Source organism: Nannobrachium achirus, assembly GCF_963921795.1.
Source record: "Nannobrachium achirus genome assembly, chromosome: 5".
Classification (NCBI taxonomy): Eukaryota; Metazoa; Chordata; class Actinopteri; order Myctophiformes; family Myctophidae; genus Nannobrachium; species Nannobrachium achirus.
Window position 1 is genome coordinate 29,266,424 of NC_137814.1, and position 72,089 is coordinate 29,338,512.

General features: G+C 41.0%; 2 protein-coding genes across 4 annotated transcripts in view; one reads left to right on the forward strand and one right to left on the reverse strand.

Moving 5' to 3' along the window:
* The first annotated feature begins 15,880 nt into the window (after positions 1 to 15,880).
* LOC308285621 (glycogen debranching enzyme-like) lies at positions 15,881 to 49,476 on the forward strand. Of its 3 annotated transcripts, none has more exons than XM_080726434.1 (35): positions 15,881 to 15,960; positions 17,624 to 17,760; positions 20,189 to 20,399; positions 21,154 to 21,323; positions 23,161 to 23,364; positions 25,780 to 25,961; positions 26,438 to 26,549; positions 26,801 to 26,927; positions 27,414 to 27,516; positions 28,087 to 28,184; positions 28,803 to 28,942; positions 29,302 to 29,489; positions 30,636 to 30,759; positions 31,893 to 32,056; positions 32,670 to 32,771; positions 33,015 to 33,170; positions 33,355 to 33,499; positions 34,298 to 34,422; positions 34,579 to 34,691; positions 35,498 to 35,632; positions 35,924 to 36,054; positions 36,907 to 37,043; positions 37,791 to 37,924; positions 39,108 to 39,283; positions 39,587 to 39,689; positions 39,872 to 39,995; positions 40,236 to 40,337; positions 41,280 to 41,391; positions 41,661 to 41,796; positions 43,021 to 43,133; positions 43,518 to 43,729; positions 44,158 to 44,255; positions 44,743 to 44,830; positions 46,382 to 46,515; positions 47,411 to 49,476. In XM_080726434.1, the coding sequence occupies exons 2-35, from the start codon at positions 17,673 to 17,675 to the stop codon at positions 47,526 to 47,528; spliced, it is 4,605 nt and encodes a 1,534-aa protein (XP_080582560.1). In that variant the 5' UTR covers positions 15,881 to 15,960; positions 17,624 to 17,672; the 3' UTR covers positions 47,529 to 49,476. The 3 variants fall into 3 exon arrangements, with proteins under 3 accessions (XP_080582560.1, XP_080582561.1, XP_080582562.1); XM_080726435.1 differs by lacking the exon at positions 30,636 to 30,759 and adding an exon at positions 31,142 to 31,265; XM_080726436.1 differs by having other exon boundaries at positions 15,887 to 15,960; positions 17,527 to 17,760.
* Positions 49,477 to 62,158: 12,682 nt separating this feature from the next.
* The window catches only part of LOC308284979 (ADAMTS-like protein 2), a gene marked incomplete at both ends in the record, with an annotated part of 23,057 nt that continues 13,126 nt past the window's right edge, over positions 62,159 to 72,089 (reverse strand). Inside the window, 12 exons of the mRNA XM_080725700.1 lie at positions 62,159 to 62,313; positions 63,573 to 63,726; positions 64,289 to 64,465; positions 65,206 to 65,376; positions 66,203 to 66,358; positions 66,489 to 66,702; positions 67,328 to 67,454; positions 68,842 to 68,942; positions 69,136 to 69,448; positions 70,183 to 70,326; positions 70,952 to 71,363; positions 72,029 to 72,089. The exon at positions 72,029 to 72,089 is cut by the window's right edge and continues 115 nt beyond it. Coding sequence (XP_080581826.1) covers positions 62,159 to 62,313; positions 63,573 to 63,726; positions 64,289 to 64,465; positions 65,206 to 65,376; positions 66,203 to 66,358; positions 66,489 to 66,702; positions 67,328 to 67,454; positions 68,842 to 68,942; positions 69,136 to 69,448; positions 70,183 to 70,326; positions 70,952 to 71,363; positions 72,029 to 72,089 — 2,185 coding nt within the window. The remainder of the gene's footprint in view (positions 62,314 to 63,572; positions 63,727 to 64,288; positions 64,466 to 65,205; positions 65,377 to 66,202; positions 66,359 to 66,488; positions 66,703 to 67,327; positions 67,455 to 68,841; positions 68,943 to 69,135; positions 69,449 to 70,182; positions 70,327 to 70,951; positions 71,364 to 72,028) is intronic.

Genomic DNA, 72,089 nt, shown 5'->3' on the forward strand with positions numbered 1-72,089 from the left:
GGCAAACCCCGATAAGGCAAACTGGGCAAATGTACTTCCCGGGTCTCCTACCGTACTGATAGGGCAACATGCAAATCTCCTTCTGCCGTCCCGTTAAGGCAAAATGCAACAGAGTAGCCTCCCTTTGTTATGGTGAAATGTGAATCGTCCAAACGTCACCCAAATCCGATTTATAGGCATATACCAGATGCTCTTAATCCAGAGTGATTTTCAATAAGCAAGGACAGCACATGGTAATACATCAAATGTATAGAAATAACTAAAACCGTATAGGTAAAGCAAGAACCCATTATCAGTCTAAAAATCCTGATTGGCTAAAATCTGCATCTTAAAGGGGTCCTGCCACGCCCCGAAATTATAATAGTATGATACCGTAGGATACAGTAGGTCACGTGGTCTTTTTTAAAACGGTCTGAAATCTCTGAATCAAATGATCCCATCCCCCGTAGCGCAGCCCCCTCCACTCGGAGGAGTAGAGAGACAGACAGGAGACAGCCTGGTCAGCAGATATGGGATTTATGGCTATTTGAAGTGAGCTGGATCTCTGAAATTGAGTACTTTTCCCACCACTGTTCATTAGAAAGGAACGGCTCCCTACTGTGAACCGAATCATATCGTTCATTTCAAAGAGCCGTTCAAAAGACTTGATTCGTTCGCGAACGTCACATCTAGCACGCAGTTCGAGGATGAGTTCGAGCGCAGCTGCCCAACTCAGTGAAAACATCGTGTTTTCCATTTCAATGAATAAACATAAACAAGCATATTCCCATGAACAATGGGGAAGTAACAACCAGTAACCACCGGAAATATAATTTTTATAGCCACAGATTTATATATAAATGTGTGTCTTTAGCTGGTTAGCTTTAGTGCTAGCCCAGCTAGCTAGCCCTGTGGGAGCAGAGAAGTTGTGAGGGCTGTGACTGTGAGAGCGAGCCTGCGGGCGATGGGAAGAAAATGTACATTGTGCAGACATACAGTAAGTAACAGTCAATTAATTAATTTGATTGGCTTATCGTGCATTCCCACAATGACATCAAACAAATATTAACTTGTTTTTAATATAATTTCTTAAGGTGACAGTAACCCTTAAGGTGGCATAACCCCTTTAAGTCTGCAGGAGTGCCTCGATTTGAACACAATGTCTCAAATCATGAACATGTCCTTTTTTTATTTGTCCTACACATTTTGTCCAAGCATCATGCAAATCGTTACATATTTAAATTAGGACTGTCAAAATTGGCCCAAAATATTTCCTTTAAAACCCCCCGGGGATTTGACGTAATCGAAGCATTCGGAGCATTCAAAGCATTCGGAGCATCGAATCCATTTAATTTAATTTGATATAAAATATTGTATGCAGTAAGTCAAACACAGAAGTCTAATTCTTTCTCTATAGCCTATATAGACCTACGCAGGTGCTGAGAAATGTAATCTCTTCCTAGATCAAATTAATGATTCATACTTGTTTTATTCTATAGCCTAATTTTAATTATGCTGTATGGTTTTGATTGATAAAAGTCCGGAACAGGGACACGTCGCACCAACAATGCGCTCATTATGCTGTGATGGAAGTTGGAACAACCACGACATGAAACAGGCAATTATAATCAAATCAGTGGATTATTTTTTGGTTTGAATCAAATTAAGGTAGTCTACAAGAGTAGTGTGACATGGAGGGAGTTTTACCGTGGCCGTGGGTGAGACCGTGAGACTCGTGAGACAAGAATCCATACTTTTTACATTGTCTCATTGTAAACAGTCTGCCTTCCCTTCACTACCAAATAAATCGGCCGTTTCAGCTTGACTTGTTATCATTAAAAATCAATTAAAGTTACATTGTGTGATTAAATGTGAGCAAGTCTAACGCCGAGGCAAAGCACTGTGTGTGCCGTCTGTCTGCGAGTCAGACTGTCAGAGTGAAGCGAAACAGCAGCTGGTTTATTCTTCACTGTATGACGATGTCGCTAAACCACCCTTAATCTACAAGCCCACAACGTATTGGTTCAGTGACGCATTGTGGACTTGTAGATCAGCTCACTTTTGCAGCGGCGAGTGGAGACTTCTGCCTCCCGAGACTAGCCACCTTTTAACTGCGGTGTGATGGTTTCTTCACCTTTTAACTGCGGTGTGATGGTTTCTTCTTTTGGTGCATTTACTGCCTGATAGACGGCTTCGTGACTTTTATGCCCATATATGGAGATACCTGATGTCATCAATAGTCACACTTGCAAATTTGTGTGATGTCAGTGTGATGTAAAATAGATGTGTGCCCATATATGGAGATCTCTGTATCTCTCAGTCCTTGTCCCCTTTTATGGACATTTTGGTTGGATTGGCGATTCTACTGAAAAAAATATTTTGTACAACTGTACATCATGCAAGTACAGTAACGACAGGAGAAATAACTAAGATCGTAGGCAAAGATCTGAGCTATCCGTATGCGAAAGTTGGAGTCTGTACTCTGTAGTACCAACCACATGCTGTGAGACCTCTTTCATGCAATTCGGGCTCAGCTTCAATTATAGTATGATGATGATAATGATTCCTTGACAGTCCTAATGTCTATAGTCATGTGATCAAGACGAACCTAAATAATTTAATCAACATTAATCCCTCACCTTCTAGATTCTACTCACCTCTATAATAAATGAATTCCAAACATTGCTGACCCACAATAACCTACCTGACCTGGCGGAGACCTCTGTGAAGTTGGCACCCCATATGTTGAAAACATAATAAAAATGGTGTCATTATTTTGTGCTGAATTGTGTCGTAAACTTTATAATTTGTGCTGGTATCATTTTTGAGATATTCTACATAACACCACTGTTCTGCTCCTATGTTCTACCATTAAGCACTGCTGCTCTCCATCGCCCTCTGCAGGCCACACCCTTGTAATGCTGATAAATCTGCTAATTCATGACCATATAAATATTTATATATATAAATATATATAAAAACACAATTGATGATTTCAACGGCACAAATTAGAGCACATCCAGCACTAAAGAATGAGACCCTTTTTCCCGATTTAGAGCCAAAAAATTGGGGGTGCAAGACTATAACTTGAAATATCTCAAAAATTATACCAGCACAAATTATAAAATTTACGGCACAATTCAGCACAAATTCAGCACTAAATAATGACACCATTTTTATATATGTTTTCAACTTATGGGGTGCCAACTTCACGGAGGTTAACATGACTCATCAAGACTCCCGACCATTAAATGTTATCTAAGGAATATCCTCCTGTCATGAAAGTCTCTGTGGCGCAATTGGTTAGCGCGTTCGGCTGTTAACCGAAAGGTTGGTGGTTCAAGCCCACCCAGGGACGTCACTTTTCACAACAAATATTTTAACAGTAGATTACCATCAGAATTATCAATAGGGAAGTTAAGCAGAAAGCTACCACAATAGCTGTACGTAACAAGACACCGAAATTAGCAGCTTTTAGCAAAGCAAACAGTGGAACAAACCCTGTGTGTTTGTTATTGAAAGAGACAGGCTGGCCTACATTCCTCAATCCCCAACCCATCCCCCCAAGCCCATGCCTGAACTTCACTTCATAACAGAACAATTCACAGAATGCACCCCTGGCCTTATTCAATTTACCAAGTACTCCTTGGAAAAATGTAAATGTAAGATAAAAAACACTGTTCCAAAGAAAAACTATTGTCATCATTATCAATTATTTACTCGTGTTAAGTGATAAAATGTATTCTCTGTTATTAATAGAGACAGGAGCCCTGTTACTGAACAATTTACAATTTTACAATTTAGGCATTTAGCAGACGCTATTAATCCAGAGCGATTTACAATAGCAAGATAATACATCAATACATGAAATGCATAGAAATAGTAATCTAAGAAATACGTAGAGGTAGGTAGGTAGGTAGCCAAAGCACCTATTCTGTAAAAACGTTATAAGAAATGCTATCAAAATCTAAATTAGGCTTACATGTATGGTCATTGAGGGTAAGCAAGTGCTACAGTGATTAACATAAGTATATAGAGCTTTAACTTCTAAACACATATATATCAAAAATGTCCTAAAGACAAGTTGCGTTGGCCGGGAATCGAACCCGGGTCAACTGCTTGGAAGGCAGCTATGCTCACCACTATACCACCAACGCTGTATGCAGGGGTTGTCCATAAAATTAGTTTAAGTATAGGCTTTTCACTCAAAAGACATTACACAATTTTTATTTCAATGAAATTATTACTCTACCCTAACCCTAACCCTAACCCAATTTACACATCACTGTATCAGTAAGTACTGCAATTCAAACTACTGGTATTTTGAGCTTGTGGAGATACAAAAGATCTGGTACATTGTGCCATCTTTATTGGTGTACATTTTTTAAACAAAGACAGAATCTAAAAAATAAAGCAAATAATAAATAAAATAAACTGTGGCCAATGTTGACAATAGACATTGACAGGCTGTAACACTGTAATGGTCTTTTAAAATCATGTTCTGCTATACAAGTAGTGCTTATTGTCCCACAAGCAGTACAACTCACAAAAGAAGCGCCCAACGTGGGGCTCGAACCCACGACCCTGAGATTAAGAGTCTCATGCTCTACCGACTGAGCTAGCCGGGCTACATAGCTTTTCAAGTTCCTGTTAATCTCTTAAAGATATTATCCACAATCTGCATGTCACATGCCCATAAATGGAGATACCCATGATGCTGATTGTGGAGAATTATGGTCAAAGTTCTTTATTATCTGACATCAAATGCTCATACATGGAGATCCGGACATCAGTGCAAATTGATTATCATTACCAATTTTAGAGAAAGAGAGAGACTAATGGAGATTCCCAAACAACTGATTGAGATCACAGATGAAAAAGGCCAATACAGTGTTTATTAATATTTCTTAATATTGTTTGTAAAAGCCACAGCACTGCTTTTCTTTGTTAGTTTATAGTTATTATTTGTATTATTATATTTGTGATTATTTGGTATTATTTGGCATGTTAGTCTATTAGTTTATGAGTTAATTGTTTATTGGATTATTGGTTTGGGCACCAGGGGCATGCCACTCCCAGGCCTGATTGATTGACAGGCTATATATAGGCCTGGGTGATTGGGGAAGGGCATGCACCTGGTGGACAAACGTTTTTTTACCAGTGCCAGAGCCACAGTGAAGAGCCTCAGAACTATGCCATGGAGAATGTTTGTATTACTTTATTGGGAGAATTAAACCTGCAACCAAAACATCAAGTCGCTTTGTGGACATTGTGTGCTTATGCCTGCGTACAGCCTAAATCTGGGTGCATCAGTGAGTTTGTCTAGGAGGTTTGTTTTGGAACCACAAGCTGCACTTTCAAAGTAAAAAACCCTGTCCTTTGAGAAGCTGCACAAGGAAAGAGCTTGAGAAGTGTTGGATTGATTTGGCATTGGAAAGCCACAACACTTAAAAGGGAGAAAACAAAAGGATATTGCGGTATGTAACTGAAACGGACACTGAAAAGCTGTACAGGAAAACGGCATAACTTTTGGAGTTATTCATTTTTGTGTTTGTCACTGCTAAAGCTCTTATTGGTGACCCGTTTGCTGCACTGCCGTCCGTTTTTATCCTTTTGTCACCGCTGGACTTTTATTGGTGATTTTTCTACAGTCCATTATTAGTATTTTTGTATGTCACTGTCGGACTTTTATCTGTGACATTATTGTTGTTTAGCCACTGCCACTGCCATTTTATTTTTGATACGTTTTTCTACTGGACCCTGTGAGCTCTGCACCGCACTTTAGGTGGGCAACATGTCAGACTGGTGGGGTTCTGATGAACCTCCTGAGCTCAGTCCAGAAGTTATTGACAAAATGTCAGACTGGTGGTATGCTGATGAACAGAGTCCAGAACCCGGTGACTGGTCGGATGATGACCCGCCTCCAGAACTAAGTCAGAAGGTCATTGACGAAATGGTGAAAAGATATGTTGCTAACATTCAGGAGGAGGACACGGTGAACACACCGCTTGCTTCCTTGTGTGAATGTGCAGCTCCAAGCCAGATGCAGGGTCTGGGGGAGCTCAGAGGGAGTTTTACCGCAAGTGTGGAGGGGAAGACACCTCCAGGAGAGGACAAAGAGACGTGGCAGGGAGAGGAGGCAAGTGTCTCACTCTCACAGTCCGGGCTGAAGGACCCACAGGCTCTGGAAAAGGTTCTGGAGCTGAAGGATATCCGGTGGGAACAGCCGACCAGCCCTGCTGAAGAGGACATGGACGATGGTGAAATGGCGGCGGAGACGGGCGGCTCCTCTGCTGTCGGCGGCGCCCCATCCGAAACTGAAGAGGAGGACATGGACAACGGTGAGATGGCCGTGGAGACGGGCAGCTCCTCTGCTGTCGGCGACGCCCCATCCGAAACTCAAGAGGACAGTGAGATGGCTGTGGAGACAGGCGGCTCCTCGGCTGTCAGTGATGTCACATCTGACGATGGACAGTGGTCCAAAAAGGATGAAGGCCGCAATCGGCTGAACCAAAAGAAAATGAACAAAAAGCAGCGTGCCCAGGAGAAGAGGAAGCAGACGGAGCAGAAGGAGAGTGGGAAGGGTGAGGAGAAAGATGTGCCAGAAGAAAGGGGCCTACACGTACCTTTCTTTCTGTGGTGGCTTGAGGGCTTCATGAAGCCTTTAGCTGTCTGCTGCAAGACCTGAGCCACCTGCATCGACTACAACAGAGCTTGACTTTTCTCTCCATCTTTCTCTTTCATTTCTTTCTTTTGCAGTGTCATCAAAGAAGAATCAGTCAAGACTAAATACAATACACATACCACATACCCTTGATTAATGATTCTAATGTTTATGGCTTCTTTAATGTTTTGTTTGTAATTGGTCATATAATTCCCAATTGGGGGGGAGTGTAAAAGCCACAGCACTGCTTTTCTTTGTTAGTTTATAGTTATTATTTGTATTATTATATTTGTGATTATTTGGTATTATTTGGCATGTTAGTCTATTAGTTTATGAGTTAATTGTTTATTGGATTATTGGTTTGGGCACCAGGGGCATGCCACTCCCAGGCCTGATTGATTGACAGGCTATATATAGGCCTGGGTGATTGGGGAAGGGCATGCACCTGGTGGACAAACGGTTTTTTACCAGTGCCAGAGCCACAGTGAAGAGCCTCAGAACTATGCCATGGAGAATGTTTGTATTACTTTATTGGGAGAATTAAACCTGCAACCAAAACATCAAGTCGCTTTGTGGACATTGTGTGCTTATGCCTGCGTACAGCCTAAATCTGGGTGCATCAGTGAGTTTGTCTAGGAGGTTTGTTTGGAACCACAAGCTGCACTTTCATTGTTACTATTCAGGTTACAAAATCCTAACTCTGTTACTTTTCTGGCAGGTGAGCAGCAGGAGAGAGTCAACTCCACAACCGCTCTGTATGGGATATCTGCACACTCGGATTGATATAATTTAAATTGGTAATTAATTTCATGCTTGATGTGATGAAGTAACTACCATGTTACAGCATTAACATTAACTACTATCCAATCTGGGAACACATAAATGAAAAATGTATGGTTTGTGTATGAGGCTCATATGACTATAAAGGTTAAATGCTGTGAACTACTGTCTGAACTTACAGTATACTGTAGGTCATTGTTACCCTGCTGTACTGTAAGTAACACACTACGTGTCTCTGTATTCTTGTAATGATAAGGGAACGTATCAATGAATTCCACGATCTAACTGTCATATGCTGTACTCTCTTATATACTGTATGTCAACCTCCATTTTAGGAAGCAAGAATTTAGCCAGCTGCCACTAGGATGGTATGCTCACTGTTTTTCTCTCCAAAATACAACAATTTAAGATATTGTCCTTTTATTTTCTTATTTTGGTTATGGATTTATCCATATCCATATTTATTGAAGTTATTATTTATTTAATCCAACAGAGATTAACTATGATTTTAGAGCATTAACTACCATGACACAGCATGTACCATCATTAACTACCATGCAACTACCATGTTAGATCTTTAACTGTCACAGCATGTACTATGTACCATTAGCCACCATGTTCATTAACTACCATCTAACAACCATATTGGAGCATTAACTACCATGTAACTACCATATCAGATCATTAACTACAATGTAACTACCATTTTAATGCATTAACTCAGGGGTCTTCAACGTTTTCAGGCCGGGGACCCCCAAACTGATGGGGAGATGGAGCAGGGACCCCCTACCACCTCGTAGGGTGGGGGGGTCGGGGCTACGACATATTATTTATTTTAAACATGTACAAGTTACAGCGAGCAGGGTGGGCCGTACCACTACCATTTCTAAACATACTACTTATTAACTGAGAACCAATGTCAATAATATCAACAATCTGTCAATTGCATAGTAATCATGTATTCAAGCTATTCAAAATGGATAGAATCATGATTTATTTTTTAAATAAATGTAAAAAAAATAAAAAATAAATAAATAAATTGAAATCTTTTTTTTTTTTTTTTTTTTTTATCAATAATTTCGCGGACCCCCTGCAGTACCTCCGCGGACCCCCTGGGGGTCGCGGACCCCCTGTTGAAGACCCCTGCATTAACTAGAATAGTGCGCTCCTCTGAGCGCAGGTCTCCACCAGGCAAAATATGTCACACACGTCAAGTTTGAAGTATTTTTTTTTTTTTTTTTTTGCAACCTCATTTTTCACCCAGTGCCAATTGTCCAACGTAATCCTGGGCGCTACACTGCCACTGGGGAGCAACGGCAGTATAGAGACCAGGATTACTGCATGTTTTTTGTGAGGGTACCTACCCTATGAGACATGGTGAGAACAAGCAAACTCCCCTTTGTATGGGTACTTAGGGGAATCGGACAGATTCATGTTGATCACATGACTGTAGAGCTACTGTCTACCGATTTGTGTGATTTTTATCCGTCCGGTGGACAGGGGGCAAAACATAGTCTCCCCATGCCTTCAGCCTGGTGGAGATGAAGATATTTCATTGACATTAAAGTAATGTAAATAATTGTTTGAGAAAATGATATAATATGGGCCTAATTATTTCTCTTCTGCTCTGTAATTGTATATTTATTTTTTACTTATTTTGTTTTATGCATCCTAATGTCATTTTATAATTGTTTTTCCTTTGATGTTTTGTAATATTACAGAAAAGAATTGTATTTTTTTTATTTGTGTTTTTACAATGATTTTGTTCATTTCAAATGCACTTTAGTCTGATTTTCATAGTTCATGGTTATCCTTTAAGATTTATACTTACCTTCATATTTACCTGTTCAGTTTAAAAATAAGTTTCAAAATAAGAAATGGGAATATACCTACCTGCATACTTACCTGATTGAATTTGAATGTAATGGGTAAGGGGAAACTTGAAATGTTATACTTACAGAGTACTTACCTGTGAAAAGTGTTAATTTGAAGTTAATTCAGAAAATGTATTTTCTTTTTATTAAAGAGCTGAAGAGACAGGTAGACCTCTGTTATTGAACAAACACTATATTAATGAATACTGTCAGAATATAATACCTTCTAACAAAATCCTTAAATGGGCAGTTCTGACTACTGTTGATGCTCAATGCTTGTTGCTTTATTCAAGGTGACCTTTCTCTTGGAAAAATGTGTTTGACTTCCTGCCTGTTTGTTTTTATTTCATTAGAAGTGTAATGCTGACATGTACCCACACTTATGGTCTTTATGAGAAGTTGTAGACTTACATTCACTTTGTATACAACAGCTAATTACGTGTTGTATGTTTGTGTTGGTGAAATGTTGTGTAGGCCTCATACTATTTTTGTCTATCTACTCCAGTGTTTCTCAAACTTGTACACTTAAAGTTTCCCCTTAACTCTGACAGCATACAAATGGACCCTAACGGGACCAACGGGTCCATTTGGTTCCATGTGTATGCTGTTAGAGTTTACAGACTTGTCAGGGTCAATTTAGACCCCCCTAAAGGAACCCACAAAGTCCCTGGAATCCACTTTCTTATTCTTATTCCTATTCCTGTTTCTGTCATTTTACAGTTTCACACTTTCCTGCTGTCTGAGAACCCATTGTGTCAAATAAACTTGACAAATGTATTTCGTCTTTTTTTTTCTTTCTTTCTTTTAAATGCATGCAAATGCATCACACTTTACTTAGTCCCGACAATGAAGCTTTATGATGAATTATGCATTATTATAGATGCATCCATATGATTGTCACTTTACTTAACACATACTGTACAATGATGACTCATGATACTTCATGGGCTATTAGTTGATTTGAGTTGTGTGTATAGGTGATCATAATGTATTACAAGCAGTCAGTCAAGAGTGCATTATAATGCACTATGAATGTCCTCATAATGCATTATAGATGTGGTCTTCATAAGTATTCAAGAGCATCCATAGAACACTTGGACTTAAGTAATTATAAGTGTCATTATGTTGTATGGCTGTTGATATAGTGCATCATAAAGCATTGTGTGTTTATGAGTGTAGTTATGAAGCATTATGAATGCATTATAATGCATTATGAATGCCCTCATAATGCATTATAAATGTGGGCTTCATAGAAAGTGTTACCCATTTGTATTCTTCTTCCTCCTCGTTGTATTGTTGTTTTTTAATATGTAAATAGGGCACTTTATTATGGGCAAAAAACCTGGTGTATTTTCCTTTTTTGGGGGGGTAAAATAGTGCATTTTTTTTTACATAATTATTTCCTTAACGGTTAACAGTTATGTAACCGACAGGGCTTAATGGTGACCAGTGAAGAACATTTCTCCATTTGGCTATCCCTACAACACACGCATCGCCGCTCGGCCGTGATCTGCATTGTATAATTAGATTTAACCACAGACAAATTTTGAAACTATTTTGTCCCACTGACTCCCATTAATAAGATTTGTGTACCAAATTCAAAACGTTTTTGAAAGTTGCAGATCTACAAGCTCACAACACATCACAATGCAACATGTTATGAGCTTGTAGATCAGCTGTGTACAAATAGCCAATCTATATAGGGTTAAAGTGGTTAAACAGATTTTATGTTAACGCATTTATTTTATTCATTGATCGATGCCCTGTTTTTATATCTATCAGTTTATCACATTTTTGAACATAGCATTTCTGTTCTACATTTCAACTGCCAAACTCAGTTCATAGTGTGCTGCTAAGCATTCTTACCTTCTTGTTCCAGTTCATGTTGAACCAAGTTTTCTTTTCAGCATGGAATATGGTAAATATCACCCTCTGGTGGCGAAACGATGCAACACAGATCGAGAGCTTCATTTGACACTTGTCTCCTTCATAAAGCAAGAAAAATATAGTAATTATGTGACAATTTGAGACCACATCACTTTTTTTTAACAATATATATTTGTTTTCACAAGATATTTCAACATATAACATTACATTACTTTTTTATACAAAAGTCAAAAAAAACTGTTCTACCATTAAATGTCCCTAGTTAGTTTTTAACATAATGTCCTTAAGAATATATTATGTGCTTTTCTGTTTAATTTATTTGTATTTTTTTTTTACTATATCTACTACATAGTACTGTGTTCTATCCGTCTGTCATTCAATGTTATATGAGATACTTCAATGGTTTCCGAAATAAGCTTAGTCTTTTCTAGGATCTCCTTTTAGTTGACCTTGTACCAGTGAACTGTACCGTCATGAAACTGTACCTTTTTCTATGCAAACTTCTAATAAAGTCTTCAATCAATCAATCAATGCGTAGAGATGCAACCCGTTTTCTTTCTTTTCAGAAAATTAATGAAGGAATCAAAGAAAAATCAAAGAAATTCCATAAATCAGAAAACAAATATTTAGTGAAAATAGCTGATCTACAAGCTCACAATGCGGCGCAAAGCAACACATTGTGAGCTTGTAGATCTGCTATTTTCACTAGTTTGACTTTGGGTCCAGGCCTGCGGGCAAACGTCTAATTTCTCTTTTGGGTCATGGGCTAAAAGAAAAGGTTTGGGAACCACTGGTCTACATGAATCACTGCATCGCCCAACTGAAGGCCTGGTGGTGACGAGGTTACCCCGCGCCCCGCAGGGATGGTATGGTAGGCCTACCCATTTATCCCATTCAGGTCTGGGTATTACTTTTACGTTTAACGTGTTAGCCGCTTAGCCCACATTGTTTTCAAGAACATCGAGACTAGTTCATCAAAATGCAACTTAATTAGCCCCGGTCAAATTAACCTAATAATGAAGGGGGTTGGTTGTATGCGTCCTATTGAAGAAGCTTACCTCGACTTCGTCCAAGTGGAAACGAACATTATTAGTCAGTCAGTGCTTCAGCCAGTACTAGCGCTTACACTTAATAGCACATCTACTTTCTTAATATCCTACTTTTATCTGTTGTTGTGAGTTGTTGCTTGCAGCTGATGAAAACTATTCTGTTCCAGGTGCAATCAATCGCCAATCACAAATCTAGAACCAAAAATACCTTTCAGAATAAAAGCATTTACATAAGCAAAGCAAACACAACAAAATAAAGGTTTATTACTCGAATTAAACATAAAATGTAGGCCACATTGTAAATTATGTGGTAGAACTCGCGAATTGACAACCAAAACCAATAAGTTACGTGTTATAATTATAACAAACAGAATCTATCTACTCTGGTAAGAAATTAATCTGAGGAAAATAAGGCCAAAATCGGTGTAATGTTTAGTGTCAAGTGTTTTCCCTTCCCAAAATATTATATAACTGTGTGTGTGGTTCTATGTTCCCCTCTCTATGTTCTATATATATAGGGTTTACAGTAGTAAGTGGATATGCTTTCCTTTACCTTAATATTCTGCATTAAGATGGTGACCAAGACAACTGAACTAGTTTCATACATGAGGTCAGTAGGGCAGACAAAATCACAAATTATATTGTCTATGAATTGGCTACTGTCAGAACAAAATAATGAAAATAATTTGCATACAAATAGGCCTATATATCTTTATAATTTGTCATAATTGTATACCCAGTGTTATGAATTATGACTGTATATCTGCTTGGCCCAGTACATACCTCATCTGCGTAAGCATAACTGATACTCTTGATATCATGACCATTAACTACATTATCACAACTGTGGTCAATGACACAAGATGCATGTTCTATTCCTATTCATTCTGTTCTTGACCTTGTCTCATCTTCTGGTCACGTCATGTGTCCAACACTCCAAAGGTGTAGACAGCAGACTTACAGAGAAAGGAATTCCAAGGCACTCCATCTTTGTGGAAGAAATATATAAAAAACAAAAGATATACTAATTCTGGCAACAAGTTGACCAACGCATTTTGACCTAGGGGGGAAATCTCGCTCTTTCGAATGACCGCCAGTTCGACAAAGGAGCGTCTGGAGGGTTAGCGACTCACCCACGGAGGTTAGGTTTAGGGTAAGGGTTAGAGTTGGGTGTCGAACAGATGACATGTAACAGCGAAGCGATCCCCTTCTAGGTCTTTGTTTGGGTCTCAAGTGCCTTGGTACTGCTAAACTCCTAAGGTGTAGACAGCAGACTTACAGAGAAAGGAATTCCAAGGCACTTGAGACCCTAACAAAGACCTAGAAGGTCGAAATGCGTTGGTCAACTTGTTGCCTTGCTCAGAATTTGTATATCTTTTGTTTTTTATCTTTTTTTTTCTTCACTAAAGATGGAGTGCCTTGGAATTCCTTTCTCTGTAAGTCTGCCGTCTACACCTTTGGAGTTTAGCAGTACTTCTTTGAAATATCTTTTGTTCATATCCCTACTTGTATAACCAAAGAGCACCTGTCTCTTAGAGCCAACTGATTCTTTTTTCTCTTACTATATATTCTCTATGTGTGTAATAAACTTCAGAACTTGCTGTGTGATACTGTCTGGTGTCATCTTGTTCAGCGTGCACGCAACTGAATTGAAACGATACTCACAGTTAGAGGGAGACTCTTTGGGGGACCACATGGTTGGTCAACCAAAATCACAATACCCAAGGGCCACTAACACCACTCTGATCCAAAAGTCTATCTGCTTTCATAATCATAGTTCCTCACTTGCAGTCTATGTAGCAGTAGCAGGTGTCAGGTGTCTTGGCTCAACCAAGGGAGGAGCAGTAATAAAAAGGAAATAGTTCAGAAGTTCCTCTTTGGCATTTCCTGATTGTACTCTTGTTAACACAGTGTTGTTTTGACATCATGCATGTATGGCCACTATTGATGATGATGATGATGATGATGATGATGATGATGATTTTAGTGGTCTTGAGGCGCATACGTATTTAAAATGTATCTTCTTAATCTAAGCAAGTAAGCAAACAATCCAAAAACAACAAACCAGAAGTTTATTCTTCAAACAATGTGTTTCACATATCAATTTCATATTGATCTCCATACTTGAATCTAGTGCATAAAGTTCAGTGCTTGGCCCTGTTCTTGGAAGGCAGCTGACATTCTGTCCTGCCATAACTCTCTGTATGTGTGGTGCGACATTTCTTCTCGGAAGGATTGTGTGATCTCTGGCTGTGTCCATTCAGTCATTCTGTATGGGGTATGTTAGGTAGACAGTGCATTACTTAGCTGCTACTTGATCCTTCTTTCTGCCCAGCACAAATAAAAGGTGAGGCAGCAGAAATTGAAGTATCTGGTCTTGGAGAGGAGGACAGTCTTCTATCTCTCCTCATCCTGATAGAGAGGAATGAACAGAAGGTTCAGATGGTTTCACAACTAACATTATTTGGAGTTTCAGGTGTTCATCCAATTTCAAAGCTCAGCTTGAACGCATACTGAATTTTGCTGTAGACCATTCTGGTTGAAATTTGATTTGTTTGTATTGATTCATATTATGATCTGAATGATAGTATTAATTTCACAAATTAACATAATAATACATCAAAATTGAATACAAAATACTCTGTATCAGCAGATAACTACTCGATATTAATCACTGAAACCCAGCATCGTAATAGGTTAACATTTGTAGAAAATAGCAAACATTGTGAAAATCTACACAACGCATTGAGAGCATGTAGATTCATTGGCTGTTTTCGGTGAAGATATTTGGTGACCCTTGGGGGGATCTCAACAAAGTAACTGGTTACATTTTGCAGATTTGGATGTAGACAATTACGTTCACTTGTGCTTTGGTTCACATTTTAAAATGTCTCTGCTTTACAGCAATACTATAATAGCTACAGTTCTACAGCTTATCTTGCCAATTTTTTACAAAGGCTGGTCATTTTGGCTTTCCATCAGCTGTCTGTCTGCCAACTGCACTGCAGTCCAAGGTTATGTAACTGTGTGTGTGTGTGTGTGTGTGTGTGTGTGTGTGAGTGAGTGTGTGCGCGCGCGCGTGCGTGCGTGCGTGTCTCTCTCTCTCTCTCTCTCTCTCTCTCTCTCTCTCTCTCTCTCTCTCTCTCACACACACACACACACACACTATTGTTTAATAATACTGCCACTCGATAGGTTACTCTTGGGACATATATTTTAACCTGGATATGATGTTGATGTTTGTTGATGATGATGATGAAAAAAATATTTGTTAAAATAAGAAATATAATCAATGTATAGCACACTGAATGTTACAAGACTATGTGTTTCCCTGCTGTTTTGGTAATTACGGTAGTCGCGATGACATATGGTATTTGTGCCTTTAAACTCCCTTTAAGGCATAAATAACGTCCATAAATAATTGTATCACACATTTTAACATGATTTTAAGTGTACGCTCATAGATGCTTAAAATAAGTACGTCGTAGATCTGACGTTAAAGTACATCAGCATCAATAAATAATGATAAATCGCGTAACAATTATTACATAATCCAAAAAGGGCAAAAAGTACCCTATACAAAGGTTGGGAGGTGAGCCCCGCCCACTCAGTCGCATCTAGCCATCCCTCCATCCAGGAAAAATAAAACAGACTTCAGCAGCAGAACTCTGCTCCTGTCGGGCTGTGTGTTTTGGTCGGTTGCAGACAGACACCTCTTTAATAACAGGTGACTACCTTTACATTATCATTGGCGCTATTAAGCTTCTACACATTCGTATAGTTAACGGAAGTATCGGGTGTGTGTGCGTGCGTGACATTAAATAGATATTCGTTGTTGTAGTACAGTAAGTAAAATGTGAAGTTACGTGCCTGCCAACATCACATTTCCAAACCTGGCTGCTGTTATTCAGTGCATCACTGTGGGGAATATGAATTATGATGATCAGCTGTCTCTGTCATCGTTCTGTCTGTCTGTCAGTCACTCTGTGTCTGTGACTCCAGTACAGTGACTGTTGTGTGTACCTAACGACAGACCAGTTACTTGCATGCTGCTGTCTGTGAGTTAGTAATATAAATAGATTGTTTGACATTAACACACTGGATTCCTGACCTTGTCTCATGAGTTATCATCAGACTTTATTCGCACTGCGCAAACTCGATGGGAGGGTCGGGTGTTGCACTGAAATTGGCGACCTATTGAATTCCGTGAGCCGCCATCAATTAGCATGGCATTCTATTAACATAGCTTAAATGCATCCCACTGAAGTAATCCATAAAACTCAATGTCCATTAAGTCTCAATGTTAAAAAAAAGTTAACTAAAAAGCCTTTCGTGATCTGCCAGGCCCAGGACCTTTTTACAAATGTTTTTTTTTCCTATTTTCTTTTTCAATGTATTTATAAAGCTGTTGATTACAATTTGTTTTGAGAGATTGCCACAAATGTGTGCGTGCCATGTCACTGATGTAATGAGCAGTCACATATGCTTGACTAAAATATTTAACAGTGATCTCTCGAATGACGGTCGGTATTCGATGGGTCACCAGTTATGATGTAACAGCTTTCTAGTTAGGTGGATGGATGCAGAGATCTGCCGAACCTGAACAGAATGTCTTGTCTGCTCTCTGCTGGCTGGCAAGTCATGACTGCTGTACTGTACTGTTGCTGACTCAGATAAATTAATAACGTGGTCTGGTTAGCAAAATAACCAGAAATGCACAGTTTTAGATTACTTTTAGCTTTATTGGCATTAGAAAACATACATTTACATTGCCAAAGGAAAGCAAGTGTCAAAACATAATAAAAACGTACAGTATTGTGTTAAACAGAGATATGTCATGATGTCACATTGCAACGTTATATACATGTTATATACAGGCTATAAAGTTTCTATTTTTAAAGACAAATTGCAGAAATCTGTTACAGTCACTTTGGGGGAAATCCCCCAAACTATTCCAATAGTATACAAAAAAGATTTAAACTGTGTTTAAAGGTAGCAGCTCTTTTTATGTGTTCAGTAGGTCACACAGCGGTCCATTCGGAACAGATATTGCAGGAAATACTTTTACATTGCACACATTTACACAATGTGTACATGATTTGTATATTACAGCTGGCAGTGGATGGCTCAAAAATGGGATTACATTATACGTTTTCTTTGTAGTTTTAAAACTTTAAATTGAAGACTGTGCAATTTAAGCTTTTAACATGTTTTTATTGTATTTTTGCTACAATGACCATGTTTGAAAAGTACCTCAATGGTCCAAAAACAGGATGTATTTTTGTGTGTTCAGCTTACCCAACGGGTCAACACATCTTCTGCAAAGTCTTGCAAAAGAATTATGTGGAGTAACCTCACTTCTGCTAATATCTCTCCCGCTCACTCTGCAGGAGGGACGGCGAGAGAGTGTGGGTGTGAGTATTGAAGTGACCAGTGAAGATGTTGCCCCAACACATGAAGCAGATCAGAGTCCTTCTACTAAAGGACAAGGAGAACCTGGATAGAACTCTATTCAGACTAGAGCAAGGTAACTGTATATGTTATATTACTGTCTATTAAAATATACATTTTGATAAAGGACATCTAAAATCAATCCTTCTTCAGACTCTGCTCACTCTAGAGACCAAAGTAATTACTTTTCAATATCCACGTGTCAGCTCTGAAGGATTTTGTTGTAATCTCCACGCATCATTAGATTCAGAAATATTTATTCATCTTATTTGATCATTGTATAATAATAGAGTATGAGGTCCATGCAAGTCATTTACTCTGGTATCTTCTACTGTAGCAAAACTCACAAGATAATATTAGCCTTTAATGAATGTAGATAACACAACAATAGATAGATAGATACCTTTATTATCCCAAGGGGGGAATTCAGTTGCCCAGAGGCGGCACAGCAGTTAAGAATACAAGTTACAGGGAAGCATGAAAAGAAAAAGGTACTGTTGTAAACAGTGAAACAACCGATAATATTAGCTTATAATGAATGTACATAACACAACAATAGATAGATAGATAGATAGATAGATAGATAGATAGATAGATAGATACCTTTATTATCCCAAGGGGGAAATTCAGTTGTCTAGAGTTGGCACAGCAGTTAAGAATACAAGTTACAGGGAAGTATGAAAAGAAAAAAAAGTTCTGTTGTGAACAGTGAAAAACAATTAATGAATGCTAGACTAGGTCATAGATACACTGGAATAACATTAGTGCAACCTCACAGTTTGTACATAGGCAACAGACAACGCCATCAAACATATAATTTTCCGAATGTCTGAGTGAGTGTCTGTCTGTCTGTCTGTCTGTCTGTCTGTCTGTCTGAAACAGCGTTTCTCATCAGTGGCTGGAGCAATTGATCTGAAATCGCATCACCATTAGCATATGAACACACCTGACATAACTGTGAAGCCCGTTTGTCACTTTCACAAATCATATGCTGTATATTAGCATTTTTATGGTGTATCTAGTATCTATTCTGCATCTAGCATGAGGCATATCTATTCTGCATCTAGCATGAGGCAACATGTTTAACCAGCTCTGTGTGTGTGTGTGTGTGTGTGTGTGTGTGTGTGTGTGTGTGTGTGTGTGTGTGTGTGTGTGTGTGTGTGTGTGTGTGTGTGTGTGTGTGTGGGCGGGCGGGCGGGCGGGCGGGCGGGCGGGGGGGGGGGGCACAGTATCTCTGTAGCCATTAAACGAAACAGGTATTTCTTACATTGATGCTCCTACATATTATCATGCAAGCAACAGTTAAAGTTACTTTCCATCCCTCATATACTGTGTGCACAGTGCACATCCCATAACCCACACACTGCACATCATTTCGGAGCTCATATCTTTGAACGGGTAAGGGCTAGTCTGTTTAATGCTGAGGAAGTATTGTATTACCAGTATGTTGAAGGCAATGTAGGTGAATAGTGGGTTCAAGGTAACAGAAGTAGTCACGAAAAGGGAACTATCATGAGCATACTAAGTGGGATGGTTTGCTCAGCACTTGACATGATTAAACATCAGTAAGTAATATCTAGTACATACATACAACACAAGCAGACAATTCCATACTTAGATGTACAGTCTTGTGCATTAGACTACCCTTGCACTTTGCTCAAAATGCCGGGACAGTCTTTATAAAAGTTCTGCAAAAAAAGAAAAGAAAAAACACTTTGAAACAACTTAAAAGATGCATCATATGTATGACCAATGTCTGTTGGTTTTACTTTTTCTGTGGATAGGAAGTAGCAGCATGTTTAAGGAGCAAGGAAGGTGTCTAGGAGAGGAGAAAAATAAGTAACATTTGACATTTCCTCTCTGAACCTGATAGGGATGTTACAGCAGGGCTCTTTAACTGTCCTATATATAGACCGAAGAGTTAGGGGCCAGATTCAGGATCAAGTGCAGTATTCTTCTGGTTGATTGGCAAGCTATTTCAATTGAATTTTGAATCTCTTTATGTTTACTTAGTTTGATGGGTTTGTCAGGATGTGTGCACCAGTATGAATGTAAATGTCTCTCTGTCTTTGTCTTTGTACATGTATCTTTGTGTGTGTGTGTGTGTGTGTGTGTGTGTGTGTGTGTGTGGGTGTGGGTGTGGGTGTGTGTGGGTGGGTGGGTGGGTGGTACGGACGGACTTGCAAATTCATACACATAATAAACCCTTAATTAAAGATTCAACTCAGAAATTAATTCATCATTAATTCACTAACTCATTGTTAATGTACTGCCTGGTCCTCACTATTATGACTTAGGACTTAACCATGTCTAATATATTATTAGTTAAGGGCGTAATTCCACAGTTCCACTTCAGTGCTCACTGCTTAGGATAAGTGCTCATAGGCAGGTAGGAGTAGTGAGCAGTGTAGGTCTCTGGTGGTCGTTCAGAGACCGACCCTCCTCGCTATTCCTACGCACCTAGTAATATGCTTGCATTTAAAAATGTGTCTATTAATCCACAGCTTTTGAGCTTCAGTTCCGCTTGGGTCCCAGTCTCCAAGGGAAGAAGGTTTTGGTGCACACCAACTATCCAGCCGATGGGGAGCAGTTTGAGCGTAACACCTTCCGCGTTCTGGAATGGAATAACCCCACAGGACGAGAGGATGATTCTGATAAGTTCTGCTTTCTGGACCTCAAGATAGCTGGGTCCTACCAGTACTACTTTGGATATGGGTAAGACTATTATGATCGTGTAATATACATGATACATGATAACGTACAAGTTTCTAAATTACCCATTTCAGGCATTTAACTAATGATGAACTTAAAACAAGTGAATACAAGTGACTTTTTTCATAATTGGACAGGACACTTGACCACTGTGGTCATAATACTTGTAACTCTCATCTTTAATCACTAAGGCATATTGCCCCACCATTCTAAGAATCTCAGCCGGATCCCTTTGCAGAGTTACTGGACGTTTGCATGCAATTGAGATCAAATTGATTAATAACAGATTACTGTTACTAACCTGATTATGAAGCACAAATTAGATGACATACAGCTCCTACTAATGATGGTTTGGACAGTAGAAAATAAAACACCTGACTACTATTAACAAACAGAACTACCGGTACATACTTGTAGCCAACACTAACTTCCTAGAAAGGCTAGTATTTTCACTCAAACAACACATCACATTGTGAGCTTGTAGATCAGCTATATTTGCCAATGTTTGCCCCCAGAATAGGGATGCTATGTTCATAACACTATTTGTCTGTATATGGCTGCTATGTTCTAACACTATTTGTCTGTATATGGCTGCCTTGAAAAAGGGCTATAAGAGAAATGTTATGCTTTTTGCATTGCTCTTTCATGTGTTTTGGTTTTGGTGTTAGAAATGAAGCTTAGCCCTAAACAAGGAAGGGGGATACAGTTAAACACAATAAAGGTAATGCATATGAATGATGGCATCTTTCCTCCACAGAGACACAAAGCGTTCAGGAGGTGGCTACATTGTAGTTGACCCTGTGCTGCGTGTTGGAGCAGAAGACCATGTCCTCCCCCTAGACTGTATCAGCATCCAGACGTACCTGTCCAAATGTCTAGGACAACTGGACGATTGGCCCGGCAGACTGAGAGTTACCAAGGAGTCAGGTAAGGTTGAGAAAGAAAGACAGACAGACAGACAGACAGACAGACAGACAGACAGACAGACAGACAGACAGACAGACAGACAGAGGGAGGCACATGCCTTTTCTACAGTAATGCATGTGGCCTTATTTTCTTAGACTCGTAAACCAGCCTCCTTCGGAAATCTACATTTGATTTGCTTCCTCCTAGAAAGCAAATCAAATGCAGATTTCCGGAGGAGGCTGATTTACAAGGCTATTATTTTCTTTGCTTCATGTTCAATGTGAAACGGTTTTGTTAACATCTGGGAAAATATGACTTTGTATGGGGCGCCAAGTGGGACATGATTATTTTTGTGCACAAGAAAATTATCCATGATCTGTAGAAACGGTTTTATATTTTTGACTAAAAAATATCCATTATCGTTACTGATAAATGTAACTTATAAAGGCTTGTCCTGTTTAGTTAAATGATGTGCACAAAACAAGCACTTTCCATGTAAAGAAAAAAAGAGATAGTTCACAGGCAGCACTTTTATACCATTCCATACCACATTATGGGTAAGGCTAAATAGCTAAGCACAGTGACTTAGAAAGTGTAGACAATGTTCCATTAATCATGACTTATAAGCGCTTGAGCGAACATCTCAAATGTGTAAAACTCACAGAAATGTGCTGCTTTTCAAACAGTCACTGACTGAACTATAATTTCTATGCTTGTTAGTGAGCGGATCAGCTGGCCAACTTTCTCAACAGCCTGTGTGAGCAGGAGAGAGAGAGAGACGAGATGAGCCAAAATCAATCTGAGTTTAGTGGATCAACATGGCAGCCAGCCGATGCTTACATTAAATGTTAGCACTCACTTTGCCCTCGAGTGGCAATCATCTGATTACTCATTACTTGGGTGTGTGTATGTTTTTATCCAATAAACCAGCTTTAAATATTGATTCAGTGAGTGTTTTCATTGGTCCACCAATACTATTCAAATAAAGGAGAGGGGGGCCTCTAAAAGGAGAGGAGATAAGTGAACTCTGCCTGGTTGACTTGGTTGGTTGCTACTTTACGATGCACATTCCCAAGGCACGACTGCTGCAAGGCTTTTGATAACATAATTTAATACAACAAATAAATACAACATTTCTATTGATAATGCAACCATTGTAATAAGGCAGAGCTGATCTAGCCTCGTAAACCAGTGTCCTCCGGAAATCTACTTTTAATTTGGAGGAGGCTGGTTTACGAAGCTAGAGCTAATCTGAGTTGAGTTCATGTTAATACCGCTTATGGAGTTTAAAATTAGGCAGTTTCCAGAAATTAATATATTTGGGGTTTGGATTTCTTTTCAAGGAGCTTACATGCGGTAAGCATTTCATTCAACACACATACTGTGCAGCTCAAATTCTTCCATGGTTATCCGAGCGTATCCAAAGCCACGTACTAGAGGGTCCAATGCAAAAGACAGTTGTAAAGAACTGCAGCGATTCCCCAAATCATATATAAAAAAACAACAGCACAAAGTCCCGGAAAAGACACGCTGTGATTGGCCAATAGTCACTTTGAGGCACTATGAGTGACATTTGGGGCAAATGCTCATCCTGGCCATGGTCCGGGGGGGGGGGGGGGACTGTCCCTTTTAAATCAGGCATTTTCTATCTTTTCCATGCCAAGGACCCGCAAATAACCCTAGCGGCCCCTATTATGAAATAGTGTAAAAACAAAGAAACAAAAGCAAGCAAACAATGTGTCATATCGCAACATGTTGTGAACTTGTACACAAGCCCCCACTTTGAAAACTGTTGTCTAAATGACAAGCAAGGTGTGTCCATCCGGTTGATGTCTCTCTTTCTCCATCTACTTTCCAGGTTACAACATGATTCATTTCACCCCCCTGCAGACCCTGGGAGAGTCCAGATCTTGCTACTCATTGGCTGACCAGCTGACATTTAACCCAGAGTTCAGCCCAGAGGGGAAGAGCTACAATTGGGCGGATGTTGGGGCACTGGTGGAAATGATGAAGAAAGAATGGAACGTATTGTCTATCACTGATGTGGTGTACAATCACACTGGTAAGTACCTTTTATGCATGTATTAGTTCTAATCCATTTAATCCAGTCGAATGCAACATTAGCTATTTACCGGTCCGTAACTGACCGGCATGGTGGATATTCTAAACATGAATCCACATAAACCCACATTTAACCCATTACACCTGAGGCCGATTCGAAAACACCTTCTAAATCCTGACCTAACATAGCAACAACTACCCCAAAAGGGGTTCCGGGATTGAAAGGTATAGTTACGTAAAGGGGATCCCTTCTAAATGGTTAAACCACAGAGAAATAAAGGAACTACAGTATGTCAATTTAGCCATGGATTTGAGGTACTTGGAAGAATTTTGATACTGAAGTTCCTTTTGACTAGTGCTTGATACAGAAGCAACAACAGGCCATATTTGGCGTGTTTCTGGCTACTGTCCTAGACATCATAGCGACTGCTATCCTCCAACTGCCAAGTGTTCAATTAGTTGTCTGAAGCAGTGTAAGGCTCTCAAGCACACACACACACAGACACACACACACACGGCGACCCACTGTTTGGAATATGTAATCCGTCACTTTGAATGAGAAAGCTTCTCGCACACATGCACACAGCCACACATGCACACGGCGCACAGGCGTGCGCACACATTCTGCATTCAAAGCAGGGAGAGACTCACACCATCCATGTATTCAGTGGTGGGCTGACTGAATTCCAGAGGTCAGTGTAGTGCCACTGCTCTGCTGAAAAAGGAGAAACGGAAGAGGACAGTTAATTCACATGGAGAGCAGCATACCGTTATGTTCAAGGTAACTTTTCAACACATTTTGCATCACAGGCATTGTGTCCTACACAGCCCTACCTCCCAGGATAATATACTAGAAACTATTACAAGGGGGTGCCCGCTGGCCTAGTGGTCCAGGCACATACCACATATTAGGCTATGATGCCTGCTGGCGTCGCCGGTTTGATTCCCGATCTGGACTGCCTTTGCCGCATGTCTTTCCCTGTCTCTCTCCCCATTTCCTGTCAGTCTACTGTCCTATCAAATAAAGGCATAAAAGCCCCAAAAACGAATCTAAAAAAAAAGAAATTATTACAAGAACAGCTAGTTCCTGAATTGACCCCAAACTCTTATGATAAAGAGTGATCCAAATCGGAGTAAAATACCAAAAAAGCAAACAGACTGGGGCAATTACAATACACCCTCTCTATTAGGCTCTGTGTTGCCCTCGATCCCTCTGCCCTCCCCCACCTCCCTCCAGCTCCCAGAGAAGGTCAAATGGTCACATGTACCTGATCCAAAGGTCACTTCAATGACTGGGTGACTACTGCCCGGTTTACCAAACAGAGGACAGATAAGATACATTTTTGATTTGCTGACACAGGATTTCTGTGCGTCTCTGAAAAAGTTAAAAAGTTGACAGATTAATAACTTGGACAATTAAGGAGTGCTTTACTGTTGAATGTGTGAATGTTTTTGTCTCAGACATTGTTTCAGACATTAACCGTGTTTGTTGATTAAAGAAACATTTGATCACATGAAATACCGGGTGAGAAGAAAATGCAATTTCTCTGCAGACTAATTACTGTGTATTGATCAGTACTTCTACTAATAAAACCACGAAGATCAGGTTGAAAAACAGTGGAGTATTAAGTGACCAGCTGAACTTAAATGTGTGTTTAGTAGTTGGTCTTACGCAAACTAAACAGTAGGATGGAGCAATGAGCCAGGAGACTGTACTGTAGCACTGTCAGCCTGTAGGCACATCTTCAGTGCCCACAACATTTAATCTAAAACCGGACAAGGCTGATATGTTGTACTGTAGAAATAATTGTCTTTTGTTTAGCTATGATTGAAAACATGATTTGTTTCTTTGTATGACAATCTTAATTCTAAATATTGAGTGGCATTTTACATGACACATTTTGTTGAAAAGGTAATTAAATCCCTCCATATTTTGTACAGACATTGCATTGCCGTAATGTAAAGTACCGTTTTTACATCACCTGAATTGCAATGCATTTGTTTGGAATGCTTTATAAATCAACAAATCCTCAACAACAAAATCTTGAATGGAATTAGGTGTTTCTTCTTTGTGTGGCATCATGATGTTTAGCTATTGTTTTACTATTCACAATTTGGCATTGGTGAGAACACAGCTAACTTATGAACTGTCAAGACACTGAGACTTGCAAAGAGTATGTTAGACTCAACCAATGAATTCAACACCACATCACATGGGAATATGATGGCTTGACATTCTGTTAGTTAACTGTGTAACTGTAATCTATTCTACACCAGAGGAAAGAATAGTCAAGAAACCAAGATATTCAAAAGCACGAGAGACATCAGTCCATTTGCTTCTATTTGAACACACTCCAGAGTTAAATAAACACCTAGGATTTTCAGCGTACCCCTCTTTCCATCTCTCTGTCTGCAGCTGCTAACAGTCCGTGGATTAAAGAACATCCAGAGTGCGGCTACAACCTGGTGAACTCTCCTCACCTGCGTCCAGCCTGGGTCCTAGACAGAGCTATATGGCATCTGACCACAAGAGTCGCAGATGGACGCTACGCTGACAAAGATCTGCCTGCTAACATCACCAATGAGAGTCATCTGAATGTGAGACCACTCACGAATAATTTGATTATCTACTTCAGTGAATTACATGCATGCAACTGGCTGCTCATAACAAATCTTTTTTCTTGATTATATTACTGTGGACATGTGTGAAGTAGTCATACAAATACTTACTATGTACAAACACATCTCTCAATTTAGATTAGTTGGTTTCTGAAATGCATTAAAGTATAGTGTATATAGATACCAAATGACACATAATAGATGACCAGTATCCGCTATGGCTACATTAAGCAGATTATGTAGTAACAGTCTAGTGCAGCTTGTTAACAAAATAAGAGCAACCATTTTAGCGGGCAGGAAATCATTCATTAAAAACAATGTTATCAGTCATGAAGAGTCCCGCTTTTACTGTGCTTTGAATGTCATTCAGTTACATAGATATATCTTTGTATATTTATTTACTGTTGTTATTGTAAACCACTTTGCAACTTGTTTTCTGTCTGTGTTTCTATCAGGCTCTCCGCAATGTGATGTGGCAGGACATATTCCCTCAGATCAAACTGTGGGAGTTCTTCCAGGTCAATGTGGAGAAAGCTGTGAACCAGTTTAGAAACCTGGTCTCCAATGGTTTGTACTTTTCAGAAGCTCCTGCATTTCAGTTGTGGATCAGTATACCGAAACAGTATTACCGTACAAAATAGTAAAAAAAAAAAAAAAAAAAAAGGAAATAGAAAGTCTGGGAGGGTTTTGGAACTCCTGCTCAAACATTGCTGAACTTTCCTTATATTGAAGTGATCCCATTTAATCCCAAAGCTTGAGTTATACTTTGTTGCGCTCAGTGACTGTGTGCGTGTGTATGTGTGTCTTTTTGTTATAAGGCACCAAGGCAGACTACAATAAGACACAAGGGAAGTATGGCGTAAAGATCATTCATGACCCTGGTTACCATCGTCTTGGTAACACCGTGGACATGGACTCTGCTCTGGAGACCTTCAAACCTCAGAGGTCAGGTTCAAAGTCACGTCACCAGTTTTTACATTCACCAGATGGGTATTTATTTGATCATTTCAGGCGAATACAAGGAACACTAGGCTAAATAACAAAATGCCCCAAAAATATTACATACTTCCATACATTTAAATTCTTCTGTAAAAATGATACTGTCCTCAAAAAAACATTTAGGAATGCTGAATGCGTGTTAATTCAAGACCGCAAATTTGTAGAACACTGTGCAGGCACTGATGTCTGCAGGCAGTTGCACTTTATAACATACACAGGACGATGAAGATGCAAAACCTCAACAAAATAATTCTTAAATACATACTGAATCCCGATGGTCAGACAGGCCCACTGTAAAGTTATTTCTCAGACTCGGCAGCAATGGATTTCAGTGATCATTCAGCAGTACTATTGCATTCATGAGCGTCTCAACGTGTGTCAATAACAGAGTACCTATATGTTGTAACTAGATTGTTTTACCTTTGTCTATAGCTCCTCCCCCGAACATATAGAGGAGGTCTGTGGTTGGCTGAGAGGGAGACTGAATGAAATGAATGGAGAACAATACCACAATGTGCACCTGCACCAGGAACAGGTAATATTGTAGTTAATGTGTAATGTTTGGGTTGATTGTTTTTAACTGTCTTTAACTAGCCATTCATTAGTGAATGTCTTTATTTATTTTTTACTTAATGGAGCTATAGTCAACTTTTTCATTGTAGGGCCGACACTTTGTTTACATCCTAGTCTATAGACAAGAATGTAAACAAAGTGTCGGTCTGACAATGGCCAAAATTATTATTTTATCATTATTTTACGATTTTAGTGGTCATTTTTGAATGGAAACACATATATGAAGCTTATTTTTTTATAAAATATTTTCGAAACATTATTTTTATTTTAGCATCCGTTTTTCAAGAAAAAGTTGACTATAGCTCCTTTAAGTTAAGTTTAACATTTTGTACTGCTGCCTGATGTATTGAATGATGTGGTCTATACGGAATGTAGCTCTATGGCATAAAACATGTTGTTACTCTATCTATGCAATGTGCATCTATTTGTTTCAGAAACTATCATACACTTTATACCTTGTGCCTTCATCAATGAATTGCCTTGTCTTGCTAAATATTCACCAGTCAACGTCCTCTCACCCCTGTCTCCCTAGGCCATCAGCTGCATTTGGGGAACTATAGCGTATGAACGTCTGGCTGGCCATGGTCCAAAATTGGGGCCTGTTACCAGGAAAAATCCTTTGGTTACCAGGTAAATTACTGGTAGAATGTAGAATGTAGAACCAGATGGATAGATGGCTACATGGAACTAAGGACGGAATTAGGACCTACTGTATGAGCAGGGGGAGGGGTTGGGCAAGGAGGACATGTAGACACAAACTGGGCCTTTGAACATGCCCAGGATGGATGGATACATAGATAGATAGATCATTGTTTATGTGAGAGTTAGACCAGTATCCGCTACGGCTACATTAAGCAGATTATGTAATAACAGTCCAGTTGTTAACAAAATAAGAGCAACCATTTTAGCAGACAGGATATCATTCAGATTCATTCAATCATTTTAGCAGACAGGAAATCATTCAGATTCATTCAATCAATCATAATCATTGGAGCCAGCTTAGGCGTGGGAAGAGAGGGAAGGAAAAGGGGTAGAGATGGGATGGGTGCTTTTGGAAAGATCCACCACGTCGTGTTACGTGGTGGATAGTGGAAGTGATAGAGTGGTGAGGAGCCTTTGTACAACAGGTTTGGGTAAAATGATGGGGGAGATGGGGGAATGATGAAGAGGATAAAGCTCATGTAAAAGGATGTAATTCCTCATTGAAATCCTCACCTGGGTTTATGTCTACTCTGTTCACCAATCCAGGTATTTCACCTTCCCATTTGAGGAGATGACTCTGGCAGAGGAGCTGCTCCTATTGGACAAGCCAGACATGACACGTCACTTCATCGCCCACAACGGTTGGGTGATGTCCGATGACCCGCTGCGCAACTTTGCAGAGCCTGGTAAACAAAGCAAAGGAATGAAATAAGTAAACAAAGGGGAGAGCAAATGATTACGTTAGTTAACCCATTTAGGCCTAGAATTATTGAATGCTTTAACCAGTGAAAAATAGCAGATATACAAGCTCGCAGCGCGGCACCGAGTGCCGCGCTGCGAGAGCTTGTAGATCTCCATCAAGCATTTATACAATATGTAATGGGGGGGAGGGGGGTCCCTGCTTCATCTCTCTCTCAGCTAAGGGGTCCTTGGCCTGAAAACATTGAAGACCCCTGCTCTAGGAGCACTGTCAGTACAGTGTCTGCATCAGTGCAGTGACGTGATGTGAGCTCAGGCCAGTGTTGATGTCTTGCTGTCCCTGCAGGGTCCAACGTCTACCTGCGCAGGGAGCTGATCTGCTGGGGGGATAGTGTCAAACTGCGCTATGGAAATGGCCCTGAGGATTGCCCCTACCTGTGGGCCCACATGCAGAAATACACAGAGATTACAGCTAAATATTTCCACGGAGTCAGACTGGATAACTGCCACTCCACGCCTCTACATGTGGCTGAGGTACCAGACTGTGATTAGCTTCATTTAGCTACCTTTGTGGTTGAGTGTTATCTTCAAAATATTGACTCTTATAATGTGTAATTGTAAGTATTGTTACTATTACTAGAATGTTTGCTGATTGTTAATTGCGACCGTAGGTCACAGTTTACTATCAGAACCGCAACATCTTGACCGTGTCTGTCTGTCTGGACGGGTAACGCTTGTCTTTTTTGTTGATTGACTCTCATGCTCTGACATCACCGTGATGTCACGGGAACAAAATCCCTTTTATTTCCATATATGGAGATCCCTGTGATGCCAGGGGAACCAAATCCATTTATACCCATATATGGAGATCCCTGATATCATCAGTATTAAGCCCATATCTGTGAATGCCAATATATAATCACTGTGATGTCATGGGAACCAAATCCCTTTTATTGCCATATATGGAGATCCCTGTGATGCCAGGCGAACCAAATCCCTTTGACCAGATAAAGGGCGAGGTCCCTTTGGCATCTTACTGGTATAACCATATATGTTCGGGTTTCATACAAGGAAATTGTGTCATAACTGTGACAACCCATCTAGAAACACTTAAATGATGTACACATACTACCAGGATATTTGTGAAACAGGATGTTGCAGAACATGTTCAGACAAGTTGACCACTCATTAGACAGTGGAGACAGTGGACTCACACCTCAACATTGAGGAAGAACAGGACATTTTAATAATAATAGGGTAAAAAGCTGCTTACTGACCTACTGGTCAGCAGTATTCTAAAGTCATGATGGCTTTTTACAGTAGAGAGATTTGTTGTACAGATGTCAAATAAATACAGTAGCAGAAACAATATGTGAAGAACTCCAGATTAGAGTTCGATCCACCCCTACACCTCTTCCTGCACACTTACTGTAGATTAGCTACTGTAACACAGGATGTCTGCAGTCCCTTTCCCCCTAAAACACCCTGGTCAATGCTCCTAGGTGCCATTTACTCTGATCTTGCACTTTAGCAGTGTCTGCTAAAGTGTAAATTGTAGAGCAGGTATACTGTAAAGATGAACAGCTTACCAAACCAGTAGTGTTCAGACTCAAGCTCTCGATAATGCAAGTGTCATTTTCTCCCCGTGTCTGTGTGTGATGGTCTTGTGTGTCTGTCCAGGCCATGCTAGACGCAGCCAGAGTGGTCAGGCCCAACCTGTATGTGATAGCTGAGCTGTTTACAGGCAGCGAGCTCATTGACAATGTATTTGTTAACCGCCTGGGAATTACCAGCCTTATACGAGGTACATGCACTTATTTGCATGGACATGCATGAACTAATACTGTTTTTTTTGCCACCGCTTTCTTTTCTCACTGCATTGTTTTGCATCAATCGTATCCCCTGTTTGTTCTTTCTTTCTTTCTTGCTTTCCCTCTGTCCCTCCTATCTGAATACCCGTGTTTCTCTGCCCATGGATGGTATGATTGCATGAATATTATCAACCCCCCCCCCCTTCTCTCCTCTACTACCTCCCACCCTTTTCTTCTTTCCTCCTTTCCAACTTCCTGTATGCCTTCATTCCTTCCATCTCCCATATTCTTCCTTTTCCTTATCATCTTTCAAACTACATTGGCATGTTGTTGTGTTGCATGTTGCTGTGTTGTTGCTCTGTTGTGGTTGGTTAGTCTATGCTGAACGTGGCGAGGGCCGTCCGTCCTAACCTGTATGTGGTGGCTGAACTGTTCACCGGCAGCGAAGAGCTGGATAACATCTTTGTTACCAAACTAGGGATTTCATCCCTTATACGAGGTAGAGTCGCATGCATGCATGCACGCGCACGCACGCACGCACGCACGCACGCACACACACATACACACACACACACACACACACACACACACACACACACACACACACACACACACACACACACACACACACACACACACACACACACACACACACACACACACACACACAAACAAAACATACATACATCGCAGTGGGGCAACATGACCGGTGTTGTCAGTATCTCCATATTGGCATATTTCTCTGAATGTCCGTAATTACACAATACAACAAGGATAGCGTGAGGTGAACTTTAACTATTTTAAGTTTAAAGAAGAGTTGACATTGGGCAATTTTATTGGTAGGAGAATAGTAGTGGCAGATAGAGAGAGGGTGTGAGGAAGTGAGAGGCAGTGTCATCCACTGCTCACCTGGCTCTCCATGCGTCATCATACACGTACAGACATGCTGCATTTTCTGGTGTTTGGTTTTTCTTTGGTCCACTCCTGTTTGTTGAAGGGTTAAAAAACACCAATTGCACTTCAAATATTTCTCTCTCTCTCTGTCTGTCCGTCTCCATGTCTGTGTCTGTCTATCTCTCATTCTGTGTACGGTGTGTCTCCCTCTGCCTTCTTCATCATGTTCCAGAGGCCATGTCAGCCGGTGACAGCCATGAAGAGGGCCGATTGGTGTATCGCTACGGAGGGGAGCCAGTGGGAGCCTTCGTTCAGCCCAGTCTCCGCCCCCTGATACCCTCCATCGCCCACGCCATGTTCCTGGACGTAACCCATGACAACGAGTGTCCCATACAGGTGGAGGAATTACAATGGCTACTCATTAGATATGAAAGTAAAAAGTAGAGTAGATACTTTTTATACAGCATACATTATATACTATAATACTATTACAGAAAAATAAACAAATGAATGAATAGGGCTACAACTATCGATTATTGTATCTATTAGTTTTTTACTCTGTTTCAAAGTTCAGATTATTTAAAAGTATTTACAAATTTCAAAAAGATCATAACAAAAACACAAGCCACTACCAGGGGACGTGGGTGTTGCCAAAATAAAAGAAGCCGCTAGGTGAAACAAAGACAGGCTAACCAACAAGTAACTAGTAGTAAAACAAAAGCCTGCCTATCTAACTACTCTAACCAAAACAATGTTCAACCACCACTTACATAGTGTGCTTAACAAAGTTCTAAATACGTGGTGCTTTTATACATCTTAAGATCTGAAAAATATTACGCTTTTCGCCTATATCGACTTGCCCAGAAATAAGGATTAATTATTAAACAACCATTTTAAGAAATGTTTATGTATTTATTATTATAACTGATTAAATTGATTAGTTCAATTAACTGTTGACCCTTTAATGAATGGAAAGGCTTTTCTGATCAGGTTTATTTTTGTGTTCCAGCTGCGTTCTGCTTTAGACTCTCTACCCAGTTCAGCTGTAGTCTCCATGGCATGCTGTGCTACTGGCTCCACTAGAGGATATGATGAACTGGTGCCACATCAGGTAAAAAAAGAATATATATGAAATATGGTGATAAATTATTTCTGCTCGACAGTGACGAAATAGAATAAGATTTACTGGTGTGTGTGTGTGTGTGTGTGTGTGTGTGTGTGTGTGTGTGTGTGTGTGTGTGTGTGTGTGTGTGTGTGTGTGTGTGTGTGTGTGTGTGTGTGTGTGTGTGTGTGTGTGTGTGTGTGTGTGTGTGTGTGTGTGTGTGTGTGTGTGTGTGTGTGCGCGCGCGCACAGATCTCTGTTGTGAAGGAGGAGCGTTTCTACCCCAAATGGGAGCCCTCAGCTCTCCCCACTTCCCATGCTGAGGTCGGCGCCCAGAGTGGCATCATAGCTGGTAAACTGGCTCTCAACCGGCTGCACCAGGAACTGGCTGCCCAGGGCTTCCTGCAGGTAGTTTTCTGCTTAACACCTTGTCAAGGATCCCCATTTTGGGGGTCCTTGATATGAAAAAGTTTGAGCACCACTGATATATAGCAACATACGTTTTTCAGAAAACTGTTAGAAGATTTGTTTTAAATCGGCCTCAGGTCTTAATTGTATGGTTAATCCTCATTTGATGCGACTTGCTGTCTAGGTGTACGTTGATCAGGTGGACGCAGACATCGTGGCGGTGACCCGTCACTGTCCCAGTACCCACCAGTCTGTAGTGTCTGTGTGTAGGACCGCCTTCTGGAAAAACCATCAGTACCCCAGCAGTGTACCCCCCATGTTCATACCGGGTAGGAACACGATACTAGTCTGTGCCATGCTTTATTTCACCGGAAATACCCAGGGCTGTCACCATCGTGAAATCCTGCTTGACGATTGAGTGTCATACAAGTAATTGCTATTAGCCTCCGTAAACAATTTGCACAGGGCAGATAAGACAAGTAACTTCAATATACAAAAAAGTCCATAAAGGCCATATTTACTTGCGCCAGTAGAGCACGCAAGTACTTCGTTCAGCTGCGTATGTAGGTGGGTAGGTAGGTAGGTAGGTAGCTGTGTCTGTTTAAGCCCGCAGCCAATCAGGGACCAGCATTTTTCTGGTAATGTCATCATTAACAGCCAATGAAATGGTGATGTCACTGGCATCGCCAGTGGTGAGTGCACCTCATGGTGCACAAAGGAGCAAGTTGGCACCTCGACAGAGTGCAGTTCTAGTTAAAAATGTTATACTGTCAAAACAATAGTGGAAATAGCCGATCTACAAGCTCACGACACATCGTGATGCAAGTGTGACATACTGTGATCTTGTGATCTGCTATTTCCCCTACTTCTTTTGTCATGTTTGAAAATGTCAACATTGAAATTGTCTCAAATAATTGCTATTTGGCGATTATGTAATAATTTGGACAGGCCTAGAAATACCACATCCCACGTTTGCCAACTAGTGATTGTATTGTTGTGCATTCTCTATCTCTCCCTCCCTGTCACCCCCCCCCCCCCTCTCTCTCTCTCTCTCTCTCTCTCTCTCTCTCTCTCTCTCTCTCTCTCTCCCTCTCTCTCCCCATGCCCCCCCTCTCCCCTCTCTCTAGGGAAGATAGAGGAAGTGGTGTTGGAGGCGAGGACGGTGGAGAGGAAAGCCGGGACTTACACGAAAGATGACAACTACATCAATGGCATGCCGGAGTACACTGTGGAAATAAGTGAACACATACCGGTAAATGTTATGATGATGATAATGATAATATTGTTGGTTCAGGTTTCACAACCTTGTCAAGGACATGATTATTATTAATATCAATATCAATACTACTACTTGTAGTACTACTACTACTACTACCACTACTAATAACAACAATAATAATGTATTTAGTTGCAGGATAGTAAAGTAGTGAAGCTGGCTGGAGTTACCTCTAAAGGCCGATCAGAATTTGTCCAGGAAATACACTTCCAGAATCTCACACCTGGCAGTGTTATCTCCTTCAGGTATTTAACACGCACACGTGTGCACACACACACACACACACACACACACACACACGTGCACACACACACACACACACACACACACACACACACACACACACACACTCGCAGGCACACAAACACTGCACCTCACACTCACTCACACAGAATTACCTGCATGCATACAGACCACAAAAATAAACAAACAATAAAGTGTATGAAGTGAGCGGTGCCTTTTTTAGTTTTTATTATTTAATTATTTAATTTAATTAGCTCATTGTCTGCCCCCTCCCGAGTTTCCTGAGTTATGCCCGTACCCCACCGCTGCCACGCCCATGTTTTTTGTTTGATTTTTTGGACTTCCTTCTATCTACTAGGCATGATCGTGATCGCAAAATTGCATGTTTGACCCCCATACCAACCCCATCTTTCAAACATGGCATCCATGTTTGTTTAAAATTGAAGAAAACATAATCTGTGCATGGGCGTGCATTATAATTTTTTATTGTTATAATGGGTGAATTTGGCAGCCAGGTACTTTGGCAGCCGTTTTTAAATGGCCGGGTATGTGTTAAGTGTCTCATGAAGCTTGGCCAATGAGCCAAGAGTGGGACGGACACATACTGACAAAGCCAGATGTTGGAGCGGTTAGCACCGCTCAAAAAAGGGGTTTGAAAATGAAATCACAAGGTCATCTGAAAATATCACATCATTGCTTCACTGTCTTTTTTTTAGCCTCCGTCTCTCTGACTGATTCTAACTTTCTCTCCTGTCTGCTTCTCTGTGTCTTGTCACTGTCACTCTGTGTCTCTGTGCTGTGCTCCCAGGGTGAGTTTGGACCCTAAGGCTCAGCAGTTGGTGGGTGTTCTGAGGTACTATCTGACTCAGTTCAGCCCGAAGTACCGCAGAGGCAGCACCCCCGATCCAAACACACCCGCAGCCCTTCAGACACCACTAGCGCAGTGAGTGGACACACATACACAGTACACGCATACCTGCAGAAACTATAGATTTGTTTTTATCTGAGCACTAACGCTGTAATTCTTTGGATGTGTGACATGTCATACACCGAGAATAACTGATTTATATGGTCACAACGCTATAGACCAGCTACAAATCACCCTTAAAGGTTACAGTAGGAGTTCAATTCCATGCATTGCTCAAAAGATGGTGCGTGTGTGTTTGTGTGTTTGTGTGTGTGCGTGCGTGCACACGCATGCGTGTGCACCTGTGTCTGTTCACCTACTGTGCAGGTTAATGTCCAAGCTCACTTTGGCAGATCTGAACGTTCTGCTGTTTCGTTGCGACTCTGAAGAACAGGAAGATGGAGGAGGATGTTACGGTATTCCTGGATGGGAGACTCTGAAATACGCTGGACTGCAAGGTACATTCAGTTACACTAGATAGATAGATAGATACCTTTATTATCCCACGGGCAGCACAGCAGTTAAGGTTACAAGTTACAGAGAAGTAAGAAAAAGAAAAAGAGTACTGTAGTGTACAGTCCAAAGAGCAAGCACAACAAAAAGATAAATAAAACATAAAGTGTCGAAAGCTATTGCAAAAAAAAGAAGAAGAATACATGCATAAAGTGACCACGAAACATTCAACGCACATAAGTGACACGTCACACACACAAAAAAGCTATACTCAAAGCATAAACAGTGCCAAACAAAAAAAGTGCACACTGTACTGCAAGGTACTGTCATTTACACTGTACTGCACGGTACTGTCATTTACTTTAAAGCGCCATTCCCACTTGTCACTATAACTAAATCTTTCACCATTGTATTTCTTTTATAGCCAGTGTGAACACTGCCTTCCACTTGGCTTAGAACTTATTCAAATTATATTTTTGAAGTTAAAAGTTATAGTTGTAGAGCTCAGTGTGAATGACACATGCTATGCTACTGCTGCCCTCATACCAACCATGGAGTCTGTACCTTAGCAGAGGCCATGCCTACACACCTCCTGTCATCTGTGATGTGTTTCATTTTATTATTTCTCACTCCAGATTAGTCACTTTTGTGACAAACCTGAAATGTTTCTCACTTCTTTTAACTCCTTGCTATGGTTAAATTAATCACACGGTGCGCAGAGCCCACATTGAGAACCAGTGCTGTTAAGCCACACACTTTTTATTAATTAAGGGATATCCGAATATATAACTTTATCTTCACTTGACGTGCTGTGGTGGTTTGTTTTACTGGTGTTGCTCTGCTGGGGCTTTGTGCAGGTCTGATGTCAGTGCTGGCTGACATTCGTCCCAACAACGACCTGGGACACCCTGTCTGTGCCAACCTGAGGCAGGGAGACTGGCTCATAGAGTACGTCTCCAACAGACTGGTAAACAAAGAGGGACCTCTGGCACAGGTGAGGCTTACAGTCATAACACTGCTGTCACAGTGAACGTGTTTGTGTGTGTGGACATACAGTATGCATGTGTTAACCAAATGTACCCATAATAAGTGAAGGAATGAATTAGGAGTGGGCGATATGGTGTATCGCCCACTCCTATTGTGAGACGATACAATGTCTCCACGATATGCCTTTTCAGAGGTATCGTATATATCGTGATACAATTGAGGGAGCTTTGTAAAAAATCCTGTTTAATCGTTAATACAGAGATTCATTGCAGAATTCAATTTAAACCTGCATTTTGGTCTAAATCAGTAGTTCTCAAACTTTAAATTGTCAAGGGTCCACTTAACTCTGACAGTATACAACTGAAACCAGTAATTTGTATACTGTCAGAGTTACATACTTGTAAAGTTCAATTTAGACCTCCCAAAAGGAACCCAGAGAGTCTAGTTTTTGTCAAGTAACTTGAAAAATAACCATAAAAACCTATGTGAAAAAAGAATCGTGATAAAATCGTGTATCGTGATACAGCTTGGGAAAATATTGTGATATTGTATTTTTCCATATCGCCCACCCCTAGAATGAATTAATAAACGAACGATTGAATGAAGCAACTTAGAGATAATGCATAGGTACAGTAAATAATATTAGATACATCAATTCACATGCTGATTCGTCTGATGAGATCTGATACTGTGACACATACTGTACTGCTTTCTAAATATGACATCTCTCTGTCTTTGCTGCACTGTATGGCAGGTGGGTCAGTGGTTGGTGGCCATGTTTGACTACCTCAAGCACATCCCGCGTTACCTCATCCCCTGCTACTTTGATGCCATCTTGGTAGGAGCCTACACCACTGCCCTGGACGCCACTTACAAGCGCATGTCCAGGTACGGTTGTACATGGCTAACCATCTGGGCGGCCGTAACCAGTGGTGGAAAAAGTACTCACAGATTTTACTTAAGTAAAAGTATCAATACTACAATATAGAATTACTCTGTTAGGGTGCCCTCAGACCAAAATATGGTCGGCTGTGGATAAACTCTTCTGGCTCGGCTGGCTAAAAACGCTGAGAGTGTATTCCGTCCCAAAGCCAGTGACGTGCCTATCACTCACTTCCCGCACCGCCCTCCCTCCCTGTAGCCTGTGTAGACTAGCGTAGCGATCCTTTGTCTGCAGAGGTACGTTAGCCAGGTTACGTTGCGACTTGCGAGGTTATCAATTTAATAGGCTTTATTATCATCATCTTTTACGTGTCAACTCTATAATGGACAGGCGAAGGGTACTCGCCCTTGCTTTATTGGAAGGGGAGATGCAACAAGCTAAAAAGAGAAGAGTTTGGATGCATCATGAGACTCTTCAAAACAAAACATCTCCCAGTCCCTTCCTGATTCTGAGGGTGCACACACACCAAAATACCTATGAGAGTGGAATCCACGTTATGCCAATGCATTTCAATGGGAAGGGGTGTTTTCATGTCAGTGGAGGCATGTTAGTCGAAGGCAGAATGGGGAGGGTTCTAGAAGTGACTTATAGGCGCGTCGCTGTTTTGGGACAGAATGCGCTCTCTGCGTTTTTAGTCAGCCGCGCACCAAAAGAGTTTATCCACTGGCAACCATATTTTGGTGTGTGTGCACAACCCTTACAAGTAAGTCTGGAATTCAAAATGTACTTGATTAATGGTAATCAGAAGGTCTCCGGTTTGCCTCCCAACCTGCCCATGTCAAAGTGTCCCTGAGCAAGACTCTTAACCCCTAAAGCCCCCGAGCGTTGATCATGACCATCTGAGCTGCCATCAGCTTACATGGTTAACCCCCATCTCAATCTCACACACACAATAGGTTGGTTGATTGAATCAAGTCAATCTAAATTTCAGACCTAAGGGAGATCCATGACACAATAAAAGCACAATACAATACAAAAAAAATCTAATAATGATTGATTGATTGATATATATATTTTTTTACTGTTATCACTGGTTTGCCTAAATACAGGGTCTTGATTACCGTAATTTGTATGTTCATTTCAAGCTGGCATTAGTTGCACTAACACAGTCTTTCTCTCTCCTTGTAGTTTTATCCAGAATGGCTCCAGCTTTGTGCGTCTCTTGGCATTGGGTTCGGTCCAGATGTGTGGTGTTGGCCGTTTTCCCGCCCTCCCCCCGGTTTCCTCGGAGATAGATGACGTTCCATACCGCCTCAGTCCAATCACGGGGGAGAAGGAGCAGTGCTGTGTCTCACTGGCTGCAGGTAGCCAATCACTTTCTGGGACGTTGTGGTGTTTTGATAGCAATAACTGAGTGATTGATTGCTCTCAGTAAATTCAGGCTACGGATAAAATCATGTTGAAAAACACCTCACGTGGACTGGTAATTTATCACTTGGTCGTATTTCCACTTCCAAGGTCATGTGAATTAGATAAGAAAGATACTTGTTTTGTGTACAAGTTTTTTCGGATGCAAGGAAAATATTCTAATGATTATCAAAAGCCGCATACAACATTGGCAATAGAACTATACAGTACATCCAGTCTATTTGATTTGTATTCTCCAGGACTTCCTCATTTCTCTGCGGGCATTTTCCGCTGTTGGGGCAGAGATACTTTCATTTCTCTGAGGGGACTGATGCTGCTGACTGGCAGACATGTTGAGGCACGGTATGGCACTGGTCACTGTTTGTGTGTGTGTGCGTGTTCATGCATGAGTATTCAGTGTGCTTTTGTACATGCAGTGCACATCATCTGTATGTGTATGTACACATATGATTGCTCGTGTTTGTATGTAAACTCTTAATTTCTAAACTGGCATTTGCATCCTCTGTCGTCCCGTTTCTTATTAGCAACATAATCCTGGCCGTTGCGGGGACCCTACGCCACGGCTTGATCCCAAACCTGCTGGGAGAGGGACGCTGTGCCAGGTTCAACTGCAGAGACGCAGTGTGGTGGTGGCTCCAGTGCATCCAGGTACTGATACACACAGTAATAATGCATCCAGGTACTGGTGGATACTGTCACGGCCTGGCTCATAGGGACAGACGAAGTGGAGACCACACACTCTTGAAATTAGAATTTAAACAGCTGTTATACTGCAAATATTTACCTTATGCAAATATTAATTAACCGGTTTCATTGTGACAGTTTCATGGAGAGCAGTCCTGTGATATGATAGAGTTTGATCATTTATTTTTACGTGCTTCCATTCAGGACTATGCTACCCATGTGCCCCAGGGGCTTGAAATCCTGAGCTGCCCTGTCACGCGCATGTACCCCACTGATGACTCAGAGCCATGCAAACCTGGAGAAGTGGTCTGTCTCACACACACACACACACACACACACACACACACACACACACACACACACACACACTGTCATGATACACTGTCACGATACATACATTGCATACAAGTGTTGAATCACAAGACAAGAGTAAAGCCTCATTTATACTCCTTATTATTATACTCCTAATTTATACTTTATACTTATTATACACCTAATTTTATTATACTCCTAATTTATACTGATGATAAGTATCATCACAAACTGATTTGCATGCTAATGATGAGTTGTGTTTATAAAACAGTAGCTGTTGCTATAATATGTATTTTTTCCAGGAGGTGTAATTTCAGAAAGAAATAGGGGGTGGCAAATAATTGGTTACAACTTAAGCCCCATTTCTAAAATAAGAAAATAGTGGATCTACTATTCATTTGTTTGGGGGTGAAAAGAGAAAATGTTTGAAGATGTTCGCTTATAATGACATTACCAAAATTGGGATTCCACGTTGAAAGTGGTTAATAAATTAATGGTTGCATTAAACAATAAAGCACATGTAAATGATAACGTGCAGATGGACGGGCATTGATTAAAATTAAATCAGATTAATCTGCAAAAACAATTCAGAGTTGGGGACAATATGCATTTGAGGTTAATGTGAACACTAGGGGGTGGCAGTTGCCATGCCCTAAATGACGCCCCTGATTTTCACACAGCAGGTTAACAAAACGTTGTGTTGTGTTGTGTTGTGTTGTGTTAGATTTAATGTCTCTGAAAATTAATTCAATGTCTCAGCAAAAGGTGGCATCGAAACATTTCACATTGTTAATCACTCTCTCTCTCTGTGTGTGTGTGTGTGTGTGTGTGTGTGTGTGTGTGTGTGTGTGTGTGTGTGTGTGTGTGTGTGTGTGTGTGTGTGTGTGTGTGCCCCCGCGCTTGTGTGTATTTGTATTTGTATTTTTATGTGTACAGGAGCAGCCACTATATGATGTGATTCAGGAGGCCCTGCAGCGCCATCTAGAGGGCATCTCTTTCAGAGAGAGAAATGCTGGACCCAAGATAGACATGCACATGAGGGATGAAGGTGTGTGTGCGTGTGAGCGTGTGTGTGTGAGCGTGTGTGTGTGTGTGTTCGCGTGCGTGCATGTGTGTTCCATATCTATGTAACTGAATGACATTCAAGGTTGACATTAAACGCAGAGATCTGTCAGTTTCTAATTTTGGTGGGGTTTTCCTACAAGTAATTGAACCTAAATAATAAACCATTGCCTTGAACTATCCTGAAGACATGGTCGACTTAATTAAACCTTGAACATTAAGCTGTACTTGCTTTCACCCTTGAATCCTTGCCAGGTTTCAACGTGGCTGCCAAGGTTGACCCAGTGACAGGTTTCGTGTCCGGCGGCAACCGTTTTAACTGTGGAACATGGATGGACAAGATGGGAGAGAGCGAGGGAGCCAGGAATAAAGGCATGCCTGCTACGCCGAGGTACAGTAATACCACACATGCACACACACATACTGTAGTGTAGATACACATACTGTATATGCCTGTAGTGTGAAAGGTAGAAAACGGAGCACTTAGTCGACAGCTACCCTACAACAGTAGTTCTCAACCTTTTCAGGCCGCGACCCCTAAAATAACCATATTTTATATTTTAACATTTTGTATAACACAGTTCTATTGTGAAAATAGCAGATCTACATGCTCACAACGCCTCGCAACTTGTGAGCATGTAGATCGTCTATTTTCACAATTTCTGCCTCTAATATTTGAAAATGTTGCCAATGTTTAATTTGTCATTTTAGAGCTATTAAAAAGTCCTTAAATTGTCTCTTCAGAAATGTGTATGCACTTATAGTTTATGTTGGTTTGTTAGACTGTTGAGCGAGAAAACAATGTTGCACATTAAGTTAATCCTCTGGGGATCCCCCAAAATAATTTGCAGACCCCCTGGGGGTCCCGACCCACAGGTTGAGAACCACTGCCCTACAAAGTATCAGAGACTAATGTACTCTCCCACCAGCACCAAGATTCCAAACTATCATGAGCCGTGGATGTGCCGTTCCAGATGTGGGTGTATCAGCAATATTCTGCTGACAATGTGCAAATCCGCATAATGACATAATGCCATATGTTACTGGCAAACAAACATCACGCACCCTCTTCCCCATTATTTGTAGAAGGATTTACGTAGGCTGGAGAGGATGTGGAGAGGTTGTCCCTTTTCATTGGGCCCACCTCGTTAGTCCTGTGGCACCAGCGGTGCTATTGTTGTGGCAAACTTATAAACACAATCAACACAACACTTGTTGTTCGGCTATTTTCTAATGGCCAAAATATATTTTTGGCTGAAGTGGTTAATGTATATTTTGTAATAATCATCAAAATTTACAAATAATTGTAGTGGAGTAAAAGTACAATATTTGCCTTTGAGATGGAGAGGAGTAGGAGTAAAAGTACTGAAAACTGGAAATACTCAAGTAAAGTACAAATATCTCAAAATTGTTCAATACAATTTAAAGTAAATACAGTACTTAAGTAAATGTACTTAGTTACTTTACACCACTGAACCCAAGCACTTATCAGGAGGCCAGAGCCTCTTATCCTTTTGAAAATGAGTGATTAAAATATATAGACATTTTGATTTTGTCTGCCTCATGTTCTGCTCATTTTCTCTCATGTTGTTTGTTCTGTGTGTCCTTGCTGCAGAGATGGAGCAGCAGTAGAGATAGTTGGTCTCAGCAAATCCACAGTGCGTTGGGTAGTAGAGCTCCACGAGAAAGGACTGTTCCCCTACAGTGGCGCCACTGTACACAGAGAAGGTAACTCACAGACACCAACCAGCAGTAACCAATGATCATTACCTGTAACATATATTTAAACCCAGAGCCAGAGCCCTCTATTGGAGAGTCGCGTCATCTCCGTTCACTTCATGGGGCCAGGTCCTCTACATACACATCTATTATGAAATAGTGACAAAGCGCTGAACCGGACGTTTACGGAATGCATTGGAATCTATGGGGAAAAAGTGACATTTATGACATACATGAACCATGTGACCAGCGCTGTTTCTTACCCCACATTGGCAGAACTCTCTAATACAAGGCTCTGCCCAGAGCTATTTCATTAAATTAACCCATTAAAAGCATCTGTATTTATTTATTTTTTATATACAGTCCAACAATACAATATCAATATATTTCCAGGAAAGGAAGAGTTCATCTCTTATGCCCAGTGGAACGAGCAGCTCCAGCAGACGTTCGAGGCACGTTTCTGGGTGTCTGGGGAGTCGGAGGACCCCAACGAGGAGCACCCTGACCTGGTGCATAAAAAAGGCATCTATAAGGACAGCTATGGGGCCTCCAGTCGCTGGTGTGACTATCAGCTGAGACCCAATTTCGCCATCGCCTTGGTGGTGGTAGGTCAACAAACACACTCAGACAGACTGATAGACAGTATCATTATCACCATGCAGAGTGACTTACAAGTGGGAGATCATAATAAGCAGAGTAAGCATGAACTCTAGTCAATAAATGGAGTAAATAGATTGCAGAGAGAACAATGTTGCCTCAAAGGAGCTAGGAAACCAAGTAAACAGTGAACATCTATCTAAACAACAGTTTCTGTTGAAAGGTGCAGTCACTAGGTGTGCTAAGCACTAAAATAATCTTGGTCGATAATATCCAATCTTGTAGATCGGCTATTATCATAAGAATAGGACTTGAGTGGTAAAGGATCCTGGTTTGGGTGTTTATAAATTTGGACACCCTACAGTGGAAGCCTCTCTAACAGACAAACAGGCAGATGAACAAAATGTGATCGACTATTTTTTGTACTGGCTGACAGGCTCCAGAGATGTTTTCTGTGGAGAGAGCGTGGACAGCCTTGGAGGTTGCCCAGAAAAAGCTTCTGGGACCTCTAGGAATGAAGACCCTTGACCCTGAGTAAGACACAAACACACAGGGGCGCGCGCACACACACACACACACACACACACACACACACACACACACACACACACACACACACACACACACACACACACACAGCACACACACACACACACACACACACACACACACACACACACACACACACACACACACACACAGCACGCACACACACACACACACACACACACACACACACACACACACAATTTAGGCATTTAGCAGACATTTAGCTTAATCCAGAGTGATTTACACAACACAAGGTAATACATCAAATGCCTAGAATTAGTCATCTTGGATCATAGGTAAACCATAAGAACCTATCATCAGTCTAACAGTAGAAATACCAAAAGGTCAATGATCTGTTAATTGAAACTATGCACACTAAAGGATGCCAGGTCAAGATGCACTTTGAGAAGACTTTCTTTGTTCTAAGTAACACTAGTACATCAACTCATCATATCAAATGTTGTCTCCTTAGTGACATGGTGTACTGCGGTGTCTATGACAATGCCCTGGACAACGACAACTACAATGTGTCCAGAGGCTTCAACTACCACCAGGGACCGGTGAGTCTTCTCTACTGCCCTGGAGCGGTAGCACGGAACCCAATGAAAAGCTTATGAGCTTGTCAGCTAATTTTGCTGGTAGGGTATAATTTAGGGAGATCAAGGTTTCTGCCCGACAACAACAATGCTATTCAACAAGGGAAATATTTTGTCATTTCAATACCTACTGTAAGCAGGTACGTCAGTAAGAAAAATACAAAAAAAATATGAATACAGTCAAACAAAGTGAAGAGGTAACAAATTAATGAATAGGTGAATGCTACAAAATAGGTCACAGCCAATAGCTACAGCAGTTAAAGTGTGTGTGCACTGTGCACATTCACCCATTCACACAAGGCACCAACATGCCCATCAGGAACACTTTGACAATAACACAGGGGGAGCCAGGGATCGAACCAGGAAACCAACAATTCCCAAGCAGCGTGAGTTTAGAGTTGCTCTCACCCTACAGTGATCATTGTGCGCTGGAGGCATCCAACCAGTGGCTAGGAGTATACAGATAGAACTGTAGTGAACCAGCCTGTGTCTTGGTGTATTTTTACACGGATAACAGTAGGGATACAGTCAGTGGCTTAATTTGTACTCTACTCTATATACACATAACAGTAGGGATTCAGCCAGTGGCTTGTTGTACACTCGTTTTGTAAGGTTTTGTAGTGAAAAGTGAGTAATTCTGGTGACAATTTGCAACAGGGATTTGCCACAATTATGTATTAAATAAAGATCCCATCTGTGTGAAATGAGCAAATACTGTAACCTGAACAAACGTGTGGGTTGGAGTAGCACGCTAAGTAGAGTATGATGATGATGTATAGACCCACATGATGTCACAGAGGGTTGGAATAATACATTAATGAATAAATAAATAAATAGTGAAGATACAATAGTGGTCTCACTGCTTGGATGTATGTGCTCATCATTATATTGTCCAATCAGAAAAGGGAAAATTGAAGACCTCCATTCTGCAGTGGGAAAACTTGCAAAATCGGCAGTGTATTCAAATACTGATTTCCCCACATGGATTGGACGTACACAAAAAGTCATACATTTGGGTGGCTAGCACCGCTCAAGCATGTGACTTGTTAGTTAACGAGACTGTGGTGCTCTAGTGCAGTGGTTCTCAAACTTGGGGTCGGGACCCCAAGTGGGGTCCCCAAATTATTTAATGGGGTCCCCAGATGATTAGCTTAACTCATTGACCGTACCACCCGAGCAACCCGAAAATATCTCTGTCTTTCACTGCCTGTCTCCATGCGCGATCGGACACAGAATTTTTTTAATACGCCTCGCACTGCGAGGCGTTGTGAGCATGTAGATCTGCTATTTTCACAATATTTATCTGTGGAACCGAGTCACATTAAATGTAATACCTACAATTCCATGTGCTTGTCAGGGTGGGGGTCCCCAGTTCATATATGTTTATTTTGGGGGTCAGGGCCTAAACAGGTTTGAGAACCCCTGCTCTAGTGGCCAAAGCCAATGGATTTCATTGCATGTCTGTCTTTCTGCCTCAATTTCTGTTGATAATTCTACATTTCTCTCTGTGAATAGGAGTGGTTATGGCCAGTAGGCTACTTTCTGCGTGCTAAACTGCACTTTGCCAAGAAGCTGAGTGAGGAAGCCTACAGAGAGACTGTCACCCTGGTCAAAAATGTGCTGTCAAAACACTATACCCACCTGGAGAGGTAGGAACACTTCTTATGTTGTGTGTTTTCCTCCTGGTTTCTGGCGTGTCCTAAATCCTGTAACCTAACTAACCCAAGCATCTGTAGTCTTTTGTCCTCTCTCGTTTATGTCAATGTTGGGCTGGGTAATATTTCATATTCTTAATTATTTTGTAATTATTTTTTATTTTTTTTTAATTAACATTATTGCCAGCTTACAATCTGTTAAAGCAACGCATTTTACATGATCAATAATTGATCATGTAAAATGCGTTGCAATAATTATTATTGTAAACCTAGGAAACAGCTTCTATAATATGAAGCATCATTAAAAAAAAGGAAATATATAAAATAGAAAACACACAAAACACAATACGACATTAGGAGGGAGGGAGAGATACCTCTATGCGCGTGAAGGGCGTCCACTTTTTAATAAGTTGTTCATTTTCTAGCCTCACCAAATAAGTTATTCTTTCTATATCTCTAATCTCTTTTACCTTATTCAGCCATTGCTCATGGGTCGGTGGGAGTGCACCTAGCTAGTTGATTGTAATAGTTTTCTTGGCTGCTCTTAATAGTGTTTGAAGGAGGTAGATAATGAAAAGAAATGAATTAAAGAAAATCAGTTCAGATGAAAATCATCTCCTCTCTCTGGTACTTCCCCTTTAACGTATGTTTTTTTAGATTTCAATAAACTGGAGGTACATTGTTGAATAGTGTGTTTAAGGAGGTTTATAGAAAATCTGACCATATTGAGGTGTGTAGAACATTGACGTTTGATCCATAGATATCATTGTACAACTATCATGTCATGACCATCAGTGTACATGTAATTAAGTACAATACTCAAGTAAATGCACTTATTACTGTCCACCACTGGTAAGGACCTTTATGTTGCTGTTCTCGTCCCTCTCAGGTCTCCATGGAAAGGTCTACCAGAGTTGACCAACGAGAACGGCCAGTGCTGCCCCTTCAGCTGTGAAACCCAGGCCTGGTCTCTGGCCACGGTGCTTGAGGTCCTGCATGACCTCTAGATGACTTCCCTGTGTGACCGCATCTCTTCCTGTGTTGTTGAGAGGTTGTCCTTTCTGCTGTAGTAGTTCCTGTTTTAGCCCAAAGATGAGGAGGGAGATTTCACAGGGCTGATACAAACGGGCACTTTACTTACAGTAATATGTCCGATTTAGTGAATTCTCCCTCTTCCTCACTCGCAAGGTCTAACGTCAAGGCTACATTTATACTCTGTCGCATGACCAGCACTTCTTTTTTTTTCAGTTGAAAACATGTAATTTCTGTAGAGCGACACGGTTGCGCAACAAAGTATAAATGTGCGTGAAAGATTACCAGGTTTAGCCCCAATAATTCTGCAGTGCCTCCTCCAGTAGCTCAGTTTTTTATAAAATACCAGGGTGTGTCATGGTTTGTGGACAACTTCTAAATGGATATACAGTAGAACCAGCATTTCTACAGAGCCAGCATGTCTATTAGATACAAAAGAAAATCCAAACATTCTGGTCCTAGTGCTGATTGCTGCAGTTGTCAGTGTCTATACCTGAGTAATCTATAGACCAGTGATTCTCAACCTGTGGGCCGGGCCCAACTAATTGGCAAAACACTATGATTTTAATGATAATATAACATTAATATTTTAAAAGAATTATAATGTCAACATGTCATGGTATTTTTTCTTTACAACTTTGAAAAATACATTTTCATTGTGATACTGCTTTAATATTACGGTAACTAATGTTAGTTCCATTGATCCAAGCTGGAACATAAATAAACATGCTCTGAAGAATGCATGCGACCCAGATGGGTGGGCTGTGTGCTCTTTCCTAGATTTTAAAGTGGGCCCTGGTCCAGACAAGGTTGGGAATCCCTGCTATAGACCTTGTAGAAAGAAAGGTCTTCCTGTAGGGGTGGAGTGGTGCATTGTTTGGCCTGGCTGGAACACACACCCATGTATTTTGTTTAGTGGAGTCACAGCACGTAATTTGAAAACCCACCAGTTATGGTAGCTGAATGCTAAAACACCTGTGAACACACATGGTCAGAACTATTGAATTCTTGATTGCTGTACTGCTAAAATATCTTGTTCTGTAAACGGAGGCATTACTGAATCACACACACACACACACACACACACACACACACACACACACACACACACACACACACAGATACATGCATACGGTGCATACTGTGCAATGTGCATACAGTACACATACAAATAAGAGCTTAATAGGACAGTTCAGTTATTCCTAGTGCCATATAAACAGTATTTCAGTTGCAGTTTCTTGTTTCACTGTATACAAATCCATAGGTATAAACCGATTTCTCAGAGCGGGAACCATAACTGTGTTGTCAAGCGGCACCTACAGTATGTGTGTGTGCGGCTGTGCTGTGCCCCCTCATTCAAATTTAATTGTGATAAACCATGGAATAAATTATGAAAGTAAAAAATTGTAAATACATGAAAATTGGGTGACATTAATTGGGTTAACAAGACTGTAAGTAACAACATGATGAAAGATGGGATCAAAATACATATTTGTGAGTCCTAAGCCCAGATACAAACCAGAGCTGTGAACCATTCCACCCTGACGCTTAATATATACTACGTCACACAATGATTTCACCATGTGTCACCTTGTTAGCTCAAAGATCGGACTAGTCAACACCTGCGTTTGTGCGTTGTGTGGCAAAGTATAAATTAGGTTTTTACTTTCTTGTGGTACTTTTGGCTGTAGCTCGGTCCGTCATGCTGTGATCAAGGTTTCTTTTTTTTTAATTGAAATCATTGGTGTTGTGTGTTTATTAAATGTTGCATCACCAGGTGCACTTCTGTCCTAGACACAACTGGGTTCACTTCACTTGCAGTATAATTTAGTTATTAAAATAATAAATGTCTGGCATATGAAGGTCATAATATCATATCCAAAGAATTATACAGTCACTGAGAATAAATGCTGTCATTAGCAATGGCAGATTTAGTTTTTCCTCTGCAGAGATGAAAGCAAATTGATGTCAGCCTTGCTGTGTCAGTCGGCTGCTTTTATTCGTACACATGCTGCACTGTTTGAGAAGAAAAGGGTATAACACTGGAGAGTTTTTATTAATGGAGAATGGTCATTTTGACAACAGCTGCTGTGTGTCTGGGAATGTATCTATAATGCCATCACTGGTTTCCTGTTTTAAGTGTGTCATCACTGTGGACTTAAACCCTACCTCTTAACCATCACATACGTATCCCTTAACCTGTTCCTCACACGTCATGTACACACATAATAATATCATAGACAACTTTCTTATAAATTCAAGATCACAGGACAACTGCTGTTACAGTACATACTTGTACCCTTGAGCTCTTTATTCCCTTATATAACCCCACCACACCATATGTTTTCATGTACTTACACTTTTTTTTAATATCATTTAGACTTAAAAACAGATGCTCCCAATATACTTACCACTTACTGTACAGCCTTCGCCCTACACCCTTAAATATGAACTTCACCCTAAACATCCTCCACCCTACAGTGTTACATATTGACTTCATCATAAACCATCCTCCAGACCTCCACCCTTACATGCTAACTTCACCCGGGCTGGCCTAAACCATCAGCTTACACGCTTACATACTAACTTAATCCTAAACCATCCTCCACCTTTAAATACTAAGTTCACGCAAAACCGTTGTCCACCCTACACCCTTAAATGGTAACTTCACCCTATACCATAGTTTATGGCCTCTTCAGGTCCCAAGGGGAAAACATAAAGGTCGAAGAAACTGTGCATCATTTATCATAGGTGATACTGTACATGATGAATGTAGTGTAACTATATTTAGCAAGTGAAATGGTTTGGTAGTTGATTATTTACTGGTTATTATCATAGTCAGTAAGAAATTACCTTGGATTATTCTAGAGTCTAGATGATGAACATAAATTGGTATAAAACTGATGAACGGATAGTAGAACTTTGCTGTTGCCATTGTTGAGTTGGAATGGTTAAAGTTTCACCCCCATCTGGCAACTATGTAATAACATAGTAAGTTGTACATCAAACACAACAGAAATTACTAAAAGGTTATGGTTAGTACTTTCTCACATTCACACTTGTATTCCTCACCAGCATTTAAAGTTGATATATTATTTCTCAAGAATTATCCCTCTGTCACTCAACTGTAGCTTGCTGTTTCAAGTCTAGAAGCAGGTTAACATAAATCTGTATTTGAAAGTGCTTGTAGGCCACCTCTGCTTCGGTAAAGTCCTACTGCAAGGGTCTTCAACAGGGGGTCTGGGACCCCTAGGGGGTCCTCAGAGTTACTACAGGGGGTCCTCCAAATCTTTGTGTGATAGCAACTGTTTTCTCCTTTTTGTATGTGAACCACTTGAATTCTATAGCGTCCATATTCTGATAACTTTAGCCAAAAATAGCAGATCTACAAGCTCACGCCTCGCAGCTTGTAGATCGGCTATTTTCGGCAAAGAGATTATGGTTTAGAGGGGAAAAAGAATGTACATTTAAGTATTGATGGTTCAAGTGGTTAAATACGTATCTGAAAACACAAATTAACATGAATCCAAAATACACTGATTATTGTGCTGTCAAACAATGAAACTATGGAATCTATGGAAAAGGTTGTAGGGGGCCCTGCTTCATCTCTCTCTCAACTAAGGGTTCCTTGGCCTGAAAACGTTGAAGACCCCTGTCCTACTCTATGTGGCCAAAACATACACGTACCTGCAGATGTTTTGAAAAATGTTACAGGGAACAAAATAAAATGAGACCTTGGGCAATGTTGCAATATAACATAGTTCAAAAGTGTATCCAGTGTAGGATATTTAACTTGGTGTACTGTGTATTCTAACCCGCAGCCTTACTATCTATCACAATCTGGTCATTTAATTGGTCAGTGTGTGGTTACATCAGTTGTTGTGTTGTGGTTTCAAATGTTTCCCTAATATTGCAAATAGAGATGGAATGAATAAACAACCTGCTACAGTAAATGGTTGTGTGTGTGTGTGTGTGCGTGTGTGTGTGCGTGTGCGTGCGTGCGTGCGTGAGAGAGAGATGGAGAGTTACCAGTCACTTAGTCACAAGTTATTTTCATTCACACGTGTTTTATTTTATTATTTATAAGGTTAAACATTTAAGGGGCATTAACATAACATTCTAGTTATATGAAAACAATGTCACCTCAGTTCTGATTGCACAGCACATGTGGCAAATTGGGAGTCTGATATATTGTTACAAACATTTAATTATTGTGAAAAAGAAAGAAATCAAAAGATACAATTTTAAAACATGATGGAATTCTAAAACAACTAACAGCTCAGTAGAGAACAGCCAATCATTCAAAAAGTAGTGTGTGCTGCTGGTATTATAGATTTCAGGAAATACATTTGTACTTTATGCTTTCTGTGCGTGATAGTGCATCCAATACGTGCATTTGTGCTCACTCAGATGGATGTCAGTAGAGGAAAGACATTTAGCAGAAATAACCACAGTCCAGTTTGGGCATATAGAACCTAGGCAAACAGAGAGAACAAATGTATTAGTAACACACAGCTCAGCCTTGCAGGAAGATCACAAACCAGTAGTGAGGTAAAATAATAATAATATAATAATACTGAAGAAGACTTTAACCGGTCGAAACGTTTATCGTACTGCTGCTTGTCAATAAAAAAGCTTGGAGCGATCTAAAAGTGAGTGCGGGCCATCTTCCTTGTTCCTATATTACTGCACTGTCAGTTATAGCTCGGCACCGAAGAACGGAGGATGTGCGTTATTTTTCTTTTGAAAATAATAATAGGCCTACTCTACTGAGTATTGTTGTCCCTTTATGGAGCTGGAAGGGGCAACAGAACTGTATTCCATTCACCTCTATGACAAATTACAATGTAGCTAATTTGACATTTGAACAACCTCCAAGGTCAAATAAATTGGCCTTTATGGTTTTAGAGTCTAAAAGTTTAAAACTGATCTACATTTAGAAACAAAGTTCAAGAGGTGTCTGTTTGCAGTTTATGCCACTGAGGGAGACAAAGCAGTACCTATCTAGAGAGCCCTTGATCCATGCAGAGATTCCTCCCTTTGTTTCATATCCTCTCTCTAGTGTAAAATGCTACCTCTACTATAGATAATAATCTGTTGCACGAACTGTTGGGAAAGTCCTCTTTTTGGTCTTCAGGTGAGGGTATTTCCCCTTTAGGTAAAGTCTAAGGAAGGAGCCAGTCATTAAATCAAGTCAAATCAAGCCCCTTTTCCACCAGGGTTTAACCGGTTCTGTTCTCTATATTTGTTCTAATGTTGAACCAGTGTTTGCACTGAAAAGGATTTGGTTCAAAAACCTAAAAGTTGGTTTCAGAACTGGAACCAAAAAATACGGTTAATAATGGTACTGCTTAAAACTGGTGTAAACACAGTTTTCACTGCTGGTTCCGTGAAAGCACAGAGATTCCAAGAATCTAGAACTGAACCAGTTCTAGAACCGAAGTTCTTTTGGTGGAAAAGGGGAAATTAGTCGCAGTCAGTCAGTACTCACTCTGTCAGCAGAACCAGATGGGATTGTTGTGGTGCTGTTAGATGGGACTGTGGTGCTGCTGGAGGGGTTTACGGTGATGCTAGATGGGACTGTGGTGCTGTTCACTGTTGCCAGCCTCACAGAGCTGCTGTTCACCTGAACCCAGAAAGTTGAGTAGGTCTGGATGAAGGTAACACTGCCATGACAACAAAAACGTGAGAGCAAGGGTAAGTAAAACTTCAATGACAACTACATCTCAACAAGTAGGCTATAAAGGCCCTCTCAGATGTTTCTGCTGCCAGGCATATGGGCATGTCGCTGCAGTCTGTAGAGGTGCCCGGAAATGTGGGAGATGTGGAGAGGAGAATTGTAATAATGAGTGTACAGCAGAGTAGTGAGTGAACCGATGTGCACTGCAAAGGGAACCAAAAGAAAGTGGGGGACGTTAGTTGGCACTTTCTTTCATACATAAATACATACACGCAGAGACTTCTCGCATTTATTGTAAGATTATTATTTTATTGTCATGGCACTGTGCTGTGAGAGGAGCCTGATATACATGTGACAGAGATGTCATCGTAACAACATGATAACATGTTACCATGGCGTCCTGAGCTGTACCACCCCTGTTGAGAAACACTAGAAAGTAGTTGTAGATATACATGGAATTGAATGGCATACCCTCATAATACAAATGTATCAACAATCAAGGTTTAATTTTTATTTATCACAGAATCTACATTTGTTCTATATCTGTTAACTTGGACCGACGTTGTGTTTGGGTGCTTACCTGAAGTAGATATCTCCATAGTTACTGTTGCTAGGTGCCTCCCAGGTGACACTGACCTTTGTTTTCTGCTCAGAGGATGCCTGACTAACTGATGAGTTCTACACACACAGAGAGAGAGAGAGAGAGAGAGAGAATAATAACTTTGTTGTGGCATAACCTCCAAGACCAAGAATGAATGAATGAATTGGTTGAATATCAACAACACTGTTGTTGAGTGGTTAGGAGATGGACCCCAGGTCCTCCATAATTTGAAGTGATTGCATTGAATATCTCATACCTCTATACAGATGTCTCATACCTCTATACCGTTACAGGTCAGCGCAGTGAATTTGGTGGTGCTGAGATTGGTGAACCTTCCCAGTGCCAGCATTCCTGATGCCGCCCCTGCAGTGCAAAGCAGGTCACATTTCCCGTTAACCACACTAAATATCTACATTATACATTATATTGTTGCTGTCCGGCAGAAACCTTGTGTCCAAAACACTTGGATTTTCATGAACTGGAAAGAAGAACATTGTATTCCAATGGATGCAGTATGCCTAGTTATTATTTTGTCACAGGCTGTTTTCATTGGTTAAATATTTATAAAACCTAATAACTAAATAAAGGTCGCATACACAAACTTTAGAAGGCAGGGAATATGGGAAATGGGACAGATCCATGTTGATGACATGACTATAGATACTGTGTGTTACCGCTTTGCGTGATTTTAGGCCAAAATCTGTACGAGCAGTGTTGAAAATTTTATTTTGCAAAAATGTGAGAAATGTGAGAAATCAATCGCAATAACGCATTTTAATAATATATTTTAATATGTATAGTATATAAAAACAGGCATACAGTTTTTCCCATGATCTGGCCCGGACAGCTGGCGTATAGCTGTCTGGGCAGCTAGGTTGTTAATCCAGCCTGACAGCGTGTCGCGGGTCAGAATCCTGATCCCGACAACCTTTCCTGCATCTCCCCCCCCCCCTCTCTATCCCCATTTCCTGTCAATCTACAGTACATCTATCAATAAAGGCAGAAAAAGACCAAAATAAATCTTAAAAAAAGGTTTTCCCATGATCTCACCCTGTCCCTCCCGGCTCCTGGCCTGTAACAAGAAACCCTGGAATGCATTGGAATGGTTCCCCAGTGTCTCCATGGTGACTGGATTAGGGGGAGAGGAGAGGGTTAATTTATTTCATCACACAATGGTGTCAATCACAGATAATAACTCGTATTCATGATATAATAATACATTTTAAAACACATCAACACCGGAGGAACGGACAGGATAGAGCAGTGGTTCTCAAAGTCCCAGGGGTCCTTGAAGTGGTTCCAGGGGGTCACCAGCAAAAGTTAATTAATATACTGTAGCATCACAATCAGATTAACCACTTTAAACCTAACCTAACCTATTTTATACTTTTGATGTAAAAAGAAAAACGATATACAAGGTTACGATGTGTGGAGAGCTTCTAGATCAGGGACGTGCTGGCCATTGGCCGAACGGCCGGTTCATTCCCAGTCCAGGCCGGCCATTAGGAAAAAAATATAAATAAAATGTCGTCCTTCGTTCCATTTTGGGGGCTGGGCGGCCAACAAAGTAAATCGTCTCTGTCGGGCAGAAACCTCGTATCTCCAAGTTTCAAATTTGTAATTTTTTCCGCAAAGCAAAGCCCTGCTTCATCATACAAGACTGTCGCACAAAAGTAGTGAAAACAGCAGATCTACAAGCACACAACGCCTCGCGGTGCGAGGCGTTGTGTGCTTGTAGATCGTCTGTTTTCACTAGTTTAAATCATTTTTAAAATGGTTTTGGACATACAAGGCTTCCACCCGACAATGACGAAATATAACTCATGTAATTGGCCCACTGGCTTGTCACGTGTCATGATCTGAAATGGCAAATCTTTGAGTAGCAGCAGCACTATAGAGAGAGATCTCTCTCTATAGCGCGCGATGAGGGCCTCTCTTTTTCCCGGGCTGAATCAAGGGCCCAGCATGTCCCTGTTCTAGATCTGCTATTTTTAAAAGATTTTGAGAAATATTGAAGTAAAAGTGAACATTTTTAGAATAATCTTCTCTTCAGACGGGGGTCTGCTACCACATACATTTTTGGGGGTTCCTTGACATGAAAATATCTTATAATCACTGGGATAGTGGAGGGGTGGTGCAAACGGGGGTAGGGTGGAATGTGCAAGTGGGAAGAAGGAGAGGAGGATATGTTGAAGGAAAGAGGAAGAATTGAAAGTTGGTGAGAGGAGAGCTGATTGTGAAAACAGCAAATTTAAGCCTCATAGTTAATTGCCGGCACGTGTCCAAAAATAGAAGCTCAAAGTGCATTACGATTTGATGGGTTGTGAGCTTGTAGATTGGCTATTGTTCGTGCACAATGACAACACTGATGTGCAACTAACTATAAATCAGGATTTAGGGAGCAAAAGGAAGGTGGGGATCACAGTGAGTGACCTCTGAACTCTGCCCTGTTACGCAACACCACTTCTGGGAGGAGACGAGAGGCAATTAGAGAGGTCAAAGGTGAAGATGGGGGAGCAGAGAGAGGGGGATGGGAAAGAAGGAAAGTAAATGGGAGATTACAGAAAGAAGGGGAGGTGGAACAGTGGGCAAAGACAAAAATAAATGACTCAAGGGAAAGTCATTTGTATCTCTGTAAAATCCTTAGTGTCCATTTTACACTTTATTTTATAATACATAACCTATATAAATATAACTTGCATTAGTACACTCTCTGAGCTAATGGATAAATTAACTCTGAGGTTGTCAGTGGAGGAGTGTATGAAGATAGGACTGCATGTCAGCATGGTGAAAACCAAGGTGCTGGCGAATAGCATCACCCATGTCACTGTCCAGTGTCCACACCATGGACAACACATTGTTCAAAACTGGGACAGATATCAAATGTGCCTACGAAGGACTTCGGGACAGGACCAGATGGGGACATGGTTAGTGCGCTTTGATGCTAATGTTCTAAACATCATTATCACAGAGTAGCCTCTTACAGACTCATTTTCTCTATGTTCAGCTGTACACGTACACGTTCATATTGAAATGTATGCTGTGCTTTTAACTTGTAGATTACCCAGTCCCACAGGAGATGCACATTCTGTTGTGACTGGAATCTCTATATCTTTTTGTTTATCTGCACAGGAAGATGCTTTTATGGGGGAGAGGCCTGTAGAAAGCTGTGTAGTTTGTGTGACTGGTGCCTGAAGATCTGATTGAGGGGTACCAGCTGATTGATTTGGGTGAATTGCTATTGAACTGTGGTTGGTTGATTAGAACTCCAAGGGTGGAGTCTGTAGAGTATAGGTAAAGTGGGGGACTTTATTTCCCAACTCTTTCAGCAGTACTTTTATTCACTAGACTGAGGTTTGGGTTGCTACGCGGCCTTCACATCTAGAGTTCTGGACGCTAGGCAGCCCTCACACCTACGTCACACCACCGATTCGGGGGCTTTGTCAGAGTACCGGTTGTACCCGTCTGTCACTTTTGTGCCCATTTATGGGGATGTCTGTTTCTGTCTTTTATGCCCATATATGGAGATCCCTGATATCATACGTATTGTATGGATCAGCTGTTCTGGAGGGCTCTACACTCCCTCGAGTCCTTGCTGATGCACACGCCAAGATTGAAGAAGCTCGTTCCATATGTACATGACCATATATGGGCATAGCTGTCGGATATGTGGCTCTGGACAACCGGGTTTGTTAATGGATGTCTGACTCATAGAGAAGTGGCCATGGTCTTTCCTATATATGGTCGTTATCGGGTTTGTCTGAGTTCGACGTTCGAGTGATGTGGCCGAGGTCCGCCCCCCCCCCCATTAACCTTTTTAATATTTTAGGATGGTTCTCACCTGTGATGATGTCACCAGGCCTATAGATGGCAGCAGAGGCATACACGGTGTATGGAGAGATGGAGTTGGCGGGGAAGTAGGGTTCGTGTCCTGGCATCATACTGGCACAGGAGGATGCCACAGAGCCATTGGAGAATGACACACACTTCTCCACGCAACACACACACAACACTGAAAGCCCATACACCACAGCTTTAAGGGCCATCTGGAATGAAAATGGTATTTATTGATCAGGTAGGGTATACATACATTAAATCAGAATATGTTCTCCAAACTGACACGTGGTTCACACACCTGGTAAAGGTGTTTGCTATGGGTACTGGATAGAATGCTTTTTCCTTTAAATGTGTTGCTGGATACTGTATATCCTGCTTCTAAAACCTCCCTATTTTGGGCATATACAGCAAACCTTTTTGTCTTTTTTTTTTACATTTTATTTTTAAAAATATGAAAAATATCAGATCTACATGCTCATAAAGTACCACTGTTTTTTCTAAAAACAGGTTTTATTTATTTAAATTAAATAGATACATTTTAAATAAATAATAATACGCAACCCTTGATTCTGTAAATTGTAGTCTGGAAATATTTTCCAAACATTGAACTCAGGTGAAGGTTCACCTGATACAACAATTCTGTTCTGGGGTTGGAACAAGTGAGAGTGTGAAAAACTTCCAACTGTGGTAGGCCTATAGTAAGGTAAAGTTAGCCTATTGCTACATCAATCTGGGAACTAAATCTAAATCACTAGCTTTCTTCACAAATGTGTTCATAAAGGTGTCTAATATCACCTCTGAACTTTGTCAAACCCAACTCCCTTGACATACTTTGTGGGAGCCAATCAAAGTTATTGGGTATCCCGAGGGCCTGGGATTAAAGGGGGAAAAATAAAAAATGGCCAATATGAACGTATGAGGTGTGTAATTTGGGTATTTTTGGGCTGCTGAATCCATTCCAACCATTCGTTTTCAGTTAAAATGACTCCTTGGCCATAAAATAGGCCACACATACTTTTGTGTGTCCATGAGACATTATAATATTGGCAATAAAAAAAAGGTTAGAGTAGGGTTTGAATTCATGAAAACTATTCAAGATCAAGTGGGTAATCACACATGACACACAGGATAACATGATACAATCTGACAAGGAACACTCAAACACAGAGTTTAAAACATAGGGACTAACAGGACACAGGTGAACTCGAATGACATGATTGGCTAAGCCTTAGCCAATTAGGCCTTTTTTTATGGCCAAGGAGTCATTTTTACTGATAACTAATGGTTGGAATGGATTCAGCAGCCCAACAATACCATAATTACACACTTCATACGTTCATATTGGCCATTTTTTATTTTTCCCCCTTTAATCCCAGGCCCTGGGTATCCCGATACCCCCAACTTTGATTGGCTCCCACAAAGTATGTCAAGGGAGTTGGGTTTGACAAAGTTCAGAGGTGATAGTAGACACCTTTATGAACACATTTGTGAAGAAAGCTAGTGATTTAGATTTAGTTCCCAGATTGATGTAGCAATAGGCTAACTTTCCCTTACTAGTAACCAAACCAGGGATGACCTCCTTGCCTACCCAAACACTTTTCCAACAAGCTGTCTGACACCGCACACACAAATGTCCAGAGCCATTAGTGAAATGAGAATACAGTGCTTTCTTAAATCCAGTCCATCTTTTAGTAGTAGTCTATAAATAATAACTAATACTGTATTAACTACTATGGCACACTCACCCCAAGTTCTTCTGCGCTGGAGTTGGACAGATCCTGTAAGACTGTGGTCTGTAGAACTGAACAAATATGTGCTACTCCAGATGATTATTGTGTGGTCTGGATGCTTGTGTGTAATTAGGTTTCAACAATACAACAATAACAACACTCGCATCAAATTTCTGGTGATCTTTTAATGACTACCCTCAGTTCTGTTCTAGTGAATGCTGTCTCAGATTATCCTGCAAATTATCAATTTACTTTCTGCTTCAGCTCAATTTGAATTACTATGATTGAGTGTTTTGTCCAGTAAATTCATTGATTTAGTAATTTCAATAAAAAACCTAACCCTAACCCACAATTCAAACTTGTTCTAGTAGGTTCTTACCAGGGGGGGGGGGTGCATCAAAAAAGAATGTATTATGTATTACAATGTATTACAAATTGGGCTTTAGTCAGGCAGTCTCTTTCTTTCAATTGATGGAGCCTAGTTTATAACACAGCCTGTGTCCAACCTTGATTACAGTATATGGATGCCAAGTGTACAGTGTTCACCAGAACAAAAGACATACTGTAAGTGGATGACAGATGGTTGTCCAAAAACTGTTTCTTTATTCCTCATCTCTGACAAAGTAAACAACAACAATAACAACAGCTCTGTAAACAATGTAACAACAGGTAAACAACACTTCTAAGAGAGACAGACACAGGGCAGATGGATACAGAGCAATACACTGTAAAAAATACTGAGTATTTGTTTAACTATGAGAGTATAAATTAAAGGGAACTCTGCACACTCAAAAATGCTTTTATTTTGTGTATATATTTAGCAAACTTTTAGTCATAGACCTTCTTCAGGCATGAAGCAGTCATTGAATATGACAGTATAAAGGTTCAGGGTGTCATCACTTCATTGATGAATGTGAAAAACCAAAGGACACAAGTGTCCACCGAGACAGGAAACACAAAATACAAATGGACCCTAATGGACTCCCAATTTGTGCACTCTCAAAGTTAAATTAATACTTTTTACTTTTTTTTTACTGTGTAGACAGAGTTTGATCCTCTTCCTTGGCCGCCATATTAGCTCTTAATCTATGGTCTTTGCTGAGTAATTATGGGTTCCCCATGTTGACGTTATTGATGGTATTGGCACAGATTGGTAGCCAACATCTCATAGTTCAACAGAAAGAGGATTAACACAGTGCCAATGGTACAAGCTGACCTATCTCTCAAGACAAATGGCTTGGCTCCCACAATTTTCCAATGCGTCTGCCTTACAGTACCGTATGTTCTTTTTGTAGGAAATAAAAGCAGATGTCCTGCCTCCTCCCATGTTCCATTTCTCCTGTGTAGTCGTGTAAATAACTCTACTGGAAAGCAATTTAGTCCAATTCTGAAATATATCCTAAATATATTTAAAAATACATTTATATGAACACCGCTTCGTTGGTTGAATGCCCCTCTGGTCTTTAGAGCAGATGACATCTTCCTGTTCTTGTCTTTTACAGGGTAGAATTACAGACTCGGTAGCATTGGGAGATTGTGGAAGTGATGGTCTGGCTTGAGAGATAACTGCTGACCAAACTCTGCATACTCTGTGTGTACAGCAGAGGAAAGGGGCGGGACCGAGCTCAGGCTCGACAGTGATTGGTCTCTGGTCTGGTCTCTCTAGTTCTTGTTGCCACAGTAACGATGGAGCTGCCTTTTGTGTTCAGGCAAAGGGCGCCAACCTGCACAGGACACACCCTTCATTGTGGTATTATAGCACCGTGGGATGAAAAGGGATGGAAAGCTTAGATGGGCAGAGAAGCGGAAATCTAGCACCTTGAAGTCCTGAAGTGACACAGAAAGAGGGGAGGGCCAGAGTGATGCCCCAGGAGTTATATTGGCTCATTCTGTTTCAGAGGTAAAGGGAAGGATTGAGAAGAGGTGAGAGAGGGCAAAGTGTGTCCTATACGTGGACTGTCTTCACATTGTGTGGGGAGGAGGTGATTGGGGACCAAGGTCAGGGTCAGACGTTCCCTGACTAAAGCTTTCTTTCTATTAAAGGACCAATACCGGTGGTACTGCATGTTTAGCCCACTGACGATGAATCACACAGATCCACTGTCCTGTTTGGGCAAGACAGACCTAATCCATGTCATTAAAAATCCCAGGGAATCCACAATGTTATTATACCCCATCTTGTTTTAACTCAGGTGATAAATCAACTTTAAAATATTCTGCTTCTCTGGCTGATTTTTCTGTCACCACAAAGTAGTCAGTGAATCTCTAGGCACTATTTTTGGCTTCCTTTTAAAAGGAATCTACGCGTTCTATTGCATTAAAACCCCCCAAAAATTAAAAAAATAGTAAAAACTGAAAATCAGGTAAGGTTCATGGTATTGGATTACCTAGAGCAAGTTGATTTTCCTACTAGAATACAATGGCTTCCTTGAAATAAAAATAAAATCTACCGGGATGCTATGGAAAAGTCAGCAGTAACGGTATGTGAATTATAACATGACTCATGGTCATTGGTCTGAACATGCAACACCACAGGAATGGTCATTTTTAAAGCTGTGACAATGAGAGGTCTGATAACATTTTAAACCTTCAGTGATTCCTTCATAAGTAGGATAGAAATGGGAAGGATTTGACTGTTAACTCCAGTAGGGTGTAAATGGCTACTGGGTTAGAGGTGAAGGGTCGGGGAAAGCATTTGACCCTCTGTACCAGTGGTAGGGGGAGGTGAGATTAGGGTTAGAGGTTGTGGTTGTCAGCTCATGGTCTTGGGGCCTTGCAGGACTGGCAGCAGGCCTTTCTGTAGTACCAGTGGGAACACAGTTTGACCTTCAGCACTAAGGCACAGTTGGCTGTCGGCTTGTCTTGACAGGAGTCTTCTACTGCTGCTGATGCCACTGGGGCTGGAGCTGGCACTGAGACACACACACAAAGAGTAATTGAGAATACAACACAGACACCTAAAAGCCTGGTTCGTGGTGTTTTGATGGTGCAGAGGGAATCAGGTTGTTTAACACTTATTACAGTCGGTGTGGAGTGAGCCTCCAATCATTGTCTCCACCAGCCAAAGGCATGGGGAGACTGTCTTCGCCCCTGTCAGTCCGTCCGTCTGTCCGTCCATGTGTCCGTGTGTGTGTGTCCGTCCGTCCGTCTGTTACCAGCTAATCCCGGCACCGTAATCCTGGTCGCTGCCAAACTGTGCACACACACTCCCTGGAGGCCAATTCAGAACCTCTGTCCCATATTTTTCACGTGACCCTGTTCTAGCGCCAACATGAGGCGGAATTTTGCGGGATTGGTCCGACTTGAACAAAATGCCTCAAATCATGAACGCAGCTTGTGAGAAATTCTGCACATTCCTACTAGCTCAAGGTACAAATGCCACCCTTTTCACATTGGCCTGTTATAGCGCCACCAGCAGGTCAACTTTGCTAAATTAATTTTTTGCACAAAAAGCCTCAAATCATACATGCAGCATCCAATCACTGTGAAAGGCCAAAGAAAACATGGCTCACTTTTCACATTGTTGTATTGTAGCACCACCAGGAGGCCACAATAACATACCTGACCTGGTGGAGACCTGTACTCGGCACCGTTTCTAGTTTATACTGTGGCAAAGGTCATGCACTCAGGCCTCCCATGTATGCGGGCCACCACAGATGCTGCAGTTACATGAATCAAACATAACACTACACTTAAAAATTGCATTGCTTTTAGAGTTTCCCTGTTGTGTGAATTCAAAGCCTCTTTACCATAAAAAGGAAACCAAAATTAAACACTGTGACCATCTGATCCTGAGATCACATCTAGAGCAGGGAGAATTTCACCTGCTAATCAATGAGTTTGGAGTGACCAGAATTAAACAAGGAGAAACACACACACACACACACACACACACACACACACACACACACACACACACACACACACAAACTCTCTCTCTCTCTCTCTCTCTCTCTCTCTCTCTCTCTCTCTCTCTCTCTCTCTCTCTCTCTCTCTCTCTCTCTCTGTTTTCCTTCTCTCTAGTCTGTGCCAGCGTCAACACCAAAATAGAACAGCTCTGAAAGACGCATCAACAGGTTTTGGTGTGTCTACTTGACGCCTCCAGCGTGGCTGCAGCTGTTGTAAACAATGTGTGCATGTGATGCTTGCAGAGTGGCAGAGCCTTAACTACCTGGTGGCTCAGTAGGGCAGCTCTGGACTTCACAGCTTTGTCTGGCTTCTGGTTTTAGGGTAGAGTCGCAGCTGTGTCCTCTCGTGATAAGCTCCTCTCCCTGGTAACACTTCACCTCTCGAACACGAACACCACTGCCACACGTCTTACTGCACTGAAGTGGAGAGGAGAGGAAGACAGACTTTATTTCATACTTATCTAACCTTTATTTATCCATTCAAGCAGGGGTGTCGCACCAAATTCTGGGCCCTGGGTACTTTAACTATCGAAAAATAGCAGATATACAAGCTCACAGCAGGGCACCGAGAGCCACGCTGTGAGCTTGTAGATCAGCTATTTTTGAAAAATCGTGAAAATTTGTGTTTTTGAATATTTCAAATTCTTCAATTATTTTTGAAAAACCTATGTTTCTATGTCAGTGGTGCTCAAACTTTTTCATGTGAAGAACCCCCAAAATTATATGTATTTGGCCATGGACCCCCATCTCAAAATATTTATTTATTTATTTTATTTATATGTTCGCTTAAAAAAATACATATATTCAAAGATTTGCACACATTTTCATGACTTTTCAAAAATAGCAGATCTACAAGCTACACCTAAAGTATAAAATAATTAAGGCCCCTCCACCTTGGGCCCTAGTAACTCAGTCCCACTTTTCCCCCCTTGTGACGCCCCTGACCCATTCAAGATATTGAGAACAACTTGAGAGTTACCTGTGACCAGGACGTGGTGAACCATTTGGAGCAAGGTCTTTGGAAGCAGGCGGAGCTTGTCTCAGGCTTGTGGGCGGGGTCACAGCTACTGTCAGGGAACTCTTTGAACACACCTCCTTCCAAACCCGCACACACTACCTGACGCTGACGCGTCCCTCGACCACATGTAGCGTTACACTGAGACACACACACACACGCACGCACGCACGCACGCACGCACACACACACACACACACACACACACACACACACACACACACACACACACACACACACACACACACACTTCACATTAATTTTACCAAATGTGTGTGTGTGTGTGTGTGTGTGTGTGTGTGTGTGTGTGTGTGTGTAGTACGGCATTCACCGAATATTAGAATATTTGAATATTCGAATATCAAAAAATCACTATTCGACATTGTTCACCGAAGTCGAATATTCGCTTTTCTTCTTTTTTTTTTTTTTTTTTAATACATAGTTTATAAAGCTTGGCTAGATAGGAAGTCATAAGAATGAGTTGTCAATGCCCCTGGTGGATGAATTTGTTAATGCTCTATACCAGGGGTTCTCGAACCTTTTTAGGCCGTGACGTCCAAAATAAACATATTTGAACTGGGTACAACCACCCTGACAAGCACTTGGAATTGTAGGTATTATGTGACTCGGTTCCGCAGATAAATATTGTGAAAATAGCACAAGCGTTGCGAGGTGTTGTGAGCATGTAGATCCGCTATTTTCACAATGTTCGCCTCTTGCTTACTTAATATTTGACAGTTTGGCCAGTCCTGTCGAATATTCGATTATTCGAATACTTTGAGGTTGAATAATTCGAATACTAAAAATCACTATTCGTGAATGCCCTAGTGTGTAGGTGTTTGTTACTGTATGTGTATATTTCTGTATGCTGTCCTGTGTACCTGTTGCCATTCCTGTTCCACCCAATGGGGGGCGCAATCTCTGTCACCACATGGATACACGGCCAGCGGACGCAGCGATTGGTCACACTGCTCCTCTGACATCACCACCCCGCCCGATGACCGACATGCCACCGTACGGACCATCCTGCCCTCCCCACACACACCTGAACACTGACACACACACACACACACACACACACACACACACACACACACACACACACACACACACACACACACACACACACACACACACACACACACGCATACCACAAAGAAGAAATTGCCAGATAGAAATAAATGACAATTTTGTGTTTTCTTCATTCAGCAGAATCATACTTGTTGTATCATTTAGATATTGAAAGAGACAGATTGTAAGAAGACTGATTGTACTGTGAAACTACACACATTCTTCTAGCAACAGAATGTAGAAAACGTCGATAGATTGGATATATGGACTGAAATTGAATTTGATATGACAACCTGACCTGGGGTCAAATTTAAGTCCACTGTCAGTTCATACTCATTTAGTCACAGTGGTTTGACTTGTATATTGTGTATATATGTATGCCTATGTTGTATTTCTACAATAAACTGTCTATTGTCTGTCAAGGTGTGTGTGTGTGTGTGTGTGTGTGTGTGTGTGTGTGTGTGTGTGTGTGTGTGTGTGTGTGTGTGTGTGTGTGTGTGTGTGTGTGTGTGTGTGTGTGTGTGTGTTTTAAATGCCACAATGTCACAAGGCACTAATGTGTGTCTTGGATTGTAATCAAATTCTCAAAAATGCTAAAAATCATCGTATAAAAATGTGTAGCACGAATGTGAGTTCCATATGTTCAGTGCCTTGTTGATAGCCTTGCATTAGTTGTTAATGTTGTTTGTGTTGACTTGTCACTGCACCACATTCCAAAGTAAATTCCTCGTATCACCCTCATGCTTGACAATAACTTGATTCTGAGCCAAAAGTAACCTGTGTTACGTGATTGTGTTTAAAACTCACAGGTCCCCAATCAGAAACTGTCCATCGTCTGTCGCAGGGCGGGCCTTCACATTCCTGACTTTCTACTGGTCGAGAGGAATCGTTACACAGCCTGGTTTCCATAGAGCAACGAACTTCGCGAGTCCGTACGCCTCGAGACCCACAACGAGCGGAACACTAAAACACACGTGAACACAGACAATTACTTAAATCAGCATCAGCAACATGTGCTCAAATATGAAAACTGTTCTCGCTGAATTATCACTAACCAATCAGAAACCCCCTATAGGGTACCATCCTTACTTACCTCCGACCAATCAGAGACCTCCCACTGCGGTCCACAGCTCTGTCCAAGGCAGGCCTTCCTATTGGCTGGCTTGTGCAAGTCATGTGACAGACAAAGTAAATCGTAGACAGAGGAGTCCAGACCAGGTGACAGCATCTTCCAGCAGCGCACTGTGCGATACTGGAAACCCTCGCCACAGGTTCGAGAGCACTCGCTCCAGCCACTGGTCTCCCACCTGAAGCAATACAGTGTTCAAATTTAGCAAGGGTTAGTTTGTACACCTCTGAGTCTGAGACCAAATTGGCAGAGGTTCTACGTACCGGGATGAGTCAGCAAATATGACTTCCTTGCATCACATCTCACTAATCCCTTTTAATTGTGGAGATGACTCCAACCAATTGGTCCGTCAGTCTGAGATGTAACACATTCTGTTACACCGTTCTCTTATGCATTCATTCCCCCCTATGTGATTTTCATTGTAGCGTATTACTGCTTCAGTGATTTCTAGTTCACTGTCCCACCACCAGTATAAAGAATACAAATGGTGGCTCCACGTTCTTAGCCTCAAGAGTAAGCACACACTCTCTGTAGGGAGGGGGTTAATAGATAAAGAGTGCATTTATGGGATATTTAGATGATGATTTTATCTCAAAGTAGTCCAATTATCAACATTGTTTATTTCCCCAGTGATCATCATAAAAAATAACCAGCACTTTCCTGCCAAGTGCAAATGGCACTTGGCATCCAAATATGTACATTAGCAGGATAATTTGTTTGTTTCCTACAGTGTACATTAAATTAACTTTTGAGTATTACACTGAGGATTAAACTGTGTTTAGTAAAGCCAGTGACTGTAGTACCGAGGAGGACATTCCTTTCCGGTGCAGAACTCATGGGTAGGTTCAGGTCTGGTCACAGAATCACAGTAACTGTCATCTACCTCAGTGCCATCATACCGCACACACAGGGCATAGCTAGCACTGATACCTGGAAATACACACACACACACACACACACACACACACACACACACACACACACACACACACACACACACACACACACACACACACACACACACACACACACACACACACACACACACACAAAGTCACAATTTCTGCTACATGCAGTGCAAAGCTTGTTTGGAAATACATTTGGAAAAAGTGCTGAATCACACACTCTACTTCCAGAAGCAAATAAAATAGGCAGTGGATATTCAGCTGCCAGATGCTATTAAACCACCAGACACTCTGAATACCCTCCACAGAAACTTACCCTAACCTTAACCTCACCAAACTCATGCCTATACATAATGACAGTGCCTAATCTTAACTACATTTAATTAATTAAACCACACTAAACCTATGCCTAAATGTGGCCATATTACTGCTTCATCTGAACCAGCATCAAGGTTTAATGATTGTCCCAGACCAAATAAATTGGCATAGATTGTGCATGGACGGACAGATCTACAAGTTACAACAACGCTTCACAACGCATCACAAATCTCTTCTCACTAAAGAGATTTGGTTGTAGAGGGAAAAGGTTGGGGGCCAAGTACAGACACTTGAGGGATCCTGATAAATGAAGCAAGTTGAAGTGGTTAATACATGCAGTAGATAACTTAAAGTGATCCCTGACTAATACGACAAATATGCCTTAATACATTATAATTGTCCTCTATAATTACAATGTAAAATTAAAAACACATTAAATATTGTATTTCTTCTAGAAATAGCTAATCTTTCACTCAATAGGGGAAATGCCTGTCGCAAGTTGATGATGTCATAAATGTAATTTGTGATCTATCCCTATGGAATTTATGGAATGCATGTGCAAATAAAAACAAACGTAATACTTCCTATGGTTAATATGAGCATCAAATCAATATTTCAAATGTGTTTGTGGTTTATTTTGCACATGCATGCCATAAATTAGACCACAAATAACATTTATGACATCATCAACTTGCGACAGGCATTTCCCCTATTGACTGAAAGATTAGCTATTTCTAGAAGAAATAAAATATTTGAGATGTTTTTAATTTTACATTGTAGTTATAGAGGACAATTATAATGTATTAAGGCATATTTGTCGTATTAGCCAGGGATCACTTTAAAGGTGATACACAATGAAATTTCACTTTTCCTATTTTAAAACCTTTTTTTGGGGTCCCACTAGCACCTTCTATCCTCACAAAGTCCCATTTCTGACCATTGTGTCTTTCTCTGGTTTTGGGAAGGCAGAGGTTAAAAGCATCCCACGGGTTCTCAAAACAGGCTGTCCAGATTTGCTGACGTCGCTGACGTCATTGACGGCCGTTTTTTAAGAAAAAAAAATATATATTTTTTTTGTGTGTGTGTGCACATACCTGTGGTACATGTTGAACTACATGGGGCATAAGCCGAGACTTTCCAGCGATACATGTCTGCCAGACTAATATCCGGGTCGATACCTACATCGAAATCATTGCTTGAGGAAAGGAGAAAAAATGAGACGCATAAATGTCAATGTCCTTTGTGTTTCCGAAGCCTACCAGTGTGACTTAAAAAATTATAATAATACTGCCAAATACAAGTCGTTTGATCACCTAAACCGGTTCCAATGTAGTAACGATTACAGATGGAATAGAAAGAACCAAAATGTGTGTTTTGTTTTCTTTTACCTCTCTGTGCTGGCAGCTTGGGCTGCAGAGACTTGCTGGAGTCGTACCAAATTGAGAGTTTGCATGTCTGAGTTTGTGTCAATGTGTGTTCCTGTGTTTGAGTGTATGTCAGTGACTGTGGGCATATCAGGGTGTACATCTGAGTGTGCATCTCTGTTTGTTTCTGATTGTGTGTCTGCAGCTGAGTGTGTGTAGGAGTGCGTTAGAGAATCAGCGTCAGCATCTTTGTGGGTCTGGTTGTGTTGTGGTCCCTCTGGTAGGCCATAGGGGGAGCTGTCTTCTAGGAAGGCTGATGACTGCAGAGTCACACTACCTGGGAATAGAGAGACGTAATAGTTTAATAAAACTTGACTACATCATTGATCATTGATGGAGGCTGCGCATTTAAATAATTGGAATAATTTGCATTGATTTTGAGAATATGTATAATTCATACTGTAATAATGATTTTAGTTTGTGGAAAAAAAGGCAGTGTTCAGTTATCTCTGAAAAAGAAAATCTTTGACTGAAATTATAATAATATCATCATTCAAAGAAGACTGAAGAAAGAAAATACTTACAATTCATATTGAGCCAATAAAATGAAATAAAACTTTTGTGGGATTGTGGGATCATTTCTTGTGTCAGTTTGACCAATGGGATAACAAAAGAAAAGTCTTAAGAAAAGTGTGTGGCCTGTGACTGAATGTGTGGCCTGCATGTCATAAGAAATACGAGTCTGCACACCAGTTTATGCTCCCAGAGAGTAAGTTACTTGTGGTGACGTTTCGAGCCTAGGCTCTTCATCAGACCAAGAGCCTAGGCTCTTCATCAGACCAAGAGCCTAGGCTCTTCATCAGACTATGCTCCCAGCCTAGGCTGGGAGCATAAATTGGTGTGCGGACTCTTATTTTTCTATTTGTACATTATTCTTTAGTCCAACACCCAGACTATATTGGCCTTAGATGTGCGTGCCATTTGGCTGTTTTGCAGCCTCTTTGTTAAGAGACATTAAAACAGACATTAAAAATGGAATCAGGTCAAATCTGAACTCAAAGCCTTTCCTACCTGGGTACTCTTTCAGCAGCAGTGTGTTGTCTAAACCTGAGGACTTGTTGAGCTGTGGGCCGGGGCAGGAGGAGGAGCCTGGCACGCAGGGGGCGTGGCCTGGTGAACCAGCGGGAAGTGAGAAGAGGAAGTCCAGGAAGTGGTCTGGTTGGCGGAAGAGGAGGGGCTTGGAAGGGTGAGTGTTATTTGGACTGGACGCCATGGACGGTTGACTCTCAATCGAGTTGGAGGCACTCCCTGGTTGAAGACGGATTAGATCAATCAATCAATCAATCAATCAATCAATCAATCAATCAATTAATCAACCAACAGATAGACCAGAGGTTCTCAACCTGTGGGTTGGGACCCCCCAGGGGGGTCCCCAAATTATTTTGGGGGGTCCCCACAAGATGATTAATTTAATGTGCAACATTGTTTTCTCACTCAATAGTAAACAAACCAACATAAGGTTTAAGTGTAAAGAGGCTATATGCACATTTCTAAAGTGAAAATGTAAGGACTTTAATACCTCTAAAATGACATATTAAACATTGGCCAAATTGTCAAATATGAGAGGCAGAAATTGTGAAAATAGACGATCTACATGCGCACAACGCCTTGCATGGTGAGATGTTGTGAGCATGTAGATCGGCTATTTTCACAATAGAACCGTGTTATACAAAATGTAACTCTTAGTACCCGTCAGGGTGGGGGAGTCCCCAGTTAAAATATGATTATTTTTGGAGTTCGCGGCCTGAAAAGTAGACAGACAGAGAGATGTCTCACTCACGGTAGCTGGCTGGTGCTGGAGGTCCTCGTTCCTCCACATCGTTGTGGCTGAACACGTCGCTACCATCCTCGGCAGCCGGCCTGTAGACCAACATGGCCACTGGCGGCGGAGGTGGCGGGGGGTGGGGTGTCTGAAGCTTGACATCGGATTGGTCCACAGCAGCACCCAGCTCAACTTCACCTTGGTCCATGGCTCCCAGTTGTACCCGTAACGGGTGGACAGATGATGCCACGACCCCTTTTGTGTTGCTGTGGTTGGCCGACCTGCCGTGGCCTTCCCTGGCATCCACCTCGTTGTTGGCGTGGCTGGGGCCTGAGGCGATGTCATCCGTGGCTGTGCTGATGTCATCAGGGTTATGAGGGACGGTGTACTCGTAGGTGATATGGGGGAGTTTTCCGTTCAGGTTGTAATACTATATGTGGACATGCAAAAAAAGGATTGGTTAACATCCGTATCCTATGGAAAACCTTGAAAGAAAACAGCAGATTTAGAAGCTCACTGCGCGTCGAGTGGCGATGCTTGTAGATCGGCTATTTTCAGCAAAGATATTTAATGTAGAGCGAAAACAGAACAGTCACTAGTATAGAGCCCTGAGAGACTCCGGTCAACCAGTCCAATATAGGGTTTTAATTGGTAAAGAATGCAAGGTCTCCACTAGTTCTGCTGAGTGGATATGATTTGGTATTAAACAGTATGTTATGGTATGGTATGGTATGGTATGGTATGGTATGGTATGGTATGGTATGGTATTATACAGTATGGTATGGTATGGTATGGTATGGTATGGTATTATACAGTATGGTATGGTATGGTATGGTATGGTATGGTATGGTATGGTATGGTATGGTATGGTACGGTACGGTACGGTATTCATTAATTCCAAAGACCTTTCAGAAAATATAAATCAAACCGGGGACAGGAATCTAATAAACAGCGACTTCTCTCTTTGTATCTCCCTGTGTCTGTAACAACATGGTTGTGTGTGTATGAATGCATTACCATGACATTTAGGCCTTGTAGTGTGTATGAATGCATTACCATGACATTTAGGCCTTGTAGTGTGTATGAATGCATTACCATGACATTTAGGCCTTGTAGTGTGGGTCCCTGGGCAATGATGTACTCAAGCCCCTCTGAG

What these genes read in the sequence shown, in the direction of transcription:
- LOC308285621 (XM_080726434.1), top strand. Translation starts at nt 17,673, where the DNA reads ATGTTGCCCCAACACATGAAGCAGATCAGAGTCCTTCTACTAAAGGAC. An exon ending in AATTACCAGCCTTATACGAG is followed by an intron (nt 30,760 to 31,892) that starts GTACATGCACTT and finishes ATCATGTTCCAG; the next exon opens with AGGCCATGTCAGCCGGTGAC. An exon ending in CGCCACTGTACACAGAGAAG is followed by an intron (nt 43,134 to 43,517) that starts GTAACTCACAGA and finishes ATATATTTCCAG; the next exon opens with GAAAGGAAGAGTTCATCTCT.